This window comes from Haliotis asinina, chromosome 4 (assembly GCF_037392515.1).
Source record: "Haliotis asinina isolate JCU_RB_2024 chromosome 4, JCU_Hal_asi_v2, whole genome shotgun sequence".
In the NCBI taxonomy this organism is placed as follows: domain Eukaryota; kingdom Metazoa; phylum Mollusca; class Gastropoda; order Lepetellida; family Haliotidae; genus Haliotis; species Haliotis asinina.
In genome coordinates, this window is record NC_090283.1 from 42,251,387 (window position 1) to 42,323,475 (window position 72,089).

Sequence of the window (72,089 nt, forward strand, 5' to 3'; positions counted from 1 at the left end):
TCTTAGAGTGCTTCGAAAATCTAGGCCCTGGATATATTCGGCATCATATTCGGCATTCCTGGGAACTTAAAACGTAGCTTTTTGATGAAAAACAGGGCCTTATTACACTTGAAAGCTAACGTGTCTACACACTCTGACCAAGACAATCTATTTGACAACAAAATAACCAAGCACGCAGTAACCTGTCTTTGAAGGGCATTTAGAAGTGAAATACATAAGAATGAAGATTTTTATGGATATCAACTTCTTTATATGAGAACACAACGTTTCGGAGTTAATGCTTACTCCTTCATCCACCTGATAAAGAAGTTGATATCCGTAAAAACCTTCATTCTTAGGTAGTAACCTGTATCTGAGTGCCACTAAAGAACCATTTTTCATAATGCCTTAATATACTGCCATTTCTGAAAACCATGACTTTTGTTAATCTAAATTAACCCGAAGACCCCTCCTATTGCAGAAAGTACGAAGAGCTATCTTCGCTGCAATCAAGTGACACTATCATCAACTAAACACAAGTCAGCCGCATGTAGTAATAACATTATTTCCACAAACTCTTGACCAACCGATATACCTCTTAGAGTGGTCGATTCTGTCATACTCGAAAGTTCTCACATAAACATGGAACATAACAATGGACAAATAATACACTAATACACGACCATGAACACCATTCTATATTATAGAAGACCGAAAAAGTTTCCTTTAATAGCGTCAAAAGCCTTTTTAATCAAGCCTTATAAGTATACATATTATCAACAGTACAGCCACCACGTCTAAATCCAGCCTGTGCTTCTGGAACCTTTTTATACCGTTCGGCAGACTGAGCTAATCTATCATTCGGAACCGCAGTTAAACGTTTTCCTAATGTGTCAAGGATAAACCTCAATAATTATCAACATCTTTCACACTTCCCTTCTTACGTAAAAGTATAATACTACTTTTAGCCAACGTAGGACAAAACGTATGAGTTCAGTTTTCACCAAAATAATTTACCGTTATTACTTGTGGCCATGTGATTATTTACACAGTCATATTCATATGAACATTTCTTCGTCACACAATTCTATATTCATTTCTAACGCGTTGTTATTCTTTGTGCGTTTCTTTACCCACCGTTATTCTGAAGGTATCCAGTGTCTTTAAGGTCACAGGCAACGCGACACTTTGCAGTTTCTGATACCTCTCGTTATGGCCTTAAAGACATTAATTATCAAAAATGCAAATTCAACTGATAAAGTTGAAAAATAACGCGATGACAAAAGCCCGTGAAATCGCAGTTTAAGGGATTCATTACTTTTCCCCATACGTTGTTTCAAAGGCATTTAGAAGTTGGAGGAATCAAACTAAAAGTGCTTTATGGTTCAACTTCTTTATTATACAAGGTCACAACGTTTCGAGACAGATTCTAGTCTCTTCTTCAGGTGAGGTGAGGATACAACTAAAGGGTTCTAGTATATGTACACATAACAGTAGACCGATGACAATGGGTAACAAGATGTACAGGCTTCGATTGATTGATGTACAGACTTCAACTTATGTACAGGCTTCAACTGATTGGTGTGCAGGCTTGTGTTGATTAGGTTAACGAGTTACAGGTAAAGATGTTTGGATAAAGATTAGTCACCGAGGATAAGGTGGTTCCATGCATTGGGTAAGTAAACACCTCCGTCTCTGTTGATTGAGGGCTTGTTCCGCTTGATTGCAATGGCTTCTAGGAGCTTCCGTTTTTTTAAGTCACTGGCGTTCCTAACTAATGTCCTGGTGTTGTCCCAAACAATCTTGTGATTGCGGTTGTGCATGATGCGTTCACATACGGCAGACTTCTGATCCAAATTTTGAACTGATGTTTTGTGCTCTTTTAACCTGATAGTCAGTGGTCGACCAGTTTCACCAATATATGTCTCTTTACAACTACATTGGATCTGGTAGATCAGTGTAGCTAAGTCTGATTGGAGTGGATACGTCATAGATGTTGAAACATCTGAACAACAGACATCCTTCCATAAGAAACATGAAGGTACAAACAGCTGCGGTTCTAACAACCCACATACAATATACAACGATATATACAAGGTATAAATACATAGTGTATACCAATAAACGTACAAGTAACAAAGTATTGTAAAGAGGTACTAAACAATGCAGACCATCGTAATACTGATACCATGTCGTATTTTCTTCCTTGAAAACTACACTGGATTAAGCACACACACAAAAACAATGTTAACACGAGAATCACTCTCCCGTTTATCGAATAAATATTTTGTGTTAGATTTTGCTTTAGTTCAGATATAGATATAGACACATTGTTAGGAATTGGCGCTGACATCGTTTTCCTCAAAATCAGAGGTCTTTTACATGTCAACAATGACCTACTTGACGTAGTTCCGACCTATGTTACACGCAACATGCGCAGTTGTCCACAGATGATATCTTGTGAGTTTTCAGTGCACGTTTTGTCCACTGTCTCAAGCATAAGACAACAATCTCGTTGTAAATAAGGCTATGTCAAAGAAACATTCAATTATCCAGAATCGTCATTTATTAGTCACGTGATCAAAGTGGGTCCAGTATTGAGACGGATACCAGGGTCCAACTCATTACTCATCTGGTCCGTGTATCCGTGATACCCGTCCTACACGTCGGAGCCCTAATTCCAGCTATACCACGGCAGGGGACAACAGAACTTGGGTTCACGCATTGTACACGTGTGGTAAATCGAAACTGGGTCTTTGGCTATACGATCGAACGCTTTAGCAGCTGGGATTTCCCATCGCCACCCTAAATGAATAATAAGTGAATATTTTATACAGGCAATGCTTTGGGATTGTTACACCTGGAGAACAATGTCTGTGATATGTAATTTCCTAATGCATGTACTAAAGTTTGGAAATATTGTGCCTTGTAAATATGTTTCGTTACAAAAAACGTTTTTATCATTTCAAATGGCATTTCATATGCTTTTTGTGTAGTTTGATATACACATCTGTTGACGCTGTATTTTCTTTCAGAAAGTACATGTGCACCTCCTCAGCGATAACTCCTTTTCACAAAGGGGGTTTCAGTTTCACTTTCTCATATATCCGTGACTGTGTATTAATTCATTAGAAACCTCGACCTGTTGTCACATGTACATGATATATACAAGGGAACGTAAACATAGATGCATACCCCGGAAGTTACGTCAACAGTGCAGAAAATTCCAGGTCCGGGTAGGTATGTCTCTCGCCTCTCATTTTGTCTTCCACGTGTTACTTACAGTACGACATTTCAGGGTCAAAACATGCATGTGCGTGTAAGGGTGCTGCCACTGGTACTTCTACGCCAGCTTATGGGATGTACATCTTATAAAGTATTCTTGACAGGACGTACTTCATAAACATAGTGATATCACTTTGCTGTCATGTCATGTTACACAGAAACCCTTCGGTTGTGCCGACGTTTGTGATACATTTTACAGGCAAGGTTTGGACAGATTTGGCCAGCATGACATCGTGATGACAGTGTGAGACACAAGCTTGTACCTTTACGTTTGTGTATGCGATATGGATCTTATTAATTAGTGTTGGCTGGCAGAAACGCATTCATACGTTATGTTTACGACGAGGCTTGGCGATGATCAGAGACGCAGTAATGTTTACTGTTATGTTGTACATAGAAATCGCTGGACTGTGTCGCCGTGTGTAACAGACCTTGAAAGTAGAGATATTTCCTGCATGACATCATGCTGACTGTATTCAGGAGACACAGGTGGAAAGAGCTGACATGTGTAGTACTGGGCCTAGACTTGTAAAGCTCTTCTTAACGCTCAGATAGTCTTCAGTGCTTTACATTAACTTACGACTATCTTAACGCTATTTTAAGAGCATCAAAAATCTAGTCCCTGGATTTTGACAAGGCTGTCGCAAGAGAGCTTTCTGATAACCACCATCTTGTCCCCAGATTCATGTCCTTCTGGAAAGACGGGTGATCCGCAAGTATAGAGGATATCCTGTTGAGAAGTAAATCAAGTTAAAGGTTTGGCATAACAGTTTTCAAAATATTTTGAGCGATTGCCTTAATTGGAAACAATTGAAATATTATGTTAACTATTTTGAAACATTAAGGAATATAATAAAGTTGTTCAATACTTGTTCAATCTATGAAAATATTCATTGCCTGGTTATAGATTTTTCAAAAACGCTCTGATTAGTATTTTTGATATTAACATTCGTTGTCTTTTCTAGCTGTAAATTCACTACTCCATGAATCATATCTAAAATAAACTTCAAAACTTTGCCATTGAAATTAAATCGAAAACTGGGCCTATTTCTTAATGCATGTTCAGGTCAACTTCAGGTTTTGTCCACAACTTCTTGTTAGAATAGATTTCCCTTGGTTTCTTAAGAGAATGAATGAGTTTAGTTTTACGATGCACTCAGCAGTGTACCAGCTATATGGCGGCGGTCTGTAAATAATCGAGACTCGCAAATCAGGGAGTCTGACCACCCGATACAGTTAGTCACCTCTCACCCTACCATAGTCGCCCTTTTCAGTATTCAGCTGTACTCAACCACTCGTCTGTGTGTTGGTTTTTTCGCTTTTCCTGGCCATCATCAGTCTTAGTATGATGCAGCCCTTATGGCATCTTATGGCGTCATTGAGGTCCATAACAGGCATGAACCTTGCTTTGTCGACACTGTTTCCATGAATCCACGAAAGAGGCATAAACTTTTGTAATCTTATCCTTGGAGTCTGACAAACTGTACACGGGTCTTCACTTTCCACCTTCAGTGTGAGATCTGCTATTGACAGTTGCTGCTTCACAATATTCATCTTGACTGTCATGATTCAGGCTCTTGTTTGAAAGTATCAGTAAGCTGGCCTCTTCTTTCAAACATTCATTGGATGGGCTCTTTTGGCACTGCTCCGGTTGAAAGGAGTATTGTCTTTCTCTTCAATGAGTAACTGTATCCTGCATGAGACTCTTGTGCTTGGTAAGCTGTTTCTGTGTTGTGGTGTCTGAACGTAAACGTTCTGACAGTATGGCTTTGGCCTGGTCGACAAGTTCAGGTACCTCTTCAGGAGACACCTAATAAACTATCTTGAAAGGCACATGTTTCAAGCTGAGGTAACTGAAACGCTCAGATAAAGCGTTTATGACAGGCTGTTTGCTTCCCCACTGGACATTTCATAACCATCAAACAGTTTGGCTTTTTCTTGTTCTGTCGTGTTTGCACATGAGCGATATTTTTGCCATGCTGTTTTACCCAGGTCAACCCTGCTCAATCCTTTTGGCAAGATTGACATAACGTCATCATGGAGCAGTCATATCAAGACTTCGGCTAAGAAAGTGTGCAACAAGAGATGCTTTGAAAGAACCAAATAATGGGAGTCAGGGCCTCCATCTGTCAACAAAACTTCAGTTGGTTTGAGGGAATTATCAGACAATGTTTTTGGAAACTCCATATGTCTCAAAGCTGTGGATGCATCAAAGACATTGTCCTTGACAGAAACAAACACTTGCCCTCTGTAAATGCTTCCATCAGTATGTTCTGTAACATCACGCACCAGAAGTACAGAAGGGATTAACTTGAATCTGAGAAAGGCATGATCAAGAGCCACTGGTGTCTTTCCTTTGAACATCACTACCCGCTTAACTCTGTCACGAGAAGCCAGTGGAGAATCTGGTGCTCTTACACTTACTCCGTGTCTGTCATCCATGCAGTACAACAGAACATCTTTCTGGTGTAAGACTGCAAATTCCTTTTAACATTTCAAGAATGTCATGCAATTATGACTCTCAGCAAAACTCTTGTAGATACTTCTTGACTGAACTTGATGTTAATACTACTATTGTAGTGGTGGTGGGGACCTTGGATCTTTCAGCCAGAACTGAAATCTGATCCATGTTTCTGAGGGAATGTCCACAGATGCCTTCATTTCTTTTCACTTTCTGCATCAAATCTCGTATCGAAACACCAACAGGCAAGTTTCCATGAATGATGTCTCTTCTGTCATCTGCTACAAGGGAACACAACATGTAAAAGTGTTTCAAAGGCATCCCAGAGAAGTTCATCCATCCTTGGTACTGTAACATTATTCTTACGAATCAATCACATGTTAAGCTGCGGATCATCAGACAGCAAAGACTGGTTCATTCCTGCGTCAACAGCTTTCTCAGCCTGGAATCTTGGCCAACTGACAAAATTGCTGCTATGATATTCAATCTTCATACTTCTTGTATGATATATAGAGGTTTGCTTTGCTATTGCGTTGCACTGTATAAGATGTATAGAAACTGTAACCGTGAACAGATGTATACATATATACATATAGAGTGTATACTTGCATTTATATGTAAGCTACTATCAGCGGCACGTATGCATATCTCAGGCTTACCTTACGTCAGATGTGAAGCACTACACTAGATTTAGGGGCACCTTCCATTTACACGACATGCACAAGCAAGGCTTAGTCACGGTGTAGCTAGGCCTGGCGTGACGGTTCTACGGCTTGGCGTAAGCGTGCTATAATTAGAACCAAAGAACTTGGCGGCATTCCTTGACCGATCCATGATGGTCGACATATACAGTGTATATATGACATGCGTGTGTATGTAAGTTGAGATTCGTGAGAGGCGTTAGAAGTTGGTGAATATATGAGACGAGTATTCGGGACTACGTCTTGTCCCTTCTTCAGGTGATAAAAGGGGCAAGACGTAGGCCTTAAACGTCGTGTTATACACTAAAGAAGAAGTTGTGCTCCATATACTGGTCCGATATATCAGGGTGCTGCAAGTGGTATTTCTATGCTTGCTTATGGGATGTAAATCTTGTAAAGTGGACTTGGTAGTGGCATAGCTTTGTTGCTAGGTGTTACTCACGCCTCTCACTTTGTACAATACATATACGGTGGACGTTGTCTCATTGGGACTGAAGAAACTATCCGGTTTAGACAAAGTGCTGGATTGTAGAGCTGATGGTAAATGTACAAGCTACGGATGGGACTGAGATTTTAAGCCGGTGTTGACAACTTACCGGGTTGGACAGATACAACTTTTGACAGCTTCTACTGCATTACTTTTCAATATTTTATGGTCAAAGCATGCATGTACGTGTAAGGGTGCTGCCAGTGGTACACCTCTACGCTTGTTTATGAGATGATGAATTTGTGAAGTAGTCTTGGCTGGGCGTGGTTCATAAACGTGGTGTTATAACTTTGCTGTTATGCTATGTACTCAGAAAGTGCTCTTTGTACAAATATTTCCAGCATGACATCATATTGACTGCGTACAGGAGACAAATGTATGTAATGTATACAATAAGAATAAGGTAGCTTTACTACCTGAGTGCTTTGATGTTGAATGTACATGCATAAATGGGATCTCTCATTGGGGTGAACAGCGTGAGGGTTAAGCATTGTGTTCTCACGATCGAGGAGATGATATGTATAGAATGTGCATGGTGTTGAAACGATGTGTGTTGTGCAGTTCAGCAAGGATAAATACAAAGGGATACAGAGTATGACTTAGCATGTTTATTTACATCACGAAGTAATGGAAATTCTAAGAAGCTTCGCGAAAAGATGAACAGTACTTTATCTAGCGATAATATACATGTTTCGGATGACGTAACTATGTTGACGTCACTACTCCGTTCTCGTCTGCCCCCTCGTTATTAAACTACGCTTGATTACCGATATATGTAGCTACCACGGACTCTCACTACAACTAGAAAAAGACAGATGTAGGAGGGGTCGTCTCGAAAGTAAAACCAGGACAGGTGTAGCAGACGATGGTTGGAGTCGGTCTTGGGGATAGAGATATCAGCTAATATATCATAATCTTTGAGGGGAATTAAAGTGTGGAAGAACGTGGCATATATGTCTTGTCGTATCGATCGTATGCTACCTATGTTTTACTGGACATTTAAAACATTGTTTTTCTGTGGGTATCAGGCATCATACTCTTTTACATATCTCAACATAAACGTTATGAAAGAAAGACACTTAAGATATTAATTTATGAACACTATCCAATATGGCGGAATGCGCACTTCGGCGTTCCTGTAAGTGTATTTTCGAAAACATGACACCCGTTTCTGGGTTCATCGACTACGTTTCAGAATGATCATTACTTTTTATATGAAAACGTAATATGAGTGATGATTAAGATGCTGTTTGTGAAATTCAATAGTCCTAGTAATTATCCGATTTCATATTTCAAAACATACAGCGAATAAGGCTTAAATCGCGACATTTACAATGAAGGTTATTTTAGCCCAATCCCGCCCGCTCCCACGACCAATTAACACAAACACCAAACCTCAGTCCAAAAAAACCGACTCCAAATCCGCCATAGCCGGCCACACCCAAGATAACCCTGATTATGACATCCAATGGAGTAACGTCGATATTCTGAAAATCAACCGAGCAGACGTCAAGATAAAACAAATCCTTGAATCCATGATCACCCACCCCTCAACCCCACCATGAAACGAGACAAAGGCTAGTTCATCTCCCCAGCCTATCACCCCTTAATCAAAGATCACCGCCGGTAATCCACCCACGGCTGCCAGGATTTCCTTTGCGTATTGTAATCACAATTGCATCCTTCAACCTACCTACTATTATCTCACTGTACATCAAACTCACATCACATCACAATCCATCACTCTGTACATCAGCCCAATCTGCTCAGATCACTTCCAGATACCCAGTGTGCATCAGCCTTCGTAATTGTATATACTCCGCAAGCAGCAATGTATGTATCACATGCTTGATAACGGCGTAAGTACATACGCCGAAACGTCGTACTCATCAGAGTAAAATAGAACTTCGTTTTCCTTCATCCTTGCAACTTCTAAAATGCCTCTAAAAAATAGGCAGGTTTTAGCGTTACAAGCCCCTGTTGTTTTATATATTTGTCGACATCGGAAAAAGACGACATAGGTATGTTGATTAACAGGCATCTCCAGTTTCCATGAATTGTACAAAAGGTTAGAATCTAACACTGTTTCTGAAGTACATGTTGGTATTATGGTATTCTTCACTCAGCATGTCAGGTTCTTATGTAAGTAAGAAACAAACAGTACTTTCAAAGAAAAAGACCCTTGAAGATCCGGGGTAGAATAGATCTTCAGCGTCCTGTGCATGTCACAAAAGTTAACTATACTTGTTGTAAGAGACGACTAACGGGATCGGGTGGTCAGGCACGCGGACTTGGTTGACACATCTCACTGGTTCCCCGTTGAGCAGATCCATGTTCCTGTTGTTGATCACTGGACTGGTTGGTCCTGATTCGATTATTTGCAGACCACTGGAGTGTTGCTGATGGCGGCGTAAAACTAAACTCACTCAGACACTCAAAAAATATAAACCGTATATCCTACATGGACGGATATGATACGAAAAAGAATACACGTAAATGATCCAATCAATCACATGAAAGAATGTCTGAACGATACGCAAATTGTACTTTATGATGGTGAAAGTGTAATCGTTGGTATACGGCAACTGTGTATACTCCTGTACAATACTAATGTGTGACATGTCTACCGATGGATTTTGCGAGGCCCTTTTCTTTGATTCAGGGATCGCTTGTACATAAATATGGGGTTGAAGCAACTCAGGATGATAGTGACAATCTGTGTATTGTCATATGTTTATATCGTTTTCATTGCCAGAGAAGAAGCCAGTAATGCCGATAATTATCGTTTCCTTTCTGCGTGATTTTGTGTCAGTCATGGATTCTCGCTGCACATACACTTTGACAACTTCATATAAGCATGTCACATTACCCAGTGTTTAAAACTCCCTAAATTCCACGTAGGCAGCCGGACTGGTAAGTTTACAAAATTACCAGTCCGGACAAAAGCCTGCCTGTCCGGTTTTCAACAAGAAACTAAGAGTGCACATGTTTCGATTGGGTATCGCAACACGAACTGTCCAATCGAAAGTAGTTCAACATAATTTTCAGACTAAATGCACCTTAACACAAACTGACGACAAAAGAACCTGTCTGATAATATGAAATACTTACTGATAGGGATAATAATAGACCCGTTTTGAAATTTCACAGTGCGAGAAAATAGACCGTTCCGCACAGTAGCGCAGACGGAAATTGTAAACGCTGAATCATTCTTATATTGTATCTGTTTTCAATTTGCCTTTTTCACAACGATACTGTCCCATGCGTATTCTGATTGACTGTAGCGTGTTACGAATAGACGAATGCTCTCTTTTGCGCACAGTGTTCGTTTTAACATCCAATATCTTTCGTCTCATTTCACTCATAGGGGGCATAACAGTGATCAGTCGTCATTTAACAGCTAGTGTACCCCTGTTTGTGAGAAGAATGGAGAAGATAGGAACACAATACTGTGGCGGTTGATACTGATGAAGAAGTCTTCTTGTTATGTGATAAGACACATAGTGTAAGGGTATTACAGACCAATAGATATCATATTGGGAAAGCGGGCAATAAGGTATGTCCACATATTTGCAGATGTGGAAGGTTTAACAGCTATTTTACGTTTCTCTGCTCGTAGTCAGGAATGTATGCAGAAATATATTACTTCCAATCAAAATATGATCACATCATGTTAAACTCGTGAAGATCTGGAATGGAATTGGTTTCAAGTAACCCATATTTGTTGAAGGAAGCGACATGTGGGGCCAAGTGGTCAGTTGGTTCGTTGGTTGGTAGATGCTTGTTATCGTATGCCAGCTGTCTAGACTAATGACCATGATACCAATCACAGGATTGTCTGGTTCAGACTCAATTACTAGTATTTATTGAGAGGCATTACACTATGCTAGAAAAATCGAAATGTGTTAAATATCCAGCCCCAGCAAAACACATCCTGATGAACTGGGTAGTTCTATTATAATCACTGATTTACTTATCAGACGACAGCAGTGGCAATATTTTGATTTTTTATCTTCGTTTATAGAGTTTCTCTGAGCATTTGAAGATGGACGGCATTCGTGTGGATGTTGCAGTTATTGGCGCTGGTATCAGTGGTGAGGAAACTGTGTTGAAATTGCATCTAGGACTCTCTGTTAGGGAGATGGTTTACAAGATTTACTCTCTTACAACAATTACACAAATTACAAGCTGAAGGCATCTTAGCAGATGCTGTTAGCAGGAGTCCTTAACGTTTACTCACAAACATTAACACGAACTCTTTTAACATGATCATTGACGATTTCTCCTTCCACCAGGTTGTAACACAATCCTCCTTCCACCAGGTTGTAACACAATCCTCCTTCCACCAGGTTGTAACACAATCCTCCTTCCACCAGGTTGTAACACAATCCTGTAGCAGCACCTGCTGTTAATGATTCCTCATATTGCAAACTGTGGTAAACTTGATATCATATGTTTAGTGGACCCTGTGTATCCAAGTTAACAGTTTTCCTGCTCATGTGAATTCTTATTGTCTTTCTTAAAGGACTGAGTGCTGCCTGTTTACTCAAGAAGAGTGGATTAAGTGTTGCTGTCCTTGAAGCCCGGGACCGTGTCGGAGGACGGTCCTACACAGTCAAGGTACAGGCACGGGTCTGGCTTAGTCTAGTCCCATCAGCTCCCTATCAAAGTCATTGTTAGTTGTAATTGTCTTCATTCTTCTGTGCCTCCTTCAACTCTGAAATGAACTCCAGATCACTCAACACATTGAAGTCAATTTACCCGAATATGCACACACAAGAACAGGTCATCTTTGTTTAGTTATTATCCTTCAACATTTCCTGGAAGGTAGTGTGCACGATGACAGCAATATCTCAAAAATAGCAACATGTGCGATGAAGTATTTTGAAAGGTATTTTACAGCACCCTAACACCAGAGCAGAGAGACAGCAAATGGTAGTTACAGATGGAACAGACACAAGAGCATGTGGCTAGGGCCATGGCATGGTGCAAACCCACCATCGGAAGACTGGTCACACGTCTACGACAGTACTGACAGTACTGTCGATAGGTCAAAGAGTGCTAGGCTGAAGGTCTCTATACCCAATACGAAGACCAGTATTTACGAGTGTTGCGTTTGGGGAACCGATACACCACGTTGACACCATCCAGTCAGCAGACAGTCGGACCAGACGACTCCGCATTCATAGTCTGTATACCGATCGACCTTCCAAGGGCATGACGTTGGCGTGTCAACATCAACATGCCAGACTGGGATGAACCAGCACTGTGCCACACCGGCAGCAGTGAAACTGGCGAAGAGTGAACTTTGGTGACGAAAGCAAGTTCCAGCTCTTCAAGATCTGTCCCTATCTGAACACCTTTGGGAATAACTAGGACGTCTTGAACTTTTGACGAGGAACGCTTTGGCTGCTGCTCTGCTGAAGGAGTGGCGTCGGATCCCTAATGAAGATGTCAGACGACTCAGCTACTCAGTTCGACGTCGGGGTCGGACCTGCATCAGTGCTAAAGGTGGCCACACCTGTCATTGAACAAAATGTGCTGCCCAGAAAGTTGTGAAAATCCCAGTCGACTCTGCATTGGTGATCGAACATTGGACAATGCACCCCAGTGTCATTAATGTGATCTTATATCACGAGCGGCCTATTTTTTGTTCTCGTTGTCATCAAGTACTGAATGATTGATTTTGCAATATAGCATTTAATGTTACCGTATTTAGCTTTAGTCTTTTCTCAGACCAGCAAAATATTTGCTAGCGTTTCTTTTGGACATTAGTTTATTATTAAGTCGTTAACATACGGGCTACCTGGATGTTGCCGTAGGTTATCCACCACTTGTTTTACTGACCGTAATTTCAAAAACCATTGCAATGATGTTATTAACATTGCCAACAAGAAGATACGTTTGTGTGTTTTGTCTATGTGTCGATTAATTACTTTTCATTATAGGTGAAACTCGGGCTTACCTTTTAATCAGGATATATTTTCTATCTGTGATCAATGTTTTGTTGAAGTGGATTGTTTAATTGTAGGACCCAACTCACGGCTGGGTGGATGTGGGCGCGGCCTACGTTGGACCCACCCAGAACAGAGTGTACAGACTCATCAAGGAACTTGGACTACAAGTATACAATGTCAATGAGGATTACAAGACTATCCTGTATACTCATGTTAGTGACATATCTTGAACCCATTTGTTGGCATTAATTATGACTTGTATTTTTACGTCCTAAGTCAGCGAGTCTGACAACCCTTAGTGAGGCTGAAGACAACATCTTATAAATGACAACGATTATTAAGATATTCTCAACATTTCTAGTCTTTTAGGATTTAACGTTTCAATGACCGTAAGAAGAAAACATATCACCTTGACTTTTGCAAAGAGCAAACCAATATTGTGGACATAACGTAAATTTTGAATTTTCTTGAATTAGATACACTGTAAGGAACTGATTTAATGGACAGTCACAAAGATACTACCTCCATGCTTGTGTCATGTGATGTCTGAATATTTTCAGGGTTCCTGGTCAGCCTTTAAGGGAAGAATGCCAAGTCTGAGAAATCCTTTCAGCTACCTTGATTATAATAATGCAATGAGAACCATTGACAAGATGGCTAAACAGGTGCACTGCAACGCAATTGCTTGATGATTTATTATCTATTTTTTACAATTGCCTTCTCAAGAAAAAACGATTGACAAAACCAATACTTCTACTGTTTGGCTACCTTTCCATCTCAAAGTATATCTACATAATATATTTCGAAACCTCTGAATATTCAGAATATTTTGAACTGATGTCCAAATCTTCACAAAGAAGTACCTGAGTACTGCAGCAGTTTTGGTCATTTCATGGAAGACATTCTACTGAGAGTTACCTGCCATTGCATTCCCATTCTCATACTCCTGAGGAGAAGTAATTTTGGGAAAAGTAGCATTCACACAATATCTTACATTGTCAATATACATTGTCTTTTCCAAGCAGTTAATATTTGAGGTGTGTGGAGAACGAGTCGGGTGTGCATCTCATTCTTCTCTAATTCTTCTCTCAGTCAACTGGATGCAGAATTCACAATGCTTCTGAGAATGTTCTTAGTTTTTCACTTAAATTTCCTTAAGAAGGCTTAAGTTTAAGAAACAATCTTAGTTTCTCTCTTAACGCAAACTGCGAAAACATCTTAGCCAAAAAACGGTTACTACAACTTCGAAATTTTGTAAGAAGAAATCATGAGCACTATGGGATCATATGTACCAGTATTATCGGTGCGCGAATGACGTTTCGTTTCCATGACCCGCCATATTGGATAACTAAGAATTTCAGTTGCTTCTTGTCACCCTTTGAAGATCTATGAACATGAACCAGGTGACAATGGAATGAACATAGTAGTGTGCTGGTTGCAGGTGCCCGTCGAAGCTCCCTGGAAGGCAGCCAAGGCGAAGGAGTGGGACTCAATCACTGTACAGGAGTTCATCGACTCTATTTGCTGGACCAGGTATTATATAACTAGTGTGATAGTGTAAGAGGTGTGACGCCATAACGGTTTACAGTTCTGACGTCACAGTATGAATACCACTGTCACAATAGTATCAGACCTTGCTTGACTCATGGAAAGCAGAGAGTCATCACTCTGTAGGCAGATTTTATCAATTTGTTTTGGAGAACAATAAACAGGCTAGCTATTCTCGAAACGTTCGTATCCCTACGAACGTCTTAAGCCCATTCTTAACACATTGGCTACGGTCAAAGTTAAGAATTCTTAGGGCCACGAACGTTTCGAGAATAAGGGCTCAGAATACTAAAGTCGCTTCCGTAAAATACCACTTTGATTATACCCGTGAAGGTTTTAGTATCAAACTCGCTTTCGCTTATTTGACTCCAAATCATTAACTCGTACAATAAAAATGACATTATACAGAAGGCCGTGTAGGATCTTCTATATGCCTCTCATCCTGATGGTGGTTACAATTAGCATTTAGAAAGAGTAAAAATCACTGTTAGAACTAGAGAATGACTTCTTTTTAAAAAGACGATGTTTGCTCTTGCACCTTCTGTTATATTTCAGGGAAGTGAGAGGAATACTCAAGATATTCATCAACGCTATTTTTACATCCGAGGACCATCAGTTGTCCCTTCTATACTTCCTCCAATATATCCACGGTGGTCATGGTTTCAACAGGATATCTCTCATCACTAACGGAGCACAGGTAGAATGTTAATTTCAGTCTGAACTCCACCCACAATGACCTCAATGTCAGTATGATGTAGGTTGAATGTTAGTATCAGTCAGCCCTTAACTCACAGTGACCTAAATGTCAGCATGTTGTCTCTCATAAGTGATGGAACACAGATAGCCTGATACTCTCAGTCTGTACTCCATCCATACAATGGATACAATGTGGATACAGTAGAAACAGGCTGTCCCTAATCAATGATGTACCACGCAATGAATGTTAGTCAAATTCTCGTGAACTATGCAAGATCTGTCGTGCTTACCCCTTGTTTATGTCTTCCAAGGAGAAGAAGATCGTTGGTGGGACCCAGCAGCTGTCTGCGGGGATGAGTGACTGGCTCGGTGCTGATGTTCATCTCAACTCCCCAGTCACCAGCGTCACACAGGATGGTGCAGGAGCAATTGTCCAAACCGTTGATGGGAAAGTCGTCAAGGTCGGTAATTCACACTTGCCACACTGGTGTTATCTTTCTGCATCATGCTCCCTGGATCAATGGTTGAAGCATAAAGCTCTGTAAACCTGACTATTGGTATAAGATGCATCGGAAACACTCACATAAACTGCTTGAGAAATGGTGATAAGGGTACAATGACAAGGAAATGGGCACAAAATGTCACTGTAACTGCATATCACCGATAGTGGTACAAAACCTATCAAAACTGAAATACAGTAGAACCCTAATGTCTCGAACACGGTTGTGTCGAACACATCTCTCAGTCGTTGCCAAATTTCCTTCACTGTACCATTACTCTATGCTGATGGATGTCTCGAACATATCGACGTTGAACTGTTCCCTTGGTCCCAACGTGTTCGACACAACTTGCTTGCACTGTTATTATAAAATACCAAACTGTCTCGGGTGACTTAAGGAGTGTTTTCTCTTCCCCTCAGTGTAAATACGTGATCAGCGCCATGCCACTGCCGCTGATATCCAGAGTGCACTTCACTCCTCCGCTACCTGGTCTCAAGGCCCAGTTGATTCAGCGAGTCCCCATGGGCTCCATCATCAAGACAAACATGTTCTACAGCACCCCATTCTGGAGAGAGCTTGGTGAGCACATGTCACGATATATGGAACTGATAGCTGGTCTGCTGTTATTGATGAGTTTACAGATCCACGTGGAAGAGCTAAATATCTACATGGCATAGCAATGTTTCATCACTCGTGTTTTGATACACATTTAACATGCAATGGAGTGTTTCCAATTAGTTATGTTACGAGTACAAATGTATATGCCACAACATTGCCGCATTTATTTTTAATGATGCATAATGATACAGATCTAAGGGACAAATGAGGTTTTCGTCACTGGTAGTGTTACAAATCTAAATGACACATCAATACTACATTTCTAGTGATATACAACGTTACAGATCAAGGTGGCACAGTAGCGTTTCATTACTAGTGATGTTTGATTTACAGATCTGAGTGGAATGGCTTCGAGTGATACAGGGCCATCTGCTGCATGCTTTGATGACACAAAACCAGACGGCTCCCATGCTTCGATCATGGCCTTCATCCTGGCTGACAAGTGTCGTAGCCTGAGTCAACTTACAAAGGAAGAGAGGTGGGTCAATGTTATGTCAGTCATCTCTATCAAAATAGCCTGCTCCAGGAGAACCACCAGTTTATAACATGGTCAGCATCCATGTCCATCAGTGTGCCATGTCAAATTGTACAATATGTTCGCCGAACTACTACTACTACTGCTACTACTACTACTACTACTACTACTACTACTACTACTACTACTACTACTACTAGAAACTACACAGGTTGTTAAATCCAATGTTCAATCACTTCTGTGGAGGATGAACATTGTGATATTGGGATAATCACCACACGTAAATGATTATATACATGAACAGCATGCAGTTTGTCTTTTAATCTAAAACCTTCTAGCGGTTGTTTACAGTGTATGTCATGGTTTTCTTCAGACATGAGACAGTCTGTTTTGTACTTGCTGGAATAGTATTTCAGTATATACTGGACAAAAATAGTTAGGGATATTTGTAAACTTTGAAATTTTGAATGATGGTGTATTTATTCATTGACATACTGATAAAATATTAGCCATAAAAGTACTAGTATCCCTACATGATTTTGTCCAGTATATTTTATCATGATAATATTGTTATACATCGTTTCAGAAAACAGAAATTGTGCCAGCAGTTTGCAGAACTATTCAAAAGCAAGAAGTTTTTGGAGGTAATGAGTTTGATGTTTGTGAATAGTTTCAGTGAGATATGCAATATCTAGTCATGTTATTTATGCTCTTTAATGTTTCATGCGTACATTCTAGAAAAGAGAAGAATATATTGGGTTCATGCAATTTGACATCAGTCATCTTTAGACTTTTCTTACTGCTCAAAACAATACTTCTTCAGCCTGTGGGATATGTGGAGAAGAACTGGATGGATGATGAATATTCTGGGGGGTGCTACTCGGTCACACTTCCTCCTGGAGTACTGACAGAGTATGGAAGGTAAGCTGTACCACGTTACACTAGTTCCAGAATTCTGGGTGCAGAGGGATGGGGTGGTGGTGTGGGGTGGTGGTGTGGGGTGGGGCATGACATAGTCACATGTCACTCCAGAGTACTAACACAGTGTGGGAAGAAAGTGAAATGATATTACACTTGATAACATATTACACCATCCTCTTGCACAATATGGACGGACGTGAATTAGACTCGTAACACTGTTTCAGTATTCAAGTGGTGCTTTGTCGTTGATGCTACGGACGGGTTGAAGTGTGGATTGTATTCCTTGTGAGATAATGCTGTTTCAGCACAGTAGTGCTTCCTTCACAAAGCGATTACTTCATTGCCCCTCCCAAGGGAGTGGACGCGTATCAAAATGTGGTAGGCAGCTTCATGTTTGCACTTCCCTTGAGTGCTTGTATAGAATGGAACGTACAGGCTTAATGCAGTATGCAGTATTCAAGTCTACAACGACATTAGGTACCTGTCACCATACCTTGCTCTGATATAAACCCTTTGACTGTTGAGTCTGATCATACGAGTGTACATTGCTTTGTCATGCCAACTAAAGATGATTGTCAGATTCATTAGTGTTATTTCAGTCGAGACATATGTTATGCATATGAAGAAATGTTTTCTTCAGGGAGATCAGGAAGCCATACCACCGTGTGTATTTTGCTGGAACAGAAACAGCTACAGAATGGTTGGGATACATGGAGGGAGCAATCCAGGCTGGGGAGAGAGCAGCCAGAGAGGTGGGTGAGACATGTTGATAGGGAGAGGCACTGTTGTAGAAATGGGTGACACCTGCGTTGACACGGGTGACACTAGTGAAGACATGAGAGCTACTGGTGTAGACATGGGTTACACAGGTGTAGACATTGGGGTCACTGGGTGTAGACATCGCGGCAAATGGTAGACATGGGTGACACTGGTGCAGACAGGGAGGTCACTGGTGTAGATGTGGTGACCACCGGTGTAGACATGGGTGTCACTGGTGTAGATGTGGTGACCACTGGTGTAGACATGGGTGACACAAGTGAAGACATGGGGCAACATGGGTTACACAGGTGCACTCAGAGGGGTCACTCGTGTAGACTTTGGGTGACACTGGTGTAGACATGGGTGTCACTGGTATAGATGTGGTGACCACTGGTGTAGACATGGGTGTCACTGGTATAGATGTGGTGACCACTGGTGTAGACATGGGGCAACATGGGTTACACAGGTGCACACAGAGGGGTCACTCGTGTAGACTTTGGGTGACACTGGTGTAGAGATGCAGGTCACTGATGTAGACAGTGGGTGTCAGTGATGTAGACATTCAGGTCACTGGTGTAGACTTGGGTGACACTGATGTAGACATAGGGGTCACTGTTTTAGATGTACGTGGTGACCACTGTCTACATGGTATAGAGATGGTGACCACTGGTGTAGACTTAGGAGACACTGGTGTAGACATGGGTGTCATTAGTGTAGACTTGGGGTGACACTGGTGTAGAGATGCAGGTCACTGATGTAGACAGTGGGTGTCAGTGATGTAGACATTCAGGTCACTGGTGTAGACTTGGGGTGACACTGATGTAGACATAGGGGTCACTGTTGTAGATGTACGTGGTGACCACTGTCTACATGGTGTAGAGATGGTGACCACTGGTGTAGACATGGGTGTCATTAGTGTAGACTTGGGGTGACACTGGTGTAGACTTGCAGGTCACTGGTGTAGACATTGGAGACACTGGTGTATACATGGCTGACACTGATGTAGACATGAGGGTTACTGGTGTAGACATGGGAGACACTGGTGTATACATGGCTGACACTGATGTAGACATGAGGGTGACTGGTGTAGACATGGGTGACACTGGTGTATACATGGCTGACACTGATGTAGACATGAGGGTTACTGGTGTAGACATGGGTGACACTGGTGTAGACATGCAGGTCACTGGTGTAGACATGCGAGACACTAGTGTAGACATGAGGGTTACTGGTGTAGACATGGGTGACACTGGTGTAGACATGGGTGACACTAGTGTAGACATGAGGGTTGCTGGTGTAGACATAGGTGACACTGGTGTATACATGGCTGACACTGATGTAGACATGAGGGTTACTGGTGTAGACATGGGTGACACTGGTGTAGACATGCAGGTCACTGGTGTAGACATGCGAGACACTAGTGTAGACATGAAGGCCACTGGTGTAGACTTGGGTGACACTGGTGTAGACATGCAGGTCACTGGTGTAGACTTGGGGTGACACTGGTGTAGACATGCAGGTCACTAGTGTAGACTTGGGGTGACACTGGTGTAGACATGCAGGTCACTGGTGTAGACTTGGGGTGACACTGGTGTAGACATGCAGGTCACTGGTGTAGACTTGGGGAGACACTGGTGTATACATGTCTGACACTGATGTAGACATGAGGGTTACTGGTGTAGACATGGGTGACACTGGTGTAGACATGAAGGTCACTGGTGTAAACGTGGGTGACACTGGTGTATACATGGGTGACACTGGAGTAGACTTGGGGTCACACTGGTGTAGAGATGCAGGTCACTAGTGTGGACTTGGGTGACACTGGTGTATACATGGGTGACACGGGTGTAGACATGCAGGTCACTGGTGTAAACTTGGGTGACACTGGTGTATACATGGGTGACACTGGTGTAGACATGAGGGTGACTGGTGTAGACTTGGGGTGACACTGGTGTAGACATGCAGGTCACTAGTGTGGCCTTGGGTGACACTAGCGTAGACGCGCGTGACACTGGCGTAGACATGAGGGTGACTTGTGTAGACATGGAGTGACAATGATGTAGACATGAGGGTCACAGGTAAAGGGAAAGGTCAAAGAATCAGAGATTATTGGTACAGACACAAGGTGGGAGGTCACACGAGTAGACATGAAGTGGAGGTCACAGGTGTAGTCATGAAGTGGGAGATCACAGGTGTTGCCGTGGACTGGGAGATCACAGGTGTAACCATGGAGCGGGATGGTAACGGGAGTAGAAATGGAGCGGGGGATCACAAGTGTAGACATGAAGTGGGAGGGTAAAGGGTGTAGACGTGGAGTGTGGAGGGAAGGGGGTAGAGATCACAGGTGTAGACATGGAGTGGGGAATCACATGTGCAGCTGTAGACATCGGGAAGGGGTCACAGGTGTGGACATGGAGTAGGGTCACAGATGTACACATGGTGTGGGAGATCACAAGTGTAGACATTGAGCGGGGGATCATTGGTAAGGACATGGACTGGGAGATAACAGGTGTACACGTGGGATGGGAGATCACAGCTGTAGACATGGAGTGGATGGATGGGCGAGGGGGAATTACAGGTGTAGACATGGGTGGATGTCTGAGGGAGGGGGAATTACAGGTGTTGTCATGAAGTGGGAGCTTACGGATGTATGGGTGATCCCTGTTTAGTGAATCAATCGTGCACACAGTATCCTTGTGTAAATTCAACTTCAGGGATGATAACAGTACATCCACATTCGTTTTAACGGATTACTTGAAGAACCAGTTTGTTATGTGCAGGTGTTGTTTGCTGAGGGAAAGATACAGAAATCAGAGATTATGCAAGATGAACCAGAATCAGAGGACTTCCCTGCCAGGCCCCTCACAACTTCATGGATGGAACGGAACATGCCGTCTGTGACTACCGTGGTTGTCAGCGTAGTGCTGGCTGGCTGTGTTGCTCTAGTGGCAGTCATTCTCCACATGCTGGGGTACTGATATCTTTGTTTAAATCCACACAAAGCAAACAGTCTAGCTATATGTCAGTGAAAGGCAATCAAGTGATTGACATGTTGACATTAACTGTTCTCTTGAGACAAAATGACATCTGTGATGGAGGTCGGTTCTAAGCATGATAAACCTGGTGGATAGACCTTTGTGTGTGATAGGGTTTCCTGGTGACACGCAATCAATCAGCAAATGTTGGGTTCGGGTTATTAATCTGCTTATGCTGTAATAGTCTACCCACACACCCTTAAAACTAATATTTTTGAAGAAATGTTTTCATTGTTCCTTGTTTAACACATCAAAGTGCTTTCATTTATTTATCAATATCCTTTCCATCACCTATTAAGACTAAAAGTGGAAATATTTTCTTAACAATTACCAATAAATACATGTTTTTAAATGTTCAGAGGATTTTCATAAGCGTTTAAGTATTGTATTGTTGTTTTGGCATTTGTTTGAAGTAGGGTGTTTGTAATCAGATGGATCTTGCATTTGCCTAATGTAATCACTTAACATGTCCCTAAGCATTTATGTATTTTATTGTAATTAATCAGCTATATAATTTGTTTACTTTGAATGTTTTGTGAAAATTAACATATAGCTACTTTATATTGACGTGACATTTTTTATTTAATATTCACTAAGTATAACAGTATACATAACATTATATTAATGGACATTTCTGATGCACCTTTTCCACACACATATGCATGGTCTGTAGATATATGAGACATAGTCACTGTACATCTTTGAAGTGGTCACACAAACCTTCATGAGACATAGTCACTGTACATCTTTGAAGTGGTCACACAAATCTTCATATAATTAAGATGTCATTTGTGTGAATTCACATAACTTCAGTATATTCATAGCTGAAAATGTCTTACAAAATCCACAAGAGATGCTCGAGAGTATATCCGTGAACAGATAAGTTGAGTGTTCATTGCCCGCTTGCAGCTAAGGGGAAATAATCACACAATAGCTATACAATAATGATTCAGCTATATTTCTGATGCATAGAACACTCTGGTTTTGAACACAATTTCAAATCTATCTACCTTTGTTCTTTTTCCCAAATTGTTCTTTGTTTTGTTTTGTTTTGTTTTGTTAATTTCTTTAGAGATAGCACAACTATATAGATGATCAACTTCTTTATTCTAACAACTTCGACGTTTCGGTTCTGACACCGTTTTCAAGCATGAAAAATTTGCATGTCCATATAAAGAACTTGATCATCCAAATAGTTGTGTCATCTCTACACTGGCAACTACTAATATACGACTCCAGTTAATTTCTTTTTTCATATTTTGGTTATATTCCACATGTATGTGCACAGTTGTAAGGACCTTGGCAGGTTTCAAGATATTGTTGTTCTAAACTTAAAGATCAAGTTCCATTAGCTTTAGAAATGACATACACATGACATTTGATTGGTGCAGTAGTGCTCTAACAGGTTTTTCAGCCGCTTATTAACGGGATGGCCTGAAAGTCGGGCCAAGAAAAGTCGGCTTACTACTTGTTTAGCAAGCAAATCAGCAATCTCAGACCAAAATTCCCCACTCATCGAATCAAGTTCGACGAATTCGAAGTCCTGTCAACCAAAAACCAGGACAAAAAGGAAACTGCTGGACGCCATCGATATCCGCTGTCACAAACCTTTGATCAATAGAGACCAAGGATACTACATAGCATCGACATATGAAGAACTATTCAAAACATAGACTATCTAAGCATTGTGTCTATTTGTTGTTACTACTTAATCCCACTCGTCATTGGAATCATCACTAGTGCTCTTTGTTATTTTTGTTCCCTACTGGCCTCTTCCAGTTATGCACCACCTGTTTATTCTATCACATGCTGTTATCGATATTAATCCGCTGTTTGTCACAACATGCCATGTATGTGATTCATCTCACAGTTTGGTTGTATTCACATTTAGCTTTGCATCAATGTAAGAAACTGCAACGAAACGTCTCTCAACGTAATAAACAAGAAGCTGTAATCCACAAAGCTGTACGTTTCATTTTTGAGACAAGTCGGACCGGGCCACCGGGTAATACAAAAAAGGGACTGTAGAATATTCAAACGAAATCTGCACATTTGGGAAGATACACTTACTGGCTTCACAAAAGCATGGTTTTATTGAAAATGTGTAGTTAACAATGACATTGGGATTCCTAATGAACCTTTAGGTCTCATATTTTTAAGATATTGATGTTAAAGAGAGGTTGATATTGACGAGTCTTAGTGGTCAAATATGACATGATTATGTATATTAAAAGAAAACACAATTTTATAATATGTTATGAAGGATCAAACAAAGCATACATTCACACACACAAAAACTGTCATGAATTTTATACCACACAAGCTGTTTGGGGAATTGGCTCGCTTGGCAAGAGGTATGACTATACCAACCCAAAACACAACACAACACAACACATGAGTAAAACAAACAAGGAGTTTAATACACAACAGTCACAGGATGATTTTTACATGATAATTCAATAGTACTATGTTGCAATTATATTTATTAATCAGCTTTCAAAGAACATAAACATCATACACAGATTCGTTATACACACGATATTAACCACGATACACATTCAAAAGTATACAACGTAATGTCATTGTTGAATACTCTACACATCAAGCCAGAGGGCGTTTATACAATCTACATAGTACATAGTTACAAAACAGCATAGTGTTCACAGCGTAATATAATAGATAAAATATGTCACATACAACCTAACGGGCGTTCATGCAGCACGGACAGCACAGTGCTGATAACGCAATGTTCGACGCACTTTATACAATCCAAAATAGCCACAAAACAATGTAAAGTTAAACATTATCAAATACGGAGTAGTTGAGAAATACATTTAACGACGCCACGTTTCACATATGCCTAACGGTTGTGGCAAGGGTCGGAACATAAAGTATCATCAATAGATTACAGTTAATTCCGAACATCAGTGGCAACGATTTGTCAAAGTAGGAGAAAGGAAAGTTTCTCACCTGAGTAAAACAAACAATTTTGTTTAATACACAGCAGTCACAAAATGATTTGTGACTGTGCCATCCCTGTTTTATACGTATTCCAATTATCATTTCTAATCCCATTTTCTGATAAAACTGACGATATACTTGTTGCCGTGAATTTCAGTTGCTATATCTTAATCCCATTGCCTAATTCGACTGACGATAAGGTGCCTACTGCACAGTTAAGTTACTTTATTGACGAGTTGATGAGTGAAGTTCACACTGAATTCGATTAGCCTATCTCTATCTGCTGACCATACAAGATACTGGTCTCGGACGTTCGTTTGACAGTGTGACCCATGGCCAACTGACGATTGTGAAACGTGGTCAGTTAGTCTGTGATATGTCTGTATTTCATTAGCACACACTGCCATCAAATCTTCAGAAACACTGTGCGTTTTCTCCATGTTAATATATGCATATGCGCTTATTTACTAGTACACACGAAAAACAAAATGGTATTATATCATAAGTCATGTACCTAAATACCACTTCATAAGTAAACTAAAAGTGAAGCCATTTTCTCTCTCCGTTCCCAACGACTGCCGGAAAAAAATCCTTTGGAACCAAAACCACCAACACAGCCTCAATTGCTTAATAGTCTCTCTTCGGTCCGACTTGGCCGGTCATGTTAAACACAATATAAACCGGACACGTTTCTAGAAATGTGTCCAGATAACTAGATTGGTATCATATTTCCCTACATATCACCCCACAGAGTCTCAAAGTGTAGGATCTGAAGCAAAACCTTCGCTCAAAGTGAGGCCCTCTTTTCCATACATTCTCAACAAAGACACTGTACCACAAGAGTTCGGTCCGCCTTGGCCCGAGCTCTCAAAATCATCTGAATGCCTAACATGTATCCTCTTTTGTGTTTAAATCCATATATTAGTATTATATATACTTACATATTACATTGCAGGGATTCATTTGGCCCTGCGCCATGCGTAAATTACGCAAAATGTTAACAAATGACGCAAATATTTTAATTAGCATGCATACCTGGGACGGACGTGAAATTATTATAAGGAATAAAGAGAATACGACTGTGTCAGTGAAGACTTCACATTTGCAAGAAACATTAATAGACAAGCTTGTTTACCTTTTCAGTTCAAATCCATTTTTGATGAGCAATGTAATATATGCATGGATTAAGATTACAGAGAATATTTATCTCGTAAACAAAACCGGAAATAGCTATCAGCTGTAGACACGTATCTGGGCGATCTTACCCAACAACATAACGAATGGCAAATGCACAGGTTATCAAGTGCCTTTGTTGAGAATGTATGGAAAAGACAGCCTCGCCTTGAACAACGTTTTTGCTTCAAATACTACACTTTGAAACTCTATGAAGTGATATGTAGGTAGATATAATACTAATCTAGTTATCTGGACACTTTTCAAGAAACACGTGTCAGGTATATATTGTTCCGTTTATAGACCCAGAGCAATACAAGACTCAATAAAATCAAAATAATTATCCATACAAAATGTTTGAGGCCAGAGAGAGTTTCTTCACAGTAGGCTATGGTGATCTCCACACTTTGAGGCAAATCCCCAAACATACTGGAAAAAACCCCAGCTCACCAATACGTTTGTCCTAGTGAAACCGGCATTTGTTGTCATGATAAAGAACGTCTGTATGTCGACGTCCGACATGGAAGAAGCTGCAAGAGGGTGACGATGCAGGACATTAGATATTCGAAGTACTGCCCTGGATGACAATGCAGTGTCCACGAGAATCAAAGTACACGAGTGCAAATCTCAAACAGATTTCAATATAACCAAACGGCACCGTCTCATTGCCTTGACCATTCTTGCCTTCACTTCATGCATGTGTATTATGTTGCGAGGCATTTAACATCATTATCATTAGGCACCTTGTCAGTAACAGTCAAGTTCCAGAAACAAACTGCTGTTTCGGCTCCGAAGTCCCAACCATTGTGATGCAATTCAAATTATACCTTGGATGATAAACCAGTGACAAAATGAGCGGTTCATACGAAGTGATAATACAAATAATCGCAAACTACTCTTTGTGCACATCTCGATTATAAAGAGGTGCAGTTACAATACAACACAGCGCATGTAAATCTGGGTGTAAACAAACTCTTGGATTCGAAGAAGTACGTATGATCTAATGACTCCATGCCCCCGGCGAATTCCGGAAGTCTGCTTTTTTCGCTTTGAAAACAATGGTTTCCTATAGATTCTTCAACAACAATAATGTTTCAAATCCTCCTGTTTTGTATATGATTGTCCATTTCTACTCATCTCATCTCAGGGCTGAGGTGTAAACGCTTATTCTTTTTTAAAAATATACTGGACAAAATAAGTTGTCCATATTTTTATTTTTATGACTGATATTTTATTAGTATGTCAGTGACTAAATAATCATTAATCAAAATTTCAAAATTTACAGATATCCCTAACTATTTTTGTCCAGTATATATGCACATCGGTGGAAAGTGATCTGTAACAAGTCACCTCGGCCGTGACGTGAAATGAAGTGGCGAACATGAAAACTGCACAGATATCATTGTACGACTTACATCTATAAAATTATTTACAGTATTTGGAATAATATTTTACTTGAGTTCAATATTACGAGCAAATTATGGAAAACAGACATCACTCATACTTAACAGCTGGTTTACATGGAACGCTTAGAGACATTGGTATGTCAAATTTTATACAAATGAAAAAAAGTGTGATAATAAGAACCCTCCGCTGAAGAACATGTCGTATATGGGAACGTCAGGTTTTACGTATGATGAGTGAGTGAGGTGAGTTTACGCCGCACTCAGCAATATTCCGGCTATATGGCGGCAATCTGTAAATAATCGTGTCTGGACCAGACAATCCAGTGATCAACAACATGAGCATTGATCTGCTCAATTGGAAACTGGAGTGTGTTGGAGTGAGTCAGTTGTGTTTACGCCGCACTCAGCAATATTCAAACTATATGGCGGCAGTCTGTCAATAATCGAGTCTGGACCAGAAACTCCAGTGATCAACAACATGAGCATCGATCTGCTAAATTGGAAACCAATGACATGTGTCAACCAAGTCAGCGAGTCTGACCACGCGATCCCTTTAGTCGCCTCTTACGACAAGCATAGTCGCCTTTTTTATTCTACCCTGGACTTCACGGGGCTTTACACATGAAGTGGAATGGTAGATGTCGACATGGTACAGTGCACTGAAACCAGCCGAAAGTATTGAGGGATGTCATCACTGAGAACAAACATAACAGTGGTGAAGGCTGTCTTGAGTACTCCAGTGATAATCATGGCTTGGTGCAGCTTGGTCCATAGACGTCGGGGGTGAATTACTGAAACATGACCGATACTGACATTACTTTTGAGTGGGCTTGATTGTAAACTACATACATCTAATACCTAATGTATTCACGGTTATACCAGGTAGATTAGAACTACAATAGCGAAATATTGTACGTTGTGAATTGGCTTTGTTTTTCCTTATATAGCACACGTGTGTGTGTTCGTGCGCTGTGTAAGGGGCCGCTCTCATAAGGACCGTCTATAAATATTCTTGTCTGGACCAAGCAGTCCGGTGAACAGATTCAATAAGCATCTGGGACACGATGACTAGTGCCCATCAAGACAACCAGTTGCTCGCTTCTTAGGACAAGCAAGAGTTGCTGAAGACACTTTGTTCGTAGTATATGAACATAGCGATGTCAGTTTTGTAGGGAATTGTTAAGGATTATGATGAAAATATGCTTTGAATAAAAAAAATGGAAGATAGTTTCTCAGTAAAATAGAACATTCTAAACATGCTGAGAACAGGATGTGTCCAGCTTCATACTGAAGCACTGAAACGCCAGCAGACAAACTTGGCAATTAATCGCTGATGTCACCCAAGTCGGATGTCTCCTGTCAGGTGGTTTGATACTCATGCTCTAGCGGTCGATTAAATTATGCTTTGTCGGTAACTCACTCAGGATTCACGGCACTTGTCGAGAAAGATTTCGATCGGAGGGAGGTAACTCTGTTAGTTTGCAATTCTCTCAGTCTGCCGATAAAAGTGCGAAGGCATACTCTCTGAGACAAAAATGCAAGCGTTGTTTAAACATAATACAATCAACTAACACAAATATTTCAGTGTAGATCATGTATATGATCATGTATATTAAAGCTGTATATTTAGTGTGTGTATGTGTGCGTGAGAGACAGAGAGACAGGCAGAGAGAGACACAGAGAGACAGAGAGGAACACAGAGAGAGACAGAGAAAGAGAAAGAGAAATGGCTGTGTGTTCTGTTTTACATATATTCCAACCCCATCACAGCGAGGGAGAGACAGAGAAAGACGGAGAGAAAGAGAGAGAAATGGCTGCGTGCTCTGTTTTACATATATTCCAACCCCATCACAGCGAGGGAGAGGCAGAGAGAGACAGAGAAAGAGATATGGCTGTGTGTTCTGTTTTACATATATTCCAACCCCATCACAGCGAGGGAGAGGCAGAGAGAGACAGAGAAAGAGAAATGGCTGTGTGTTCTGTTTTACATATATTCCAACCCCATCACAGCGAGGGAGAGGCAGAGAGAGACAGAGAAAGAGAAATGGCTGTGTGTTCTGTTTTACATATATTCCAACCCCATCACAGCGAGGGAGAGACAGAGAGAGACAAAGAAAGAGAAATGGCTGTGTGTTCTGTTTTGCATATATTCCAACCCCATCACAGCGAGGGAGAGGCAGAGAGAGACAAAGAAAGAGAAATGGCTGTGTGTTCTGTTTTACATATATTCCAACCCCATCACAGCGAGGGAGAGACAGAGAGAGACAAAGAAAGAGAAATGGCTGCGTGCTCTGTTTTGCATATATTCCATCCCCATCACAGCGAGGGAGAGGCAGAGAGAGACAAAGAAAGAGAAATACCTGCGTGCTCTGTTTTGCATATATTCCAACCCCATCACAGCGAGGGAGAGGCAGAGAGAGACAAAGAAAGAGAAATGGCTGTGTGCTCTGTTTTGCATATATTCCAACCCCATCACAGCGAGGGAGAGACAGAGAGAGAGACAGAGAGACAGAGAGGGACACAGAGAGAGACAGAGAAAGAGAAATGGCTGTGTGTTCTGTTTTACATATATTCCAACCCCATCACAGCGAGGGAGAGGCAACCCATACTTCACGTGTTGTCACGTTTGTTCAAAGGGACCACAGTAGTATTCGGACGCACTAACAGCTGGAGAAATTGCGAGACTGAAGCTACAGGTGCCAGCATCGTATGTAGATATTTGGAGGGAGGGGAGAGACGGAGAGAGACAGAGAGAGACAGAGAGGGACACACAGAGAGACAGAGAAAGAGAAATGGCTGTTTGTTCTGTTTTACATATATTCCAACCCCATCACAGCGAGGGAGAGGCAGAGAGAGACGGAGAGACAGAGAGGGACACAGAGAAAGACAGAGAAAGAGAAATGGCTGTGTGTTCTGTTTTACATATATTCCAACCCCATCACAGCGAGGGAGAGACAGAGAGAGACGGAGAGACAGAGAGGGACACAGAGAAAGACAGAGAAAGAGAAATGGCTGTGTGTTCTGTTTTACATATATTCCAACCCCATCACAGCGAGGGAGAGGCAACCCATACTTCACGTGTTGTCACGTTTGTTCAAAGGGACCACAGTAGTATTCGGACGCACTAACAGCTGGAGAAGTTGCGAGTTTGAAGCTACAGGTGCCAGCATCGTATGTAGATATTTGGGGGGGGGGGGGGTCTCTTTGTCGCACGCGGAGGCTCGAAATGTCCCGCAAATGCTCAATAAGATTGAGATCTGGAGTCATAGCTGGCCATGGAATGGCTTAAAGAACTCGGTTACAGCACGTGCCCCTCACGTTGTCATCCTTAAAGATGGACCTTGACACAAGAGGATGGTCTCAAGGACGTCTTGTTGATACCGAGGCCCAGAAAGGGTACCACGAACCTTCATAAGGTACAGCTTAGGAAATGCATTCCCACACCATGACCGAATGTCCACCAAAAGGAGCCGTCTCTTGGATGTATCGTGGAACCATAGCTGTGCCCCTTTTCTCCACATGCGTGTCCTACCATCCACCATATGCAATAAGATATCATCGGATAAATGGACCCTCCGCCATGATTCAAAATTCCAGCGTACACGGTGATTACACCATTCAAGACGTGCTGCTTTATGAGCTGGAGACAGTTAGATGCGCTTTATTGGTCTTCTGGCCCTGTGTCAAGCTGCTTTAAAGCAATTCCTGGCAGTTCTATCAAAGAGGATTCTGCCCGCTAACCATTATCGTAAGAAGGAGCTAGAATCAAGTCTCGATAGTGTTCTATCCTCTCTTGCTGCCGTCTTACGGGGTCTGTCTGGTCTTGGGCGATCTTTAACAACAGCAATGGCCCTGTGCTTGCTGATGAGTCGTGAAATGATTGAATGGCGGCACCCAACTTGCTGTTCAATTTGTCGAAGGGACATACCATTCCCCATGCCAATAATCTGCCATTTCAAAGCCTCGGACATTTTATGACGTGCCAGGACACTGATGATGAGCTAGGTGGGACGTTTCATACGATCTGTCTGCTATTGATTTACATGCTTAAACCTCGTGCGGCACACTGAGTTATGTCAATTTCATGTATCGCTTAGGGCAAATTGTCTTCTTTCTAAATTTTCCGATTTATAGGTCTTAGAATTTAGTGTTGCTTAATGCATTTCCAACCGTGTACATTGTGTTGTGTCATAGTTACAGAATGCATGCCTCGGTGGATATTTTTGCGATACAACTCGCACAGAAACATGTGACTCTTAAGTGACATGTATAACAAGGAAGTCGAACCTCCAGGTAGGTGTGTCCTGTCCCGTCTCAACACATTCCAGCAAAACTGTCTTGATTATGGCATAGTTACAGTGGAAATCAGAGAAATATGCACGCGAAGAACGTAGTCACAAAACAGTCGAGCAACAAATCAAACTTTACAATTAATCCTATCGTTGTCAATCCCACTTCAGATGTCATACCCTGTAGTGAGTTGTGCACGATCCGTGTAATTACGCAACAGGTTCGACAGGGTATTTCTTGATTAAAATGCATGTCACAATAACCTAAACACCCTGTCATTGTGCAGTAGGGTACGTAGTTCGGACTTGCGACTGGGATGACAGCACAATGTGTGGGGTATACGGGTTGAGTACTCGGGTATATTGGAAGATATGTTTGATGCGATAAGTGTTTAGTGACAGATGGTACGCGGTGATGATATGGATGGATTTGATTGTTATAAATCACTGATAGCAAAAGGTTATTTAATTTCTGCTGGTTGACAACAAAATATATTAAGAACTATAGAGAGCAGGCGTGGGATATACGGGCGAAGTATGACCAGGGCCGAGTGAGTGACACTAATTGAAATGATTTGTAGGACGCTTCATCAGGATTACTCAGCCTCAGGTGACAACATTCCTGAGTTTAATGTAAGTTAACCGCCACTGACGTTGTTAATTATATCAATGCATTTGACGTTATTGGAATCTCAGAATCTTGATGTTAAGATCTTGATTTATACCATGTTTTTCATGATTTTAAATTTGTAAACAAAGATGCAGATAAATTGTCATCACATGGTAGACTGTCTGGAGGCATATCAGTCTTGGTTAGGAAAGAACTACTTACATTAATTTTGTTAGATGGACTCACATTTCAGAAAATGCTGCTTTCAATTTATGTAACAAATCAATTTGCAGAACAGAATATGATTTTGCTCTATTCTTGTGTACAAATCCACCCAGAGAGTTCATCATGGGACGATAAATTTAGTGTAAATTGCAAATTCGGCATCACTCTCTTCTAAGAAAAATTATTGCTATTGGTTTTTTTTCTAGTGAGTGAGTTTGGTTTTACGCCGCTTTTAGCAATATTCTAACAATATCACGGCGGAGGATACCAGAAAATGGACCTCACACATTGTACCCATGTGGGGAATCGAACCCGAGTCTTCGGAGGGACGAACGAACGCTTTAACCACTAAGCTATCCCACCGCCCAGTTTTGGGGGGTTTTCTTTCTTTTTTTTGTCTAGAATGATATCAACCGAATTCTCGTTTGGTTCTTGACTTTTGTGGCGCCCACGGATTCGCAATTGACAGCGTAGGTATAGATTCATCACCTAAAATGAAATCTTTTCACTTGATAATATTTCCATCTTGATCTTTTATGACAACACACAAAAACATTTGGATATTGAACCATCTGCCAGTGGTAGAAAATGTTAGGAATGAAAATAAATGCGCGTGTTAATATTTTGTCTTATAATCCTAAACAGTTTATTACCCTTTTTGTATGCATTTTGAAACTTCATGAAAAGCAGACAACCTGTTTATATTTGTAGTGAACATGACTGTAATATTTAGACATTTTATAGGATTGCTTATGTGAATCATTTTTCACACACGCTCTAAGCACGATCTAGTGCACGTTGTCTGTCTGTGGTTAATCCTTTGAGAAAGGATGTTGTTTTTACACAAGTACTTTACGACAGGGTTTGATCGGTATACAACAGTAAATCTACACATATAAACACTACCTTTTGAGAAATCCAGTGAGCAAAACAAAAGGAATTAATCAATCAGCGTGTTATCAGTTAACCCTATGATCGATGTTTGTTTTTGTATCTTAGCTGATAATTCCCGCTCTTATATGTATTTGACTTAACGTTGGAGAAGAGTGTTCAAATTCCTTCCTCCGCGGGTTTTACATTTGCTACCAAGACCTCGAAATCGTCTTTTGTTCATTACGCAAATAAATGCCCCAAAAAGGTGACTATGCTTGTCGTAAGAGGCAGCTAACGGGATCCGGTGGTCAGGCTCGTTGACTTGGTCGACAGATTTCATCGGTGCCTCACTGCACTGATCGATGCTCAAGCTATTCATCACTGGACTGACTGTTCCAAACACGATGATTTAGAGACGGCCGCTTTATAGCTGGAACATTGCTGACTGTGGCATAACACTAAACTCACGCACTCACATAAACAGACACTGGGTATGAGAGTATACTACTGAGTGAGTAAGTGAGTTTAGTTTTACGCCTCACTCAGCAATATTCCAGCTATATAGCGGGGGTCTGTGAATAATCGACCAGACAATCCACTGATCAACAGCATGCGCATCGATCTACACAATGGGAAACCGATGACATGTGTCAGTGGGAAATAGCATTTACGCGTCTAACGCAAAAGAGATTGTGCATTAGACAATCAAAACTATGAATGAACCGTTAAAAAAAATAAATAGTACATTTTCGGCAAGAGAACTTTAGTCGTGTTCAAAACTACGTGGAAAAAAACACACCAAAACCGTTGTATTTCTATTCCCGTGAGCACTTTGGGTACTGGGAGTACCCGATCCCACATAACATGCACTAGGTCAGAAGAAGGATCAAGTAATTGTTTATGTATGCGAACTCTAAGTAGGTTGTGGTCGGTAATCCATCTCTACGGCCATAATGTCAACAATCTCAAGATGTGTCAAACACATTTATAACTCTCTCCAACTGAGGTCGTATGTGATCAAAACTACACTAATTCACTTTTATGTGTATAGTTATGTTCCTCTTCACATGGTGAAGATATTTTCAAACAGATTAAAAAAACCCCAAAAACAACAAACAAAAAAACAAAAACTGACAACGCTTCAAGGATACATGCGTCAACCAAGTCAGTGAGAATGGTCACCCAATCCCGTTAGTCGCCTCTTACGTCAAGCCGGATCCTGTTACATGACAAAAGGAGCACGTGACATACATGTTGTAGAACAGCTTACTGATTGAGACTCATATTATTGTCGTCAAATCCAATATGTGTATCTCCTACTAAAGCAGACCTCCTGCCTGCTGCGGAGCGAGGAGATACCACAGCTTTCTTGATGCCAACGTGAATATACCAAACTGTGACGCATTGGTCGGCTTTCTACACACAACACGAACGTATTAAATGCAGCAAATATAATTAAAATCATCCACATTTTTCCATATCATTTGGCATATGGGTAACAGCTGCAGATACAATGTATCTTACAGCAGCGTTGCATAAATATAGATGTACACCGCCACTCCCATAGCACTAGCTAAAGGGCCGAGTGTCAAGCCATGTTTACCGACAAACACGCTGGGTTTGGGAGTAAGTGCACTGTCTATCACGCAGGCTACAAAACGGAGTTAGAAAGGTATTCCGTCCGGTCTCTTCACCCCCGATAAATACAGCCGTTATACCAAGGTAAGTGACTAATCTGATACAACTAGTTGGTCTGTGTTCATAGGAGGCAGATTAACACTCAGGTACGTGACTAGTCTGACAACCGTTGTTTGTATTACAATTTAATTACACATTCCATGCATTTAGCTATAACGACAGTAAGGCTGCTTTTCAGGGCATTATCATTTGTAGGAGCCCTCGGTCTTGTCAGCTGCCTCCCTTCGCAGTTAAAGAAAGACCTCAGGCTTCTGCAAATACCAGAAAGGACACAGGACGACTGTTTGATCACCACATCGCTACAACATACATAGTTATGTTCACCATTCAGATATGATTACACGATGCCATTTAGAAAGTGGTCAAATGCAACATATGTCATATTTGGGATTTCACTTTCTTAGTAAAGTACAAATTCTAGTACTTTTTTCGGTTGAGTCCCATCCGGGATTCGAACCCGCACCCTCAGAGTCAGGCACCTAATCGCCAGCACACAAAGTCAGCCGCCTAGCCCGCTCAGCCACCGCGACTTCCGACAGTGGAATTTGTACTTTACTAAGAAAGTGAAATCCCAAATATGACATATGTTGCACCATTCAGATATGCAAGCCATCAAACACGACAGCTTTTCACAATGTTCTAATGTCACGATAACACATCGAATGTGTAGAGAACTGACACATGTCAATCTCTGATATATCACTTTGATATATAATATCACTTGTTTATACTATGCTACGTTAAGCTCTCCTTATTATCCCATAACTGGCACATGAAAATCTCCAATATATCATTGCGATATCTAATGACAGATGTTTATACTATGCTACAATAAACTGTCCTATTATTTCATAACTGGCAAATGTCAAAATCCAATATATCACTGTGATTTATTAGTATTAGCTCATGTCACTCTAGTTATGAATATGGAGTGTCATTCCAACACGGAAAACCAATTTTGAGGCTAAACATGAACTTTATTTCACTCTATGAAATTTCAAGTAAAATAATAGTTCTTCAACCAAGCAGATTACACAATGCTTAATGAAGTGAAATCCCAAATATGACATTGCCAACCACTTTGGAGCCATGCCCATTTCAGCTTGTCAGAAGGGTACACAAAATATGTGATTTAGTCCACCAGTTGTCCGCACACAGTGGCTGAGTGGGTTAGATCGTTGACTCCAAGGGGGCAAATCCAAATCCCCGTATGGGACTCAACCCCAAAATGTACAAGAATCTGTAATTTACTACGAGAGCGCAATCCCAAGTGTTACATTCAATCACGCGATTCAGAAGGACCGTTCCACCACACACACCTCTCGGTGGATTGTTAACAAATGCATGCATACTTTCAGAAAAGGAGTTAAACTAAACTAAATTAAATTAAACGAAACAACTGGCATTTAAAAGCAAATATTTTTGGAGCGAGGTTTGCGCGATAATTATCTCTTCCATCAGGTGATAGGTGAGTCACATTCAGTCACATGAACGTAAGACTGATGTTGACGTCACGAATTCTTGATGTGACTTTAACACTGACGGATTAATTCCACTTTCCTGAGAAAACCCCTTGGAAATTTCCATGCATGAATCATCTCTGAAGTGCTGTGTGGTCAGTTTGACCGTTTAACACCGTAACGCTTTAAGGGTATAAGTTCGATAGTTTATTAGCACGTCCATTCAAAAATCAAAATAAAAAATGGCACACCCTAGTGACAAATCCTAGTGACAAATCCTAGTGACACATCCTAGTGACAAATCCTAGTGACGAATCGGAGAAATGAGCGAATGGACTATGGATCTGATCAGTGTTGTAACTGGCTCGTGTTGATATTCTTCATACAAGTTTTTCTTAGTTGTTATTTAGACACCTCTGTTGTTGCAGTTCAATTATGGGCTAGTTGATCAATTGTGAGAAAACAATGTTGACCTCCTGTCGGTCATGAAAATATATCACGATCCGCTATCACTGTGACTAAAGTTGTTGGGAGATCCGAGCTTCTGGACTGAATGCATGCACGTACGCACGTACGCACGTACGCACGTGCATTCATTCACTCTGGATCCGGATCTGCATTTAGAACTGGACGCATCCACGTCGCATGCGCATACACCCACGGACTCAGAGACACTCACTCGGGACCGAGACCTGTACTAAAGAAGACTAGACGTGCTGATATGAGAACTCTCTTGTGCCATAGCAACATCCATTCATCTTGTCGATTGTCAGCAAGTCGAAGATCTATTTTACCCATGTAATACGTATTTGAAGCATAAAAATGTGGCACAGGTGCGCGGAAACCTGTTTCTCACTTGCTGGCACCACGAGTGCTAGGTATACGATCCCCATGTCTTTCTTCAGGCACGTCGTCTCTGTACACACACAACCTCCACGTCAACGGCCTTGACACAGATAACTAGAGCCACTTCACCCGTATAAAAAATGAGCGACTGTAAATAATGTCGATCTCACTGCTTGACAAGACTGAGATAACTGTATGCATGTCAGCAAAGCTATGCTGACTCACCTACATCTGAGTAATACACTATTAACTGAATCTACACTTGTGTTTGCATATTTTTAAGTATTTTCAATAACACATGTTTACTCTTTCCCCTAATCGCACATAATGTACCCGTCGTATTTCGACTTTCAGATACGGAACAGTAAATATTGCGTTATAACTGTCAATTCGTCGTTAGCGCATATAACACATTTTCCTCTAATATCACATGCTATTTTAATCTCGTTTAAGTGTCACATAATGATAGAAGTTATAGACAAAAGGACATGCAAATTACATGAAATATAACACAGCCAAAGCGGTACTCAGGGGCACTCACTCAGTTAGTCACGGTTCATGACACAATATGATCTCTATCGTATCTTTGTGCAAGTTTCGGTTTAAAATAAGATATAGTAAATAGTTAAAATGAGACACAATATTCGGGGTTTTTTTTACAAAAACAAAAGTCGTCAAACACATGCTGTTGCCTGTAGACGCTAAGATTAATGGCGACATTAAACCCTAAGTTTGGACACTGTATATTATACTGGTCTACTGTATGCACATTTCGTGTTGGTGTTTTCATTGTGACGCAGCTAGGCTCAAGGACAGAGTATGAAAGACATTTTCCACTGCACTTGAGCTTTGTTGAACTGAAAAGCGAAAATAAGGCTTTTGATTTGAGTCATCCATAGCAGAAGGGCGAATGTGGAATCTTGTACTTTGTCCTCGAAGTTTTGAATTTTAATATTTTTAAAGCTATTTTAATATTTTTAAAGCTATGCACGTTGTGAGCTATCTCAAACGTCCTGACATCTTCGAGTTACTAACAGTTGGAGTCAAGTGATTTAGTGTTTTTTTCTTTCTGTTTTTATAGTGTGTAATTATCTGTTTACATTGAACAGAAATCAAATCAAATCGCAACCGGGCACAGTTTGTCAACGACACAAAAGTAAATTCCTTCAAATAATACACAATATATTACAAAGAACAATCATATGGTTTCGTGTGTGGTGTAACATATATTTTCTTTATTTGTTGGAGCCAAGTTCGAGATACTGTGATCCGACTGTACGTCAGTGAGTATGATGACTGTGTACCGCGTTTCACAATATCCTAGCAATGGCATAGCTAATGGCGCAATGCTCATGTACGGCGAGAGATATATTTTGTCGTGACGAACTAACTCTGAAACTAGGTTACGCCACTGACTTCTATATTTGAAGTTAAGTCTCTCGAGATGAGTAATGTCTCCCGCCACCTTAACACAAATGCGGTTGTAACGGTGCTCTCCGAACACACAACCACCCCTAGGTGAAATGACATTACTACAACCGTGAGGTGAGGTTGGACAATAAGGAGTCTGAGAGTCCAGGTGATTTTGTATTTGCGTGTGTGTTTCATTGTGATTGTCCGAGGAAATACAATGCTGCAGTTTAATATGGATCCCTGAATCCTTCAGTACTTATTCATGTTATTAAGCACTAACTCCCCCACTTCCAAGATGCCTTCCAACATCTTGTGACAAGGGGCAAAAGGGGATCGATCGACGGCCTTATGTTTTTCGGGCAGACGCTTTATTCACTTCACCACGGGTGTGTATCAACCCCAATCTGAACATACAGATCCGACGTATATCTGACCCAAATACATTTAAAGTATGTGTGACATGACTGGTCTTGCAACTGGTCTTTCTTGGTGGAATATTACAAATGACTTTTCTTGTATATTACTGTTGGGATTGTACAACTAGTCTTTCTTGTATATTACTGATGGGATTTCACAACTTGTCTTTTTTGATGGAATATTGCAAATGACCTTTCTTATATATTACTGATGGGATTGCACATCTGAGCCTTTTTTGTATATCACTGATGGGATTGCATAACTGGTCTTCCTTATATATTACAGATGGAATTGTACAACTGCTCTTACTTTTATATAACTGTTCTTTCTTGCATATTGCTAATGAACTCATACAGTTGTTTTTTCCTATATTTTACCGATGGAAATGTATCACTGGTCTTCCTTGTAAATTGCTGATGGAATTGTATGGCTGGTCGTTTTTGAGTACAAATGATACTTCTCCATATCTAACTACAACCTCAACTTTTCACTGTTTTATATTTCAGACTGAGATATGACTGCCGATGCTGTTACTGGGAGTTCCACGGCCAAGAGGAAAATTGCCTTTGCCTTTTTCTTGATTGTGTGTTTGGCTATCTCGCTGACTGTGGGGCTCGTCTTGCATTTCAACAAGGAAAAGGAAAATTCACCAGTGTGCGTGCATTACAGTAGTGTGTTTCGCGGTGTTTCCAGTATATACACTCCCTCCCCGTATCCGTCCTATTTCGACCCCCTACTCTCTCTCTCTCTCTCCCCCCTTCTCTCTCTCTCTCTCTCTCTCTCTCTCTCTGTCTATCTCTCTCATTAACTCCTTAAAATATTTCGGGAAAGATGACTTCCACAATGTGTGTATTTCGCTGTTTAGTTCCAGCTTAGGCGAGCGCTCTGATGTCATCGTTGATTGTCACCCAGAGTCTGACGGTACAGAGGAGAAGTGCAAGGACAGGGGGTATGTAGAATGGAGCTGTACAACTAGAAGGTGGTATGTAGCTAAGAGAAGCGCAAGGAAGGGAGGTATGTAGAATGGAGATGTACAACTAGAAGGTGGTATGTAGACTTGAGAAGTGCAAGGAAGGGAGGTAGATAGATGTACATGTATGCAGAATGGAGATGTACAACTAGAAAGTGGTATGTAGACTGGAGAATTGCAAAGAACGGAGTATGAAGAAGGAAGCGCATTGAAAAGGCATGTAGAGGGTAGAATTGCAATGAAAGAGGATATGTAAAGAGAAGCAGTGCAAAGAAGGGTGGGTATATGTATGTTGAGAGAAGCGTAAAAACATGGGTATGTTGAGAGTAGAATTGCAATGAAACTGCTATGTAGAAGTAAATAAAAAGGAAAACTTGTTATGTACAGAGTAAGTGCGTGGAACAAGTGGTATGCAGAGAGAAGTGCAAAGGAAGGTGGGTATGAGGACATGAGAAAAATAGAATAGGGGGATATGCAGAGAGAAAATACTGAACAGGTACATCACTTTCTGAAACACACTAAACATATATGCGTTAGAAGATGACTGTTTTTACTATTTGTAGACGATGGGGCATATGGTGCTATATTATCAGTAAAATTGTAAAATTACTGAAGGAAATTTCATTCATTCATCTATAAACACACATAATCAAAATGAGCTCTGCTTTGGTACAGCTGCTTATGGTCTCCGGTATCTGACAAGGGCGCCCCCTGGTGTAAATTCCCCGCCGGATATGGCTACAGAATGGTGGGTGACGTGATGGACACACCAATGGGCATGCGCGTGGAACTGGAGCGCACATCGCATCCTCAGTATCTCACCCGCTCGGCGTCTTTCGATAATATATACCTCGACGTGGACTTCCACACCGACTCCCGCCTTAGATTAAGGGTATGTTGACGGTTTCGTCAGTGACACTTCTAATTAGTTATCAATGGCCGTGAACATCGTTAGCACGCATTGGTGACATACATATATACTAACGGAAAAAAGTAACTGTGCATAACATAAGTTGCATAGTGAAACCGTCTTTGAAAGGTTATAAATATATACATGCAGTAAAGCTCTTTTCTGCCATGTAAACCAGCCATTTCAAAAGTAAACAGTGTAAAGCAACCATTTCAATTGTTAAGCTCGTAAACCAACCTTTTCAAGAGTACGTCCTGTAAACCAGCCATTTCAAGAGTGCACCGCGTAAACCAGCCATTTCAAGAGTACACCACGTAAAACTCCATTTAAAAAATACACCAAGTAAACCAACCCTTTTAAGAGTACACCACGTAAACCAACCTTTTCAAGAGTTCGTCCCGTGAACCACTCCGTTCAAGAGTGCACCACTTAAACCAACTGTTTCAAGAGTACACCACGTAAACCAACCATTTCAAGAGTACACCACGAAACCAACCATTTCGAGAGCTCACCACCTGCACCAAACATGTTAAAAGTACATCGCGTACTCCCATTATAAGTATTATGTACTTGTGATTTTCCCCAGTTCTATCCCAAGAACGACTCCAGATGGGAGATACCCGATAGCGTCCTGAACATAACGTCTCCCAGCAAGGCCAGCGAGACGACACGGCTGTACAATGTAACCATCGTGGATACTCCAGTGTTTGGCGTTATCATCACCCGGGTGTCCAACAACCAGACAATGTAGGTCAACCTGGGTTACACCACTAGGAAAAGTTCTTGACTGACTAAGGGCACTGTTTAGCTGACACAAGGCAATCATTTCTATTTAGACAAAAAACCCACCGAAATGCATCTATTTTCATAATCTACATCATGCCTAATACGTTATAGACGTATTGGAGAAGTAAGTTCTCATGGTGTAAGTCATTTTACCACCGTCGCAGATTTTATTTAAATAACTACCCTGAAAGGGTGATTAACCTATACATATCCTGTACACGTGTTTGTGTTGTTTGATTACGTGTCATACAAACGCTGTTATTTTCGCCCCATGAAGATCAGCGTTAGATCTGACCTTCAGTAACCCATTTTCGTCGCATGAAACGACTAACAGGATCGGGTGGTCAGGCTCTCTGACCTGACTGACTTATGTCATCGTATCGTAATTGCGTAGATCGATGCTCATGCTGTTGATCTCTAGATTGTCTGATATGTCTCGATTATTTACAGACCGCCATTAAGCTGAAATATTGCTGAGTGCGGCGTAAAACTAAACTCACTCAGTCCATGTTCTTTTCGCAACACGTCCCAACTTGATTCCATTTAAACTGAGGTATTAATGGCAAACACCCAGCGTTAACTGTGGGTATTTAAATGTCATTGTGACAGTTTCTATACACCCACAGGTTAATGAACATGTCTGCCGCACTACACAATGGAAATATCTTAATGTCAGGCACTGGGATAGCCTAAAGGGTAAAGCGTTCGTCCTTACGATGAGCACCTGGGTTCAACTTGCCATATGCGTGAGTTATATTTCTGGTGTTGCCTGCAGTGATGTTACTGGAGTGTTCCTAAATGCGGCGTAAAACCACTCTCACTCGCTCTTCAGATTCAACACCTCCCTGCCAGGGTTTATCTATTCCGACCAGTACCTGCAGCTGACTACGAGACTGGCGTCCAGCAACGTATACGGCTTCGGTGAACACAACCATCGCCAGCTCCGTCATGACCTGTCCTGGAAGACGTGGAGCATCTTCACCCGAGATGTGGCGCCTGTTGTAAGTCGGGTGGTCAGGCTCCCTGAGTTGGTTGACACATGCCATCGGTTCCCAGTTGCTTAATTATATGCTCAAGCTGATGATCACTGGATTGTTTGGTCTAGATTCGATCATGTACACATACCTGGAATATTGCCGAGTGCTGCGTAAAACTAAGCTCTATCACTCACTCGCTTGACTCGATATAATACATGCGTGTAGTAATACAATGTAACAAGTTACTTCCAGGACGAGTGGAACCTGTACGGCGCTCACCCCACCTACATGAACGTGGAGGACGACGGTAGTGCCCACATGGTCTTCCTCAAGAACAGCAACGCCATGGGTGAGACACATTTTCAACCAGTGATAGATATGATTACGCCCTGCAAATAGAAGTCTTCTGAAGCCCTAAAGTGCTTCTGATATCAGGATATAAGTAGTTTGTACTGTGACATGTTTTGTTAATGAGACATCTCTACTGAGAAAAACGACGCATTCGTCATTATGATAAACACGATATACGTGTGGTAGTACCAAATATTAGTTTATGTTCAAAGAAAATAACATTTTGTCATGAAAAAATGTTCAGATGTGTTGGAAAAGAAGAATATATGCTCCATATATCCCCTATTACATCTACTTTTGCTAGTACTATCATGACTGATCCAACGTATGTGCTCATACTATCGATCACAGGTACAATTCCACATGTCGAAAACTGTATATCAGGTGGAATTACTTACCTATTCTTTGTTTAACAGTACAATGTCTGACTTCCTTATAAACAGAGGTGTTCCTGCAGCCATCTCCACATCCAGCCATCACTTTTAGAACCATCGGCGGCGTCCTCGACTTCTACATCTTCCTCGGGTCCTCCCCCGGGGAGGCGGTTCAACAGTACACGGCGGTAACTAAGCCTAAATGTGTTTTTAATCCGATTACACAAAACAGTCTCGTGAGTGAGTGAGTGAGTTTTATGCCGCACTCGGCAATATTTCGGCTATATGGCGGCGGTCAGTAAATATTCGAGTCTGGACCAGACAATCCAGTGATCAACATCATCAGCATCAATCTGCGCACTTGGGAACCGATGACATGCCAGCGCGTCTGACCACCCGATACCCGATCCAATTAGACACCATTTACGACAATCATGGACCTGAAGATACATTCCAATCGTCCTCACGGGTTGTCATCCAGAAAACACCAATTCAAATCTTCACAATCATCAGATGTGTGATTCGATCTCCGAATATTGCTTTTGAAATGTGTGAGTGAGTTTAGTGTTACACCACACTCTGTAATATTCCACAGGGAGGGGAGCGCGTGGCCTGTCTAGTGATTAAAACATCGCTCACCACTAACACCTAGGTTCGTTGAAGACCTACATGGTTACAATGTGTGACGCCCATTTCTTGCTTCCCCGGGCTTGATATTACTGGAATATAGCTACTAGAGGCGTACAACTAAATATGCTCAGTGTATGATGAGGCTGCATGGATTCACATAAGTGTTTCATTGTATATAACTGCTTGCTTCGCTGTACAATATGATGTTTCCATGTCCACAGGCTATCGGTAGACCTGTTATGCCCCCTTACTGGACGCTGGGCTTCCACCTCTGCCGCTGGGGCTACACCAACATCAGCGACCTGAGGATGGTCATCGACCGGAACAGGGAAATCGGGATACCATATGTGAGTGATCATAGTGATAACGATGATAACAACAACGACGATAACAATAATAATATATAAATGATAGAAGTAGTGCTGTTGTTGTTTCTATTGATAAAAACAATGTTTATATAAATGATCATCATTAATGGATTCGTGATAGTGATGCTACTGATAATGGGGTTGTTAAGGAATATTGGCGAATGCGGTGTAAAACTACCATTCGGATGATGAAGACATTGTGACCTCAACAGCTCTTGGTGTGTGTTCGCAAGTTTGCTGCTAAACACCGCACTCAGCAATATTCCAGCTATATGGCAGTCGCGTCTGGAACAGACAATTGAGTGATCAACAGCATGAGCATCAATTGACGTTAATGGGATGTGATGACATGTGTCAACCAAATCAGCGAGTCTGACCACCAGATATCATTAGTCGCCTTTTACGACAAGCATGGGTTACTGAAGATCAATTCTAACCCTGATCTTCACGGGTATTACTGTGTAAAGTGGTTATTATTAGAAGGTATATCAACGTGAATGGTTTGATATCTGTTCGATCCATATGTGAAAATGTCACAAATTGCTTAAACAACCTGTGTTCCTACAGGACGCTCAGTGGGCCGACCTGGAATATATGTTTAACAAGTTCGTCTTCAGCTACAACCGCGAGACCTTCCCGGGACTCCCCGATCTTGTGCGTGACCTTCATGACCACGACCAGAAGTTTGTTGTCATCGTGGTGAGTAGTTGTGTGGAGGATGTGGGTGCACGTATCATGCTGGTGAGTTGTCGTGAGGAGAATGTGAGTGCACGTGTCGTCCAGATGAGTTGTCGTGTGGAGGTTGTCAGAGGACGTGTCATCGTGATGAATTGTTGCATGCAGGATGTGAGAGCACGTGTCACCGTGGTGAATAATATGGTTGATAATGTGGGGCACGTGTCATTGTTGTGAGTAGTCATGTGGTCAGTTGTCATGTTGAGGATGTGAGTGCACGTATCGTCCTGGTGAGTAATTGTGTGGAGGGTGTGAGTGCACGTATCGTCCTGGTGAGTAATGGTGTGGAGGGTGTGAGTGCACGTATCGTCCTGGTGAGTAATGGTGTGGAGGTTGCAAGTGCACCTACCGTCCTGGTGAGTAATTGTGTGGAGGTTGCGAGTGCACCTACCGCCCTGGTGAGTAATTGTGTGGAGGGTGTGAGTACGTGACATTGTTATGAGTATTCGTGTAGAGGTTGTGAGTGCACTTGTCTCTGAGGTGAGAAGTCGTGTTGAGCTTGTTGTGGGTGCACGCGTCATCATGATGAATAGTCATGTGGAGAAATGAGTGCACGTAGCGTCCTACTGGGTAATTGTGTCTAGTTTGTGAGTGCACGTGTAACCGTGATGAGCAGTCGTGTGGAGGATGTGAGTGCACGTGTCGTTGAGGTGAGTAGTCGTGTAGTTTGGCATGATTGGGAGTGGACGAGCAGTTGTGATGGGAATACGTGTAGATATTGTGAGCTCAAGTGTTGACGCAGTGAGTACACGTGTGGTAATGAGTAGGCTTGTGACCTTCCTGAGTGAAAGTTTTGTCTTTGTGAGTTGACAGGTGAAGATCTTGGTAAGAAATGTTTTTCAGTCACCCATGCTAGTCGTGAGTCGACTATAGGAATCTTGTGGTCAGGCTCGACGACTTGATCGACCCGTCATAGGATATCAACTGGGATACGACATGCGTCAACTAAGTCAGCGAGCCAGGCCACTAGGTCGCCGCTTACGACAAATATGGGTTGCTGAGTATCAACAGTTATTCTAATATCCTGCAATTGCAATACAGGATCCAGGTTTGGGCAACGACCCAAACATCAGCAGCCTCATAAAACACAACAGTCCAGGTTACGACGTATTCGACGATGGTTCCAGAGAGGGAGTGCTGGTGATGAATCCGAACAACTCCGGTCCCATCGTAGCCGAAGTAAGTGTTTGGAAAGGTCAATTACTTGTGGTTGAGAGCAACAATTGTCCCGATTTTGATCCCTATCTTTCTCGACAGGGATAGTCGAACACCCTTTCAGCCATGTTAGGTGAGGATAATGTTCAGGTTAGAGGGAGGTGAGTTGTGTTTTATGCCGCATTTACCAATGTTCCAGCAAAACCACTGCTTGCAAAAATACAGAAATGGCCTTTACATACTGCATCCATCTGACTCATAGAACCGTGACCTTCGTCGTGACGAGCAAACGGTTTCACAGCTGGGCGTACCACCCCGGTTGCACCCCTTTGACGCTACGAACGATTTCCTTAGCCCCGAAGCTGCATTGTGCGATGCAACCCTGGTCCAAATTACATTTTGTCGTGAGAGGCGACAATAATGGACCAGAATGCCATGTGTTTGTTTGTTGTTTGACGCTACTCCAGCTGCATGGCGTCGGTGCGACAATCCAGTGATCAACATCATGAGCATCCATATACGCAGTTGGGATACGGAGACTTGTGTCAACCAAGTCAGCGTGCTTGAGCATCCAATCCCCTTAGTTGCCACTTACGACAAACATGTAGCGCTGAAAAATCAATTCTAACCCGAATTTTCACTGATGTTACCAGTGACAGTTGCTGGTACGTTAACCTGAGATGAGGAGGGACGATGTTCACAATAGCAACCACAAATCTCTCCTGTCTGGTCATTATTTACCGACCTTAGTAATACCTGGTGAACACTTGTGTGAGGTTGTTTCAGGTGTGGCCAGGCACTACCGGGTACCCCGATTTCACAAACCCGGCTACAGAGGCTTGGTGGGAGAAGTGGGCGCGGTATTTCCATGACAACGAGAGTATCGAGTTTGATTCCCTCTGGATCGTGAGTAATTTAGTTCATAACAGGGTCAGTGACCTTACTTGACCTTCAGATGTGTCCTACCTACCGAATGATAGCTCAAGAAGGTAGATACATACAGATATTTGTAATGCTTCATATAAGGAAATTACAAAGTTACTCGTTCACTCGTTCACTCCTTCAAGTGGTAATTATTTGTTTGATCTCTATATGTTCTGGGAGTATAAGTCATCTTCTCAAAGAAAGTATGTTGGAAGCGACCAGTACATTGTTTTGCGCCGGTTTTGCACTGGTCGCGGCGCAAAACGGTTTTGCTAAACGGTTGACTATAGACGTCAACCATTACTCCACGTGTGTTGGTTTTGTCGTATTTCTTTCCGTTGAGACTCGTTGAAGGTAAAGACTTCAAAGAGACCATCCAAAGATCTGATCATATCAACATAGATACTGCCCACGTAGTAGGTACTATGTAGGGCCATCGTCCTGACACAGATCATAAAGAAATCTCTTGTATCCTCAAAGAAAACTCCTGTTCCTCAAAACAATGGTAGCTCTACGATAGACGTAAGTCTATGTTAAAGTATGGGGGTTACGAACAACTTAGCGCTACGATAGTCGTAAGTCTATGTTAAAGTATGGGGGTTACGAACAACTTAGCGCTACGATAGTCGTAAGTCTATGTTAAAGTATGGGGGTTACGAACAACTTAGCGCTACGATAGTCGTAAGTCTATGTTAAAGTATGGGAGTTGCGAACAACTTAGCGCTACGATAGTCGTAAGTCTATGTTAAAGTATGGGGGGTACGAACAACTTAGCGCTACGACAGTCGTAAGTCTATGTTAAAGTATGGGGGTTACGAACAACTTAGCGCTACGATAGTCGTAAGTCTATGTTAAAGTATTGGAGTTACGAACAACTTAGGACTTACGATCACGTTAAGAAACGGGGTAATGGACAGCGTTCCACAAATTAAACGATCGTAGCCTACGAAAAGCCAGATTTATAACTTCTTTATTGTGGAAAAAACAAAGGTGGGGGGTGGGTGGGTTGGTATGCTTGCTTCTTCATCAGGTGAATAGTGGGAGTACCAAGCGGGGTATATATACCGAGGCGCTGCAAAGAAAACATGTTTACCAACGTTGAAGACTAAAGGGTATAATACAGACTTGAGGCCAGCAATGTACTGAAACGGTAAGGTAATTGGCTTCATGGACTATAGCACAATTATACGAAGAGGCCAGTGATACACTAAGACAACATCAGGGGGCCAGTGATGCACTAACATAACATGGCAATGATGGGGTAAAGAATGCAATGATGTTGAAAAGACAACATGAGGAGGCCAGTGATACGCTAAACGTGCATGGTGATCATGGTGTTGTCTCTGTATGTCTCGGGCTTCCTGAAGCTTCATTTGGCGTCAGTTGTTGTTGGTGGTGGATAAGATAAGATAAGGGCAGGGCAGGGCATTGATGTAGAGCTCATTTCCACGCAATGCATGCTGAATGCGTTTGAGCGTCCCCTCATCAACGGATGTCTTTCTTTCATGAATTAGTTTAACAAATCAGCTCCCTGGGGTATATACAACTCATGTTAAGCACCGCTGTCACACCGACACATCGTTAGAAGGTACACATTTGCTGCTGAGTGAGCTGGGTCGACACAGTACTTTGTTCAGTGACAATGCACGTTAGATCGATTCCAGTCTCTTCTCTCTGGGTCCATCGGAGGTGACGTTGGGCCCACAGCAGACGTTGACGTTGATGAAACGGCGTCAATATTGGCCCACGATATGGACGTCGAGAATGGAGATTGGCAGCCCGCAACCAATTACGAATGGTATGTAAGGACAGTCGACCTCTAAACATCTCAGTCCTGGTTCGTGTAGCCGGCAATCTGTCACGTAGGTGACGTGGGACGATTTGGCGGTCTTCTGCTCGTGACGTCACACGTGGACGTCCCTACCTTAGGCGATCAGAAGTGGTGCCAGTTTCTTGTAGACGACCTCGCAAGTAATACACAGTACGATGGCTGCATCCATTGCTCTTGCGATGTCAATAACTGATCTTCCCGCTTGCAACATGCCAACAGCGCGTTCACATTGCACATTTGACAATCGTGACATTTAAAGTACCATTAGAACTGTGGTTTAAGAGTGTTTATGTCAATTCTTGAGGCCAATGCAAACACGTGCCAATGAAGAAAACTTCGAGGCGAAAATAACGTGATCGACCGAACGTGCAAAACCTGATTTGGCACTAACGTCATTTGCACGACGAATAGATGGGTTTGAATGGGTTTTGTTAACGTTTTCCATGAGTCGAAAGATAGGTATCCCATTTCGGATACATAGATGTATCATCCATCATAGAAACATTATTCATCATTTTTAAAAATTACATTTTGTGAAGTTTCTTTTTTGACTCAGTATATGTCTGGAACGAGGAGTCTGCAAGTGTTTGTGTGTCCACCATCTGATCTCCTACCTTTAGATGAGTCGGTTACTTGAATTATGATTGTGCCCTGGAGACTGATATGCCCATGTCTTCTTCAGGACATGAACGAACCTGCAAGTTTTGTCCCCGGATCTGTAGACGGCTGTGAGAACAACAAGTGGAACTACCCGCCATACACCCCAAGTAAGTGGTACAACCCGCCACACACCTCAAGGTAAATAGACCACCGGCCATACACCGCAAGTAAGTGGTACAACCCGCCACATACCGCAAGGTAAATAGACCACCGGCCATACACCGCAAGTAAGTGGTACAACCCGCCACATACCGCAAGGTAAATAGACCACCGGCCATACACCCCAAGTAAGTGGTACAACCCGCCACATACCGCAAGGTAAATAGACCACCGGCCATACACCCCATGTAAGTGGTACAACCCGCCATACACCCCATGTAAGTAGGACATTTCGCCATACATCTGAGTAGAACAACCCGCCATACACCACAAGTAAGTTGAGCAACCCTCCATATATCTCAAGTAAGTGGAAAACCCCAGAATGCATCCCAAGAAAGAGGACCAACCCGCCATTCATTCCAAATAAGAGGAACAACGCGTCATACTCCCCATATAGATGAAAGAAGTCGTCTAGCAGCACCCAAAAATATTAGGGCGAATGGCGATGTTAGCAATTGTGTATGACGTATTATTTGTTCTCGGTGACACGGTAATAATGTGCCATTCCAGATATCCTGGGTCGAGGGGAGGACGGACGCATGTATGACAAGACTCTCTGTATGGATGCCATACAACATCTCGGCAGCCACTACGACGTACACAGTTTGTATGCCCACACACAGGCCATACAGACATACAAGTGAGTACACGGGACATACATACATACATACATACATACATACATACATACATACATACATACATACATACATACATACATACATACATACATACATACATACATACATACATACATACATACATACATCCATACATACATACATATACATGAGTTCACAGGGCACGCCAATATACAGAGATATAAACACAGAGGCTGGCGTTATACATAATCAGACTGAGTGTGAATGAGTTTAGTTTTACGTCCCTCTAGCTATAATCCAGCAATATCACGGCAAGGGAAACCAGAAATGGACTTCACGTAACGAGACTGACGGTCAGTACTATGTTCCAAACACTAATAATTCATCCAGGCTTATGTGACCGGATATGTAAGGTCTTCCTACAATGTAACCCATGAAGGATCAGGGGTAGAATAGGCCTTCAGCAACGCATGCTTGCCATTAAAGATAACTATGCTTGTCGTAAGAGGCGATTAACGGGATCGGGTGGTCAGGCTCGCTGACTTCGTTGTCACATGTCATCAGTTCCCAAATGCGCAGATCGATGCTGATGTTTTTGATCACTGGGTTATCTGGTCCACACTCGATTATTTACAGACCGCAGCCATATAGCTCGAACATTGCTATATGGCGTAAAACGAAACTCACTCGCTCGCTCACTCGTACAATGTAGATTCGATGTAGATGCAAACAGCTCACAGTCTAAACATCCGTAACCGTCAAGTACGTCCGTCCTCCAGTACGTGTGTGATGTTTCCTGCAGTGCTCTGAAGAACATATTCCCCGGCAAGCGGCCTTGGACGATGACCCGTTCATCCTATGCGGGGACAGGGAAGTATGCTACAAAGTGGATGGGGGACAACCAGTCTCGCTGGGAACAGATGAAGTGGTCCATTGTGGGTACGTCACAACCCAACAAGTCGCAACCCAATATTTCAATCTGTGAAATATGTCGGGATACACATACGTACTGGGGATTTAAACTCGCTGGTGGTAAGTCACAGGTTGACATATCCGTGACCAGTCGAATGACAGAGGTTTAAGTATTTAATGGTAACTCAAATGCTACCAGTTCAAGCGGGTAGCCGTGAGTTATGGGATGGTATGGGCTGTACATCATCGGTTGTTTCATTAACGATCTGTTATACGTGACATTGATGAACTAGTCGCACGTCGCAAATATAACCACCAACGATCTGTTATACGTGACATTGATGAACTAGTCGCACGTCGCAAATATAACCACCAACGATCTGTTATACGTGACATTGATGAACTAGTCGCACGTCGCAAATATAACCACCAACGATCTGTTATACGTGAAATCGGAGAGGTTGCCTCGGCATCAAAGATTTAAATATCAACGATGTATTTATTAAACTTGACACCAGACAGTGTGTGATTGAGTTGAGCTTTACGCCGCACTCAGCAATATTCCAGCTATGTGGGGGCGGTCTGTAAATAATCGAGTCTGGACCAGACAGTCCAGTGGTCAGTGGTCAACAGCATCAGCATCGATCTGAACAACTGGGATGCGCTGACATGTGTCAATCAAATCAACAAGTCTGACCACCATATACCAAAAGTCGCTTCCTACGACAAGCATGGGCTGCTGAATACCAGTTCTAACCCGAATCTTCACGGGTCCACTTTAGATAGGCTGGTTGTACATCTCAAGCTGATTCAGCCCTAACTTGTAGGATGAAACGTACCGATGTTTACAGTATTAGATGTACGTAATTGATGGGCACACTCCCCATCCTTTCTCTGCCAGTCCTTACCAGTACCGGATTCTTGTACTTGATGCCCTGTTATGATTTTCAGGAATCCTAGAGTTCGGTCTTTTCGGGTTTTCCTTGGTGAGTACCTTTGGTTTGAACTTTCATATCTTCTTCCATACGTTCACACGTTTACCTGTTCAACGTAAAAGATACCTAGTCAACGTTTTCGATTCCCCACATTGGTACAGTGTGTGAGGTCCATTTCTGGTGTCCCTGTCGAGATATTGTGAAATATTGCTTTAAACCATACTCACTCATTCACTAACGTCGATGTTCTGGCGTCTGAAGTGACCTTCGGGATGGGCGTTTTGCACGGACGCCGGAGAGGCCTATACCAACTTATTTACTCACCGCAGCAAGTGACATGAATAAGTATCAGGAATCCGGCCATTCAGATTTTCTCCACGTGAGTTATCTCCCCTTGTTTTTACAGAACGGCGCCGACATCTGCGGGTTTTGGTACGAGGCGGAGTACGAGATGTGCGTCAGGTGGCATCAGCTGGGCGCTTTCTACCCATTCGCCCGCAACCACAACGCTCTGGGGGACGCTCCTGACTTCTTCAAGGTGGGTATTGGTCAGGGACTGTCTTCCTGTATTCCTTCCAGAAGATTCAGGAACATAGGTATTGCGAGACATTGTCAAGATTTCGTGTATTTTTTAAAATGTTTAAGAAACATGAAATAGTCTGTAAAACTTCATTTGTAATTTACTTTTGAAAAATTTGGTCATGTTGGTGTCAATCGGTGTTGAGATGATAATAATGGATGTTTGGAGAGTACATCAACTTTCTTATGACCATAGTTATCGGACATGTATTCTGTAGGTGTCGCGTTTTTCTACATTTTTGTGATGATGTGATAGACACAAAACGGTCGATTACACAGGTGTTCTGTCCTCGTGAGACACACATAATTATGTACATCACGGGACAAAGCTAATATTTTGCGTCAAGATTTGCTCAACGACAAATTATGACAGACTGGAATGGTTCTCTGTTCTCCAGCCACAAGACCCCGCTGCCTGGGACGCCCGATTCGTCCGTCTTGCCAAAGAGGCACTTATCACCCGCTACAAGCTGCTACCCTACCTGTACACCCTCATGCACAATGCGCATGCGCGGGGAGACACTGTCATGAGGCCCCTCCTTTTCGAGTGAGTGGTTATTGCTGAGCGCGGCGCAAAACTAAACTCACTCACTCTCTCGAGTGAGTGGTGGTATCCCTAGTTTATTCCTGTTTACAGCCTTTAGACATGGTCACGATCCACAAAGCGTTCGTAATGTTATGACTTGTAACTGAACATATTATCTTACGAATGTCGTAGCGCTATGGACGTTTTATGGATCATGAACCAGATACTCATATGTGATTGTTGCACTGCCACTATCGTAACGCCAAGACTTGAAATTACGACAACCGTAGCGCTGAAACGGACGCCTACAGATGAATATTGTAACTACCCGCGCCAGTACGAAAGGATTTCAACTACCATGGGTCCGCTTATGAAAGCTGTCGTATAGGTAATGCCTTAACATTGACTTACGACTGTCCATGTCCAAAGAGCAGCGGGTCCCTGACATACTTTGATACTTGCCTGCCTAGACAACTGGACGGTGAAGGCGCTCCTAATTTCGCTTCAAAGATCTATGAATCATTGAAAAATGAATGTCTGCAATGACACAGTGTGGCAAAGTAAGTATAAATGTAACACGTTTTATTCATTCAAACTCACTCACTTAGACAGGTTCCCTAACGACCCTGTCTGTCTGAGTGTTGTATTTGCCACAGGTTTCCTAACGACCCTGTCTGTCTGAGTGTTGTATTTGCCACAGGTTCCCTAACGACCCTGTCTGTCTGAGTGTTGATGAACAATTCCTGCTGGGACCTGCACTGCTGGTGTCTCCAGTCCTAAACAAGGTGACTTCATGTAACGCCAACCTGTCCTGTACCTGATCAATTAACCAATAACATATACAGTGTACACTGAAAATAGTGCTCTCTGACTTTCTGTAGAGACCAGGTAACATTTCAGTTATATTCACCTAAAAACGAAATATTAGCCATGATCCTGCTAAAACACACATTTGTTTCCCGCGATTGTTTAAGCATATTTTAGAAAAATACCCAAACGCAATATGTTTTCAAAGCATATAATAGAGAAAGCTGACTTGTCATTTCTCCAGGGGCAGACAACCGTGACAGCATATTTCCCAGAAGGCCGTTGGTATGACTACTTCCAGGTGAGTCAGCATATCTTCTGGTGACCTTTTGTCATCTGACAACTTCCTGACAACTTTCTATATAATGTGTGCTGATGCGCGATCTCCTCCAGCTGCAGTCACTCAACCATATGGGTACCTGAAACGTCCCTGTGTGTCCGTCATCGTTCCGTCCCTTTTCGTTCATTTCCGTAAGCTTTTGAGCATGGAATATGCCAATATTCCCAAACTGGTATACCGTCGAAACCATTATCCCACGTTCAGGCTTCTCGAACACGTAGGTCTTGTACACATGTGCCTTGGGATGGTCGCTTACTCATTGAGCGTTCGCTGTTCCATTGTTGAAGTATGTTCATTATAATGGTAACGGTACAAGTTGGTTGAAGATTAAAGTATGCATGCCCTCCCGGGAAAGGGGTTTAATGCTGCATCCCTATTGTTGCATGTAAAAGGGTGAAACGGTTGCGGTAAACAAGGATTACCTTGACCTTGACACGCCTTTGGAGAAGTTCAACCTTCACGTCAGGGGTGGTCACGTGATTCCATGGCAGGTGCCGGCTATCACAACTAACTCAAGGTAGGTAGGTCTTCAGGACCAGCTCGCCGGATTATAGCAACAAATGTGTCGGGATGCATGTTTTAGATATAGATAAACAAAGTGAGCGAACAGAGAGTAACAGATATACATAGGTACAGATTACAAGACAATTACAGAGCGTTATATCTGCAGCAAATAGATAACTTTTTTGCAGTGCTGAAATATACAAGCTATCAAAAAGGGTGCAACGCAAAGCGAAGAAATGGTCGATAGGTTGTACACATATGGCGCGCAAACATGCACATTTGGGCAGACAGGCGTGAATAACTGAATGCTTAGGATAACCTGCATCACTGTCTTATCTACCAATTTATTTGTGCTGTTCGTAACTTCATTCTGTATTGTAGTCGAAAGAACAAGATGGGTGCCATTGTTGCCCTGGATAAAGAGGGTCGAGCAGAGGGCGAGCTGTTCTGGGATGATGGGGAATCAATAGGTGAGGTCATTGTTGTCTGATACTGAAGCAATAGGTGAGGTCATCGTGGGATGATCGGGAAGCAATAGGTGAGGCCATTATGGGATGATCGGGAAGTGAGTGAGTTTGATTTTACGCCGCTTTTAGGAATATTCCGGGATTCTAATACCATTTGATCATGTTTCTCAGCCAATCAAATGACAGAACATAATGACTTTTGGGTTAATGAATTTAGGTTAATCGCAGAACGTCAGAAATGTCCAAATTGTTGTATATATAAGCTGTCTATACCACTTCGAAAAAAATAACAGGCATCCGGCTGGTAGGAGCATACTATATATCATCATCAGTGCGAATCTAGGATTCAAACGCGGAAATTCCGCGTCACCGAGACAGAACTCTGCACAGTGAATTATGCCACAATCCGTACTCATTTTGCCCGTGCGGGAAATGAAATCCTGGGGGCTAAATTTCGAAGATCTCATGGCGCTAAGATAGTCGTAAGTTAATGTTAATTAATTAATGTCGTAGCGTCGAAAGTGGATTTAATCACAGGGCTATACCGATTGTCCTGATACTTCAGGGACATACTTTGTAAGGTCTCTCACTCCAAGTTTAACTTGTAGTACCGACCATGCTATAAATTGTCTACATTACGTGAGTACGTCTAAACAAAGAATTTATGAAACACTTCGTGATCAGGATCCATGCAACCAGACCATGTATTTACTTTTCCAGATACCTACGAAACAGACCATTATTTATTGATCAAGTTCCGCATGCCCAAGGTAAGCTCAGCATTTAACAATAATATTATTTGTCAGCGGATCTGAGATAGAACATAAAATCTCTGCTCATGGATACGGAGTCATAAGTGTATAGCTGGGCACTGTGAATGAGTGAGTGAGAATCGAACCCGGGTGTTTGGCGTGGTGTTCACCACTGGACTACCCCAACACTCTGCACTGTGAGTGACATGGAGAGCCAAATGAGTTTTCGAACACAGTACAATGACATCAACAGCTTGGAAATACATCTACCGAGGACCATTAACAATTCAAAGAAACATAATTTGCGAAGCTCCAGTAAAATCTCGGAGCTGGACATCTTTGCTGACAACTTGGAACGTAATTCACACATAACTCGAACAGGTGACGGTATCATATATATATACTATTCAGAAAAAGTAGGGCAACCTGAACTTTGAAGTCTGGTAGAAAGAAAACCCATTGAGGAACGTGACAATGACATTCATCATTTCACGTTATCGCCACACGCAAACACAATGCATGAGATGCACGTGCACAACGTGGGAGCCTCATTCACGCGCATGGGGTGTCATTATGAATCTTGGCGTTTTTCAGGTAGGTGGATAAATCACTGCAGGCCATTTTTCCGATAATTTTCTTGCATCTGTGCATGGTCAGGGTTTTCAGGGTGACATCACACACTACTTACTGAAAATTGTAAACCTGAAACTTTCATGTCATACTCCAGTCACCTAACAAGGGAGATAACTGAACGAACAGCTTTGCCTTGAATGAAATCCATGAGGTGATGCAATCTCAAAACACCCATTCTTGTATCAACACTGATTCAATCCCATATGTCTCCCAGTTTCGACAATCGTGCATTGAAAGTACAGTTCCCCTACTTTTTTTAGGAGTATAGAACAATGTGAACATATGATGTCGCTTGGAAACATTGTATAAGTATTACTTTGAATAATTTAGACATTCTATTTTTGTTATATCTGTATTATTTTTTATTAAACGGGCATCACATTTCTAGGATGTTTTCAAAACAAAAAGAGTCTTTGCTTGATGGCTTAATCCATTGTTCACAGCAGAAAACTTTGATAACTCATTAAAATAGCTGAACATCAAGAGTACATTTTTATGTATGCTATACCATCTATTGGCGCTGTATATTGTCTTACATTTGTGATAGTTCAACTTCAATCAACAACCTCAACATCAAGTAAATCCTACGTCTGGCCAGTCTTTGTTGAACTATGCCACCGCCTGACTCATCAACAAAATAGTTCTGGGTTAGAACTGATTTTGAGAAACTTATGATTATCGAGCAACTTAAAGTACTGTCGGAATTCTTTTGGTGTAGTTAATATGTGAAAGTGTGAAGTATCTGTTCGTTCGGCCTAACTATAGTCTGAGTGGTAGGGGAAGAGTGAACGTAGAAAAAGGATTTTACTGAGGTGAGAGTACTGCAGAAATGAGCAATGCTGGTTCTTTTTTTCTTTATTGTTTGTTTGTTTTTTCCAAAGAGATTTATTGAGATCGTACCATGACTTTATGTAAAATAGAGTGCGAAGGAGGCACACAGGACATCTATTTATTTTAAGGCATTTAATAAGATGGCTAAATTAAGCTTTCCAATGGACTCATGTTTCCGTAGGTAGCACTTGCATTTGAAGCCAGTTGAGTCGACAGACCTTCGGCATACCTGGCTGAGAGACCTAAGTGCCATCTACAGTTTGATGCCAGTTAGGCCGATGTGGATTATTTCGACATATGCTATTTGCAATTGTGTAAAATTTAGGGATACAGAGTAGCAGCAAAAAACAGGTTTTTTCCTATTCCCAACGGTACTTTTAGGGTAGTAACTGATAGCCTCGTTGATTTGATTCGTATTGATTCATTTGATTCTCTCAGAGTGATGCTAATTATAATATTCACCAGACTGTCTGGTCCAGATTCTTTTCTGTCTTGCATAATCTTAAGTGCGGTAACTATTGTCAATTAAGATTTACCCAAAACACATTGTATTCGAGTCAACAGTAGGACTGAACTATTTAGCTTTGAGTATGTGTTTGAGTCCAGACTCAATCCAAGCCTGTTTGTTTCTGCAGTACGGTGAGCTACACGTGGTTCAGACAGGGTCTGTGTCAGTGTTCCCGCCGCCTCCGCCTCCGCCGTTAGACCAGCTGGACATCTACGGCCTCCAGACCATTCCACTGTCCGTCAGTCTGGACGGGCACGTGGTGCCCGTCGACAACATACGGCAGTCCTACGCGGTGAGTCCCACGCAAGTTATTTATACTACCCATATAGTAAACTATGAGGGTAAATGTTAGTATGTTGCCAGTTTTAATTAAGCCAGATCAAATATAAACAAAAAAGCATGGTCATCAATATCCCTCGCCACAGCGTTCTGTTTCTATTTGGTTCCTGTTGTTTTCTAAATGTCACCACGACATTCGTGTCCAAAAAACACATACATTTGGTTTCACTATCAGTAATGATTACTGAGAAAAACTGTTTCCATTGGGGACAACAAGCACTGTCAAGAACTGCATGGCAGGGGCTTTAACTCTGTAAGTAACTCCATCAAGGTATTTATGACCTGAAAATACATACTGCATACAAGGGCCATAAATCTGTAACAAATTGTAGCACCGTTTCCGTGTTCGACACGCATGAAGGCATTTATGTCTGGAAAACACACACCAAATTTAGTGCTGTAACGGTTTTGAAAAAATCTGGTTCCAACATCTGGAGCGGAAGGAGCTCTAAAGGGAGCTAAATATAAACTGCACGAAGGTAATGTGTACACTAATGGATGGTTTTGGCTGGAAACGGACCAAAAACGACATGGTATTTTGATTTATTTGATCACAAATACACAATATTTTATTAACTTCTGGAATCAACTTTGTCACTACAAATTTTAAAGTTAATACTGGTTGGCATAACATGGCATACAAAATAAATCAAGACATTGGTAAACAGTTTGCAACTATAACCTCATTCTCAGATGATACAGGAATTTGATCCACAATGTCTATCCACAGATTACTTCGTTACTGAACCTGAACATGACCCTCACTGGCAACCACACTATCACGTGGACGTAGCAGCCAGTCATATAGACGAGTGATTCACTTCCGGCAAACGTCAGCCAATCAGTGATGTCCTCATTATCGGAAGCGCCTGATGTGTAACGCCAGATCTCAAAGCTGTTTTCAGCGTTCTTTCAGGCAGTGATTCATGCCTCGCCTGTACTGAAAAAAATGGAATGCTAACATGCATTACTGAAGTGATCTATCACAGATATACTCTTAGGATAAGAAACTTCTCATGGTGTGTTTGAGTTTATTTACCATACCATTCTTACACAAACCAGTCCTTGCTGAATCCCAACATGTGGAGACATGGTATTCATCATTGATTGGTTTGTGTAAAAACGCGTTCCTAAATTCATATTGTTCGAATGTTAAGTTTCTTTTTTTGAAGAGTATATATGTATCTGATACAACTTTATGCAACAAGACATTGGTTGACGGATGTACGTATAGATGTTGATTATATTGTGATATTCTGTGAGGTATAAATTGACCTGTAAAAGATCTGTTTATGTCCAACCGATCAAACCTCTCCACGGCGTCAAAATGCTTATACAGGCATAAACTCATGTTTGGAATAACACACTTGTTTTGTTAAGTATACGTTTAACTGAGCCAGGGATGTGGAACGCATGAATGTAATTTGGTTTATACATTCCTTTGTAACATATTTCAATAAACTAGTTTTACACAAAGAAAAGGTGACCCAGTTGTTGCGGGCTTGTTGCTGTATTTCTTGATGCATCAGTATACTGTTCTTTCTTGGTGGGTTGGTCTTCTTTCTTACTGAGCTGAAATGTTATTTTTTTTCCCTTCTGGGACGATATAGTGCCTTTGTAAGAACGGGATCGGGTGGTCAGGCTCACTGACTTGCTTGCCATATGTCATCTGTTCCCAGTTGGTCAGGCCGATCCTCATGATGTTAATCACTGGATTGTCTGGCCCAGACTCGATTAATTACAGGCTGACGCCATAGAGCCTGACCACCCGATTCCTTTAGTCGCCTCTTACGACAAGCGTAGTCGCCTTTTGTGGCAAGCATGGGTTGCTGAAGGCCTATTCTACCCCGGGACCTTCACGGGTCCTCAACAAGTCGATGTGATATCAATGTAATATTGTCGACTACAGGCGGGAGAGATATATGAGAGAAACAATGCTGATTACATTGCGGCATGGTTTTAATGTACACGTCGGTATGGTGTGTGATACCGTTTACAGTATATCCAGATGTGTGTGTTTGACCACCGGTTCCACGCGTGCAGTGACACTTGGACGAGTACAATATCGTGCCGACTATCTCAGTTGGGCGTTTGCTGTGATGGCCAATGACAAAGTATTGGTTAGGGCCTCTCTCGCAGTATGTTGAATGGTTCTTTCAAGGATCTCTGGACTGAACTACTGTTCTTATTTGTGCAAGCAGACACACAGACAGACACGCACGCTCGCACGCGCACACACACACACACACACTGCTTCGTCCTCAAGTCTGTCAGTACGAACGAATGCGGCCGTAAAAGTTCCACCTCCTCCTATTCCTTTAAGGGAGGTCACTCCCGTTGCCTTGATGCCAGAGGACGCCCATGAACAATATTGTCACGCAATTGGAAAAACTTTCATGATGATAGCTGTGAGGGACGTTCTTCTATGTACATGTATAGTGATTACACATTACTCATCGGAAGGGTGAGTGAGTTTCGTTTTATGCCGCTTGTAGCAATACTCCAGCAATATCATAATGGAAATAGGCTTCACATACTGTACCTGTGTGACAGGGGCATACTTTGTATGTCTGCGCGTTTGTATGTCTGTGCATTTGTATGTCTGTAGGTATAATTAGATAGCTTTATTAATTTGAAGAATCGTAAATAACCGTTAATTCTCCATATTTATTTCAGCATCCAACAGACGCTGAAACATGAAAATGCAAATATGTCTTAATATATTACTTTCATTTCAGCTTACTACAGTGGCTAACTAAAATAGATAATAATTTATGTATTTTAAACACATTCTTGATTTCAGATCATATCAGCAGTTCACAGAGTTCATAGAGTTTAATTGCTTGGTTTCAATAATAAAATCAATAGTGTTTAACCATGACAACACGATACAATTGGCCCGTTCAAACCTGCATGCTTTTTTCTATGCATGAACATCCCGCACCCCGACACGTCATATAGTCACCAGACACGACTGGCAAAACTTGTGTGACAGACAAAGCCTAGCCATCTACTAAATTTTCATCAGGTTAGTAAACTATCTTAAACGGTCTCTAATCACATCTAGTGTAGCCATAAAATAATTAATTTAAAACACATAACATATATTAAATAAGTCACTAGTAACTAATGCTGTCAGGGTAGCAAGTATGTATAGTAAGCTGGTAAACGGAAAGTTCATCTATATACATATATTCCCTTTGAAACAAATATCACATTAAATAACTACAAAACGAGGCATTGTGAGTATGCTTTGAATATAAATGTTGTCCAAGTATGATTATCTTATTTTGCACAAATAATGGCAAAAAGTATCTCAATCTAAGGTTTTATAGTGTATGAAATATTTTTCCATGCTTAGCATTACGTCTGTACGGATAGTTTGCACCCAATCGTCTTGGTCGTTTTCATAATCTATCTTATTTCCAGTGTACACCGTACGTTAGTCCATCGTCTGCTGGTCAGGCTCGCTGACTTGGTTGACATATGTCATCGGTTGCAATCGCAGATCGGTGCTCATGCTGTTGGTCACTGGATTGTCTGGTCCAGACTTGATTATTAATTTTACAGACCGCCGTCATATGGCGGGAATATTGCTGTGTGCGACGTAAAACTAAACTCACTCACTCATTGTGATTCTGCTACACCTATGTAGGGAATCGTCCTCGACGTTCGCCTTCCCCTTCACCGCCTTCAACACTAGGGGATGTATCTGCGGTGTAGCGTCTGGCACATGGACATTATCTATATTAGTGTAAGGTCTCACATCGCATTATAAAAATATGCTTCCAAATGTAACGTTATATATAAAACCTCTAAAATAAACGTTGATTATGGAAAATCATATAACATAAACACACACACACACACACACACACAAAAAGACCCGTGAAGGTCCCGGGGTAGAATAGGCCTTCTGCAACCCATGCTTTCCATAAAAGGTGACTGTGCTTGTCGTAAGAGGCGACTAACGGGATCGGGTGATAAGACTCGCTGACTTGGTTGACACATGTCATTGGTTCCCAGTTGCGCAGATCGATGCTCATGTTGTTGATCACTGGATTGTCTGGTCCAGACTCGATTATTTACAGACCGCCGCCGTATAGTGCGGCGTAAAACTAAACTCGCTCACTCACACAAAAAAAATTAAAATAAATCATTTTCATCTTAAATGGAACCTTCTCTTCCAGGTACTTAGATGACTCAAACTGTATTGATTTGTACCTGACATTACCTATACATTATCTATTCAATGAATTATGCATGTTCATGAATATACTAATATACTGATATCTCACCCGTGCATCATGTAGTTGTATGACTTAAAGCCGTAAGCATCACGGCGTTGTATATCGGTCATATTATAATCTCGGGAACCAATAAAAACATTTTCTTAAGGAAAAAACGTCACGAATCTATGTCTACATTGGTTTCTCACATCTGTACCTGTGTCTTCAGTGGTGTAACGTCTCATATCTAGGCCTGTGTCTACAGTGATGTAATATCTCACATCTAGGCCTGTGTCTACAGTGGTGTAATACCGCACAGCTAGACCTGTGTCGACATTGGTGTAACATCTCACATCTAGACCTGTGTCTTCAGTGATGTAGTATCTCACATCTAGACCTGTGTCTTCAGTGGGGTAACATTTCACATCTTGAGCTCCGGTTGTGTAACATCCCACACGTCACAGCTAGAGTTGTATGTATGTTTCCTCCCCTTTTCTTCTCTCAGATGAGTGAAAATCATTGACACCAGAGACCATATATACGATCTCTGATTTGGACACATTCTCTATATAACCTAGATACCTGCAAAGAGTATGCTCCTCAATCAAGGGCCTGTTTGCTTGTTGTTGTTGGGGCACATTTGTTCCATGCATCATCACCCGTCAAATATTTGCGCCATGTGGTCTGTGGAAACAAACCTTCATAGCAATAATTAATGAACGTACAGCAACCCGCCAGTCAGACTGTAATTGTGTGATGACATACCAGAACATGCCATGGAATCCGAGGTTGCATCACGTTACAAACCTCTTGTAACCTCATACATTGTTTTCGGAGGTTTATGATATTCGTCCAGTGGTATGTGTGACCTCTGCTCATCAGCATGTAAATCAATGAATATCGTCTTACACTTTTAGCAATATTCCAGAAATGCTAGAACTGGGGGTGACAGAAATGGTCTTTGTGTCTGATCTGTTTACATTGTACCCTTATGAAGAATTACACCCTAGTCTTGAGCGTGATGATTTACTCTATTTTGTATTTATTTTCCCACGATATCATGGTACACACGTGTGCTCACATACTAAATACAATTTTACAAACAATGCTATGGCCCGTTTCACCTCTCGTACCAAAAATCATTTTTCATTTATGAAATAGCTTGTCCTGCATGAAAACAGGTTAGTAATTCTTGTAGTCAATTACTGTTTTCCATGCACTGTGTTCGATTCGGCCACCGAATGGGAGTAGACGATTTTGACGTGATGCTGGTGGAAAATATTATCACTGTGTAGCGTCTCACTCACATCTAGGCCTATGTCTCCAGATATTGGTATAGAGGTGATATTTGGAATGTGTAATAAACGTAACTGTTATGAAATAATTTGCTTTTCGTGGTGAGGCCGGGGTGGTGGTGGTGGGTGCATGCTCAGTGCCTACCTTAAAAGAAGCCTGGGTTGTGGAACTGCATCTGAAGGACGTTTCTACTTTTGATTTACAAATAGCTGTGAAGTCTCGAGAAACATGCTGCACGTGCGAACCTGACGTGGCTCGTTTTTGGATCCGTATGTATACACAAGCAGGGTGAGGTGGTTCAACCCGTATTTGTTTTTTGATCGACATTCGATATATTATCACAAATATTTCTGTATATGCTTGTGTTGTTTCCTCAGCTTTCTACTGCAGATGGACCACACCTCCCCTCCAGACATGCATATGCATAGTAACGAATAAACAGAGACACAGTAGCAGGACCTCAAGTTTAGAGCTGTATGAAACTTGACCATCCTCACGTCCCGTCATATTTTCTCCCACAGAGCGTACTTGTGTCTGGAATGGGCGGGAGGAGAGTGGCTGGGTTGATATCAGTAATTACTATGTATGGTGCATAAAAAGGACTAATACAGACTCTAATCTCAGATGTACTCGTTTGTTGTGGTTTGACGCCATAGTCTGCAATTCCCAGCTACTCGAGTACCGAGTGTGCACCAGGCAATCCAGTGATTGATATCATGAGTATTGATATGTGCAAATGACAAGCATCAACCAAGGTAAAGATCTTTAAGACACTATCCCGTAATGGCTTGCTGAAGAGATGATCTGCACGGGTCATTTGGCTGAACATTAAATTGTGCATAATGTATAACCACATACATACGCAAACAATTATTTTACGCATACTGATGCATGTTGAAATGTCACTGTGATAAAACTATGTGATGTAATTAACGATTGTATTCAAAGATTAGCTAAGCTAACAAGCCAACGCAGACACGTACTTAGGAGAGACCTCACGCCCCATAACCACTAAGACAAAAGGAGACAAGACCTATGGAGACAGTCTGACATGAAATCTGCTCTTTCGGAACATCTCATGAATAATCCCCGCCACCATATTTCCTGGCAAAAAACCAAGATTCTACACACCGACATCAATCACCGCCAAAAGAGGAAACTTCAAGAAAGCATCGAAATCCAGAGAAAAAAGCCAGTCATGAACCGGGACCAAGGCATTTACCTTCCCAGTGTACACTCTATTGTCCTATAATTGTCAGCTTTGTCTTACATTATTTTGTTATCATTGTACATTAATCTCATCTTATTGGTTTCCATTATGGTGTTTACTTTGACCATCAACGCACCCCGTTCCCTCTCTTGGCTTTGTCCTTATGATACAGTGTGTTTTCTTTGTACATAAACCCGGTGTTATTGACTTTGTAATTATATTGTTATCTTTGTATATTATTGAAATTATATTGTTATCATCTTTGTGTATTATTGTAATTATATTGTTATCTTTGTATATTATTGTAAATATGTTGTTATCTTTGCACATTATTGTAATTATGTTGTCATATTTGCCTGATGAAGGAGCAAGAGTTACCTCTGAAACGTCGTTTAAAGAATGAAAAGTGTGTTATCCACAACACGTGTCATGTGTTCAAGTCAACTGATATAAAACTAGATTTTGCAAAATATTCCATCCTGTTTCAAGGTCTGTTTTCACCTGAACTGGTGTATTGTGAAACAAGTTTGCAACATTGAAAAGATTATTGTCATGAGGTCAATAAATGATAACACTCGATGAAAATGGGCCAATTAACAAAATTTTATACCAAAACGCAGCTTTTCACATGCACGATATTTGCACATGCTTTTCATGAGTTAGACGCATGATCATCTGCATAAGGTTTGAAGTTGCAATTATATATATCGAAGATGAATTTCTCTACTACCATGGGGGAACCAATACTGATATAATCCAGTGAAGAGGTAGTAAAGTTAATGTGCTGACGTATTCTATCTGTGCAAAATGAACTTGACCAAACGTCAGTTGTAGTCAGTACTGGGAAAATGACTAGTCGATAGCTTCATAGGTCACCCTTGCGCCTGCCATGCTATCACTGGAAGTGTAATGTGGCATGAATGTGTTGTATTGTAGATTTAATGAAGTCTCCCGTTGTGAAGTCGTTGAATGCGGAATGCACACACTTCCAAGAAGAAGATAAACATACTATGTTGGAAAATCAGAGGTATATGGGAGTAAGCCTCTGAGGAGGTACAATGCAAGGGTAATTATACTGGACAAAATAAGTTAGGGATATTGGAATCGTTATGACTGACATTTCATCAGTATGCCAATGAAGAAAAGCATCATCATTCATAAATTCGAAATTTACAAATATCCCTGACTATTTTTGTCCAGTACATTAGAGCAATAGAAACAATGAGAGTATTATTCACCCACCAACAATAGTCAAACATGCATCTAGGGCTACTCAGGGCATGATCATCACTAGGGGTGGAAACTGAAGAGAAGTTTCCTAATGCGACATATTGCGATGTTGAAGTCTATATTGCGATATATGTTGCAGAACTGCATGAAGTAATTTTTAAACAACAAACTACTTATAATCATGTTAATGTTTGATTTATAGGACAAAAACACAGCAAAATCACAATGCTTGATCAGTTTTGATCACGACAAAAATATCATAAAACTGTAAATAATATTTGGCACAAATGAAACATGGAAATCTCCGGATGTTACGAAGTTTTCCGAACGCAAGGTAAAATACCGGTTGTCGGTGAGTAAATCTCAATGTGTGTTGTTTTGATGTCTGAAACGGCAAATAGCGGTAAAGCGGTTATGTTGCACAGCCCAACAATAATCACACACAATGCTGGTCCCCTGGTCACTTGAGTTGTAATGTGTTATGAGAGACAATAGCCAGCTAGCTCCTTGTATGCACACGAGAATATGCTGCTAGAGTGTTCAAGGTTAATGAGCACTTTCTGTGATATTCTATCAAATGTAAAAGCATGGAAATCTGTAGCACTTCGTCTAAACATAGCGTATATATACATAGACATACATGAGATGGACATGCCTTACATCCTTTAGTCCTTGTAAAGCTGAAGGTGTTGCACAGGAAGTTGATGTAGCTGTTGTCGCAGTGGGTGAATCTAGGTGAATCTAGGTGAATGCGTGTTCCCTATATCGTGTACATATACAGGCATGGCGGATCTATTATGACGTTAATGCTTGATGATGGAAACGTTACCACACCGATCTGTAGTCACTGAAGTTACAGCTGACCAATGTCCAGCAAAATTGTTTTCATATTTCATATAATCAGCAGTATCATTGCTAAATCAGCCCAACCTGTGATCAGCAGTATGACTGTTATACCATATGGACATGTCGTCAGCAGTGCTATAGTTAAACCACACCAACATGTTATCAATATGACTGCTATACCATGTGGACATGTCGTCAAAAGTACTATAGTTAAACCACACCAACATGTTATCAATATGACTGTTATACCATGTGGACATGTCGTCAGCAGTGCTATAGTTAAACCACACCAACATGTTATCAATATGACTGCTATACCATGTGGACATGTCGTCAGCAGTACTATAGTTAAACCACACCAACATGTTATCAATATGACTGTTATACCATGTGGACATGTCGTCAGCAGTGCTATAGTTAAACCACACCAACATGTTATCAATATGACTGCTATACCATGTGGACATGTCGTCAGCAGTACTATAGTTAAACCACACCAACATGTTATCAATATGACTGTTATACCATGTCGACATGTCGTCAGCAGTGCTATAGTTAAACCACACCAACATGTTATCAATATGACTGCTATACCATGTGGACATGTCGTCAGCAGTACTATAGTTAAACCACACCAACATGTTATCAATATGACTGTTATACCATGTGGACATGTCGTCAGCAGTACTATAGTTAAACCACACCAACATGTTATCAATATGACTGTTATACCATGTGGACATGTCGTCAGCAGTACTATAGTTAAACCACACCAACATGTTATCAATATGACTGTTATGCCATGTGGACATGTCGTCAGCAGTGCTATAGTTAAACCACACCAACATGTTATCAATATGACTGTTATACCATGTCGACATGTCGTCAGCAGTACTATAGTTAAACCACACCAACATGTTATCAATATGACTGTTATACCATGTCGACATGTCGTCAGCAGTACTATAGTTAAACCACACCAACATGTTATCAATATGACTGTTATACCATGTGGACATGTCGTCAGCAGTGCTATAGTTAAACCACACCAACATGTTATCAATATGACTGTTATACCATGTGGACATGTCGTCAGCAGTACTATAGTTAAACCACACCAACATGTTATCAATATGACTGCTATACCATGTGGACATGTCGTCAGCAGTACTATAGTTAAACCACACCAACATGTTATCAATATGACTGCTATACCATGTGGACATGTCGTCAAAAGTACTATAGTTAAACCACACCAACATGTTATCAATATGACTGTTATACCATGTGGACATGTCGTCAGCAGTGCTATAGTTAAACCACACCAACATGTTATCAATATGACTGCTATACCATGTGGACATGTCGTCAGCAGTACTATAGTTAAACCACACCAACATGTTATCAATATGACTGTTATACCATGTGGACATGTCGTCAGCAGTACTATAGTTAAACCACACCAACATGTTATCAATATGACTGTTATACCATGTGGACATGTCGTCAGCAGTACTATAGTTAAACCATACCAACATGTTATCAATATGACTGTTATACCATGTGGACATGTCGTCAGCAGTACTATAGTTAAACCACACCAACATGTTATCAATATGACTGTTACACATGTGGACATGTCGTCAGCAGTACTATAGTTAAACCACACCAACATGTTATCAATATGACTGTTATACCATGTGGACATGTCGTCAGCAGTGCTATAGTTAAACCACACCAACATGTTATCAATATGACTGTTATACCATGTGGACATGTCGTCAGCAGTACTATAGTTAAACCATACCAACATGTTATCAATATGACTGTTATACCATGTCGACATGTCGTCAGCAGTACTATAGTTAAACCATACCAACATGTTATCAATATGACTGTTATACCATGTGGACATGTCGTCACAGATACGTGGTCAGTCCAGTCCAGTCCAGTCCCGTCCCGTCCCGTCCCGTCCCGTCCCGTCCCGTCCCGTCCCGTCCCGTCCCGTCCCGTCAGTCAGTCAGTCAGTCCTGATTTGGAATATGCAAACTGTATAACGACAAGGCACACCGGAGAAGGGTTTGACACATTGAATCCATGTGGGAAATCCAACGGGTCTTCACCGTGAAGAGGAACGCTTCAATTCACTCAGCAGCAGTTACAGCAGACGAGTTTTAACGAAGTGAAAGAAACGACACATTATATACTGAACAGCTGAAGAAACGCAAGTTTTGAAAACAAAATGATATCAATGACATATAAAAATAAGCGTTCTTGTTTATGTCCATTTAAAAACTTGACCAAAACAATGTTGCGTTTCTTTTACTGTTGAATATAATTCTTTATAGGTACATCATTGGCCGAGACAACAACAACAACAACAACAACAACAAAAAAGAAACACCAAAACAGTTCGTTATATCAGTTCGTTTTAGAGGTACTTCACTGCAAACGACCCTGTCTTCCAAGAGATGCAGGTGTTTATTCATGTTAGTTTATAATATATTAAATGTACGTGGGCCTTTGCTCCAAACAAAGGGCGTGAATTAATGAAATAATCATTCTGGTTTTCACAGATGATATTCACAGATCATTGATGCAATCTTACACTTCATAAGCTTTCAGTCTCAGGAGTGCCACAGAAAACACGCAATGGAGACGTGCAAGGTGAAGAGCTGGGTACTGGTTTAATTTTGACGACTTCCGGACCATGTTCATCTGGTCTAGTCATCATGCCTACGTATGTTGGACTAAATATCTCTTGATAGATTGATGGAGATAATTTGGTAAAATAGTCTTAATTGATCTATGAGACATACGTTATCATGGAATGAAAAAGCTTGCCTAAAATTAAAATGTAAACACAAGTTCACTGCACGCGACCGCTAAATATGATGCTGTCTATAACATCTGCATCACCATGGAAACGCCAGGTATCACTTTGGTTGCAAAGTGAAAGGAAACTATTTGTCAAAAGACGTTTTTTCTTTAAAGTGTTTGTTTATGGAATGCAAAACATATTCATATTCATCATATTCAAAAGTTATTTCACGGTGCGCTTGCATCCTCTTACAAGAAGTCAGTACACGCTCATTCCCCTCATTAATATGAACAGAGCTTAACGAAGGCAAATTCTTCACCTAACTCATTTGAACGTCGAACATTAAAACGGTTCCCCTAAGCTGATATAGATAATAAAATTCTCCTCGAGATGATCAGGTCGTTGAGGCTTAATTATCTTCCAAAGCATGCCAAAATAAGGCCTCATATATGAGGTATTGGCCATACCACTGCGCTGCACGCTCCCGAACCCAGTCACCCCACGACGCGGACATCCTAACTCCTCGCACTTCCTAATCTCCTCACAGCAGGCAAGGACGAATTGTAGGACTCGCTTCCTCTTTCAATCAACATAGTTAAATCATTACCCTGTTTGATTCTCTACATGTGTAAGCATTTCACAGTAAGGCAATAAATTGTAAAAAATACTAAACCGCAAATATTTGCTCAACGGAAACTGTAACGTGGCAAATCTCAGCGTAACGTAGCAGTCCTGTAGTTCTTAGGAGGACTAGTGTAGGCGATACACATATTGTGCTAAAAGTATATTGATAGCACGCTGTTACGATTCCCGTATACTGGTGGACTTGGACCGTTCTGGTAAATCATTGGAAACCGTAGTACACTTGCATGTATATGTCTGACCATTCAATGCACCACTGGCAAATTCAGCCTGTGTATGTGTTGCAGAACCAAAGGTTGATGTGATTGATACTGTTTCAGTCATGTCTGGGTTTGGTTCCTTCGAACACCAGCAGAACCCGGTCATTTTTAATTCACCCCAAATTTAAAGTTAAAAACGAAGTTTTTGTTGTTGTTTTTTTTTTGTTTGTTTTTTGTTTGTTTTTTGGGGTTTTTTTTGTTTGTTTTGTTTTTTCTTCTTTTTTTTTTTTGGGGGGGGGGTTGCTTATTTTATGATTCAATAACTTTGTAAGTGGCCAGTAGCTGTGTACCCCATTTTGACATCCATGACATATTATAAACACAGTGGACAATATTCATCCGACACAAATGACCTTGTATGTCTTGTCGCATAAACTACCTCGTGGATACTAGCTGGATCAAAGAGTCAGTCGTTTCGTACATAAATAAACTAAGAAACAAAGCGAACATTGTAACATAAACAAATGAATTGCTTGTGAAAACGTGGGCACTGTGATCATGAAAGCAGCAGATACGTTGTTGGAATGAGAGAACACAGATGGGCAGTCATTGGGTGACACGTTGAAAGGCGCCTCAATTATTGCTATGCACATGAGAATATAGCACGAAAACAGGTGACATGCACTGTGTTCCATGAAAGAGGGACTTGCATGTGGCTGTCGGAAACATGGCACTGTTAGGAACACGCTATGTGCATAAAATTCTAAAATGTGGAGTGAAAAACATCGATGGACTTACCTCGAGACTCATGTCAGGTTTAGTCAGCCATGATCAGCTGATGGAGGTAAACAGTGCGATGTGGCGCCTGATTGGTGCTTGCCACTTCCGGGATAGGGAATGCCTGCGGGTGGGTGCAGGTTACAGTGAGAGTGATTACTCCAGCTGCGTGTTGATGTCAAGACTAGAAGGAGCCGAGTGGATGAAGGCTCTGAGGAAAAAAAAAAGAATTATACTGTAAACTATTGGTCTGTGTAGAGAAAATAAAATGGAATTATGCACCATTGGTGGGTGAAGAGCTGGCTACAGGCGGAATGTACTTAAGAAGCGTGAATGAGGTGGGCGCATGTGGATGAGTGGAGGCGATAGTACTACGTGACCATATATGGGAGATGAATGAAGTTGAGGCAGTGTGGCTGGACATGAGGGTGAGGGTTGGGTTGGGTTGGGTTGGGTTGGGTTGGTAGCCTGTGGTAGGTT

At 41.5% G+C, this 72,089-nt stretch overlaps 3 protein-coding genes across 8 annotated transcripts in view; 2 read left to right on the forward strand and 1 right to left on the reverse strand.

The window, feature by feature from the left end:
• Positions 1–3,194: 3,194 nt before the first annotated feature.
• LOC137281579 (amine oxidase [flavin-containing] B-like) lies at positions 3,195–23,384 on the forward strand. 4 transcript variants are annotated; one of them, XM_067812900.1, is made up of 15 exons: positions 3,195–3,219; positions 3,946–4,020; positions 10,938–11,007; positions 11,439–11,533; positions 12,945–13,082; positions 13,431–13,535; positions 14,312–14,403; positions 14,974–15,115; positions 15,426–15,575; positions 16,034–16,193; positions 16,566–16,710; positions 17,294–17,351; positions 17,531–17,628; positions 18,269–18,380; positions 21,168–23,384. In XM_067812900.1, the coding sequence occupies exons 3-15, from the start codon at positions 10,959–10,961 to the stop codon at positions 21,363–21,365; spliced, it is 1,542 nt and encodes a 513-aa protein (XP_067669001.1). In that variant the 5' UTR covers positions 3,195–3,219; positions 3,946–4,020; positions 10,938–10,958; the 3' UTR covers positions 21,366–23,384. The 4 variants fall into 4 exon arrangements, with proteins under 4 accessions (XP_067669001.1, XP_067669003.1, XP_067669002.1 ...); XM_067812901.1 differs by having other exon boundaries at positions 3,203–3,215; positions 21,168–21,454; XM_067812902.1 differs by lacking the exon at positions 3,946–4,020 and having other exon boundaries at positions 3,199–3,219; positions 21,168–21,454.
• An 11,176-nt stretch (positions 23,385–34,560) lies between these two features.
• LOC137281577 (sucrase-isomaltase, intestinal-like) lies at positions 34,561–59,839 on the forward strand. Of its 3 annotated transcripts, none has more exons than XM_067812894.1 (25): positions 34,561–34,681; positions 39,300–39,447; positions 39,659–39,742; positions 40,439–40,655; positions 41,260–41,420; positions 42,292–42,460; positions 42,689–42,785; positions 43,231–43,349; positions 44,013–44,138; positions 44,727–44,858; positions 45,936–46,073; positions 46,836–46,955; positions 49,487–49,571; positions 50,134–50,263; positions 51,028–51,164; positions 52,089–52,123; positions 52,479–52,610; positions 53,050–53,198; positions 53,878–53,962; positions 54,229–54,285; positions 54,717–54,841; positions 55,210–55,298; positions 56,016–56,065; positions 58,147–58,311; positions 59,089–59,839. In XM_067812894.1, the coding sequence occupies exons 2-25, from the start codon at positions 39,308–39,310 to the stop codon at positions 59,149–59,151; spliced, it is 2,805 nt and encodes a 934-aa protein (XP_067668995.1). In that variant the 5' UTR covers positions 34,561–34,681; positions 39,300–39,307; the 3' UTR covers positions 59,152–59,839. The 3 variants fall into 3 exon arrangements, with proteins under 3 accessions (XP_067668995.1, XP_067668994.1, XP_067668996.1); XM_067812893.1 differs by lacking the exon at positions 34,561–34,681 and adding an exon at positions 34,684–34,743; XM_067812895.1 differs by lacking the exon at positions 34,561–34,681 and adding an exon at positions 38,386–38,542.
• An 11,926-nt stretch (positions 59,840–71,765) lies between these two features.
• The window catches only part of LOC137280955 (cell surface glycoprotein 1-like), a 6,668-nt gene continuing 6,344 nt past the window's right edge, over positions 71,766–72,089 (reverse strand). The window contains exon 3 of the mRNA XM_067812132.1: positions 71,766–71,820. Within this exon, the coding sequence (XP_067668233.1) occupies positions 71,766–71,820 (55 nt within the window). The remainder of the gene's footprint in view (positions 71,821–72,089) is intronic.

Coding starts and splice junctions, on each gene's coding strand:
- LOC137281579 (XM_067812900.1), top strand. CDS start 10,959: ATGGACGGCATTCGTGTGGATGTTGCAGTTATTGGCGCTGGTATCAGT. Junction 13,083..13,430: donor AGACTATCCTGTATACTCAT/GTTAGTGACATA, acceptor GAATATTTTCAG/GGTTCCTGGTCAGCCTTTAA. Junction 17,352..17,530: donor AAAGCAAGAAGTTTTTGGAG/GTAATGAGTTTG, acceptor ATACTTCTTCAG/CCTGTGGGATATGTGGAGAA.
- LOC137281577 (XM_067812894.1), top strand. CDS start 39,308: ATGACTGCCGATGCTGTTACTGGGAGTTCCACGGCCAAGAGGAAAATT. Junction 44,859..45,935: donor AGAAGTTTGTTGTCATCGTG/GTGAGTAGTTGT, acceptor ATTGCAATACAG/GATCCAGGTTTGGGCAACGA. Junction 58,312..59,088: donor ACATACGGCAGTCCTACGCG/GTGAGTCCCACG, acceptor GTCTATCCACAG/ATTACTTCGTTACTGAACCT.